Source organism: Mastigoproctus giganteus, chromosome 5, assembly GCF_048544385.1.
Source record: "Mastigoproctus giganteus isolate SK-2022 chromosome 5, ASM4854438v1, whole genome shotgun sequence".
Lineage (NCBI taxonomy): Eukaryota > Metazoa > Arthropoda > Arachnida > Uropygi > Thelyphonidae > Mastigoproctus > Mastigoproctus giganteus.
Genome location: NC_143579.1, coordinates 215,240,473 through 215,312,561, shown reverse-complemented (window position 1 = coordinate 215,312,561; position 72,089 = coordinate 215,240,473). Strand labels below are relative to the sequence as shown.

General features: G+C 37.9%; 2 protein-coding genes and 1 long non-coding RNA gene across 3 annotated transcripts; 1 reads left to right on the top strand and 2 right to left on the bottom strand.

The window, feature by feature from the left end:
• Positions 1-2,038: 2,038 nt before the first annotated feature.
• LOC150086095 (uncharacterized) lies at positions 2,039-5,559 on the bottom strand. The gene is made up of 3 exons (XR_016546956.1): positions 5,466-5,559; positions 4,381-4,458; positions 2,039-2,154 (listed from the first exon to the last, which is right to left on the bottom strand). It is a non-coding gene; the product is annotated as an uncharacterized LOC150086095 (long non-coding RNA).
• A 36-nt stretch (positions 5,560-5,595) lies between these two features.
• On the bottom strand, positions 5,596-9,613 carry LOC150086094 (uncharacterized). The gene is made up of 2 exons (XM_090374795.1): positions 5,695-9,613; positions 5,596-5,624 (listed from the first exon to the last, which is right to left on the bottom strand). Exons 1-2 carry the CDS (start codon positions 9,611-9,613, stop codon positions 5,596-5,598), a joined length of 3,948 nt encoding a protein of 1,315 aa, XP_090230921.1.
• Positions 9,614-47,379: 37,766 nt separating this feature from the next.
• Positions 47,380-47,841, top strand: LOC150086093 (uncharacterized). Its single transcript, XM_090374794.1, has one exon. The coding sequence runs from the start codon at positions 47,380-47,382 to the stop codon at positions 47,839-47,841; it is 462 nt and encodes a 153-aa protein (XP_090230920.1).
• Positions 47,842-72,089: the final 24,248 nt, after the last annotated feature.

Here is a 72,089-nt window from a genome sequence, read left to right as displayed (position 1 = left end):
ATCCTTGTATAAATGACTGCACAGGAAACTGAAAGATAACAAATTGGATTGTGTAAGCATAAATAATATTAGTTCCAACACAAGCACATATGTTGAAAATAAACAAAACATATTAATTTGAATTTCATACAGAATATTTTTACATTTCGCAACACATCCTCAGTGAACAGTTGCATTGTGGGTTATACTAAAGCCATACTCCCAACGAAGTGGATTAGTTACATACATAGTATGTTTAAGGCAGTATTTGGTTAACAAATTATACATTAACATTCTTCTTTCTGACCTATTTGGTGAAATTTAAGACTTCATTAATACAGAGTACATCAGCAAATATATTAAACACATTTTCTTTGTTATTACAAAAAAGGGAAGGTCTCTTTGTTGTTATAAATCGCAGGTGATGGATAATATTCACAAAAGAATTGGAAAAATAGATCAACTCCATGTAAGAAAGGATTTAAATGGTCAGCATAAATTTTCCAGAACGATAATCATCATATAAATTCGATCTTCATAGGAAATAACTGCAGCAGTTTTATAAAACAGATTTTATCTTATTTATAATTTATTATATGAGGTGTGATCGAAAAGTTCGGGGATTGACTTTGTATCTTGAAATTGCGAAGTCGTAACACGTTCAGACTTGTCCAACATGTTCAGTGACTCATCTAGGCATAGTGATGCATATATCTCCCGTTTATCTGTGGTCAGTCTGAATTAGTTCGAGTTGAACAGAAGGCGTTTTATGTGTTTCGTCACATTTTAAAATGGTGATTTTTACTGAGCAGCGAAATTGCATTGAATTTTGATTCAAATCAGGGAAAAGTGCAACAGAAGGCCACAAAAGGTTAAAAATAACTTTAGGAGAAAATGCTATGTGTCGTTCGAAGACTGTTTTGCAAAATTTAAAGAGGGCCGCTCATCCGTCAAAGATGATCTTCGCGCTGACCCTATTTCATTTTCAACAACCAACGATTCAATCAATCGGGTGTGAGATATTGGTCTGGAGTATCGACATTTAATTGTTCAAGAAGTTACCAGTGAATTTGATATTTATTATGGGACATGTAAATCACCTTTAACGCAAGATTTAAGAATGCGCCGCGTTTCAACTTGTGCCCCCATCTTCACTGATGATCATGGAGAGTGGTGAGTTCACGCATGTCAGGATCTTCGTCAACGTGCTACTGCTCACCTATACTTTGGTGAGCACTCGGGGGAGTGTGGCTAAAAACGGAAACAAAGACCCAGTTCTTTCAATAGAATACTTCATCTTTTCCAATGCCCCCATATGAGAACAAGATAATCTCAGTGAACTGTGCGCCCTCGTAGGTAGTTTTTTTTTTTACTCAAAGGAGTAAAATTAATTTGTGGTGCATGGTCAAACAGTTAACCATGAATACTACAAACGGTGAAATGCTATTAGAAGAAAATGGCCGGAAAAGTGGGCTTCAGGGAATTGACGTTTGCATCATGACAGTAACCCCTGCGCACACACACACACTCTCTGCACTTTCTCCACCACTGTGTCCAATTAACCGCCATACTCACTGGATTTAGTTTCTTGTGATTTTTTGTTTCCCAAGCTTAAAGCCCCCCCTCTCCGGCCTCAAAAAAAGGTTATACATTGAGGAAATTATTCAGAACGTGACGCAGGAATTATTGGCAATTCCAAAAGTTCCGATAGCGTGTCGAGGAGACGACACTCTGCACACAGACATTTCTATACTTCGAAGGAGATTCATCCGAATAGATTCGTCATTTCCCAAAATAGTTCAGTCCCCGAACTCGCTCACACCTTGCATCTCAGAGCCATAATCAATTTAAAAAATTATAAAATCAAATTGACATATTAAAAGAACTAATTCAGGAAATAATCCGAATTTCTGAATAGTTCATTGTGCTCATTACGTAGCTGAACACTAGAACATAAAATAAATGAATTCTTTAAAGTTTAAATATATATTCGAAGTCGATTTTTCCAGTTCTTTTCAGTTCTTCTATTAAAAACGGGTGCAATTCTTCATCTCCTTTAGGTATTCCCTGTTAAACATCCTCCAGTGGAGAGGGTCTTCTTTGATGCTTCTCATGGATATCGGTGACCGCACATGTAGACCTTATTCACAGTGATGGATTTCATACCTATGGGCCCTATGAAGAAAAAAAATCTTATAATAATATTGCACATTATAAATTGTTTACATTTTTGTTAAACGTTGCTTTATTTTGCGAGATATTATAAATTCCAAAAGGTTTAAAATCAGGAAAGTGTCAAAAGTGTTTAAAATCAAGAAACTGCAAAACATCATTTCATCTTCATCTTGATGATGAGGATGATCAAGATGAAAGCGATCATCCTGATCATCAAGATGAAAGTGATCAACCTGATAATCAGGATAAAGATGATCATCTTTTTGACCAGGCATCTAACTATTGGGAAATTCAATAGTTAGATGCCTGGTCAAATACCCATACGTTGCACAATGTGTCCAGTAATCCCGCATATGTCAGGTGGATCGACTGGCCTTTTCCTGTACGTCCCAAGCATTCTCAGTTGGGTTGAGAATGGCTGACTTGGGCAGCCGTGGGAGGACGAAGAATTCATTGTCATGTTTCTGAAACCAGTTAGCAACATTCGGGCTTTGTGGTATAGCATGTTGTATTGCTGATAGATGCTGGAGTTGTCTATATACATTGTCATCACGAAGGTATACTTCTTCGGCAACAATAGGAAGCTAGGCGTTCCCAACGAGCCGTTGATCAAAGGATCCAGGACATGCCACGAAAACAGTCCTCCAACCTGTTGAACACCACCGGTGCATCCAGGTGCCATGGCCTCATATTGCTTTCTCCAAATGCGGATATGTCCCTTAGCATGACAGAGTTGGAAATGGAATTCATCAGACTACGCGACAGATTTCCACGTTGGTAGTCCATTGTTGGTGCTGACATGCCCACGTAAGGCACAGTTTATTGTGTCCCGCAGTGAGCATGGGTACTCGTGATAGCCATCGACTGCCACAGTCTATATAAACTAATATCCAGCGTGGTCCATGTGGATATTTTGGTCTTGCAATTTTTATGTTGTGCTGTGATTAACTGGCCACTGTGCTGTCGTTGCTGTGTTACAAGATGAGACACCACACTCACCAGAGGCATTCACACATGGCTGTCCCATGTGTGACAATTGGCTGGTTGTTTTACCGCTGTTGAGCCAGTCACGGTAGACTCGTGACATTACAGAAAGGGGACACTTAATGTTGGTTCTTGTCGAGATACTGGCATCTACACAGTATCTGGACACCTCCCAAACACTCAAAAACTGATCGCCACTTGAGCGAACTACAATCTTATCAGCCGTTCCCGACTTTGAGACTTCACCGGCGTTACAGACCGGTACATTCCTACGCAAGTGGGTGTTGCTAATACAAAGTCAACCCAGTGCACATTATCAAATCCATTCTTGTGTATACGTGAGTTCCCTATATCTGCCTCGAGTTTTGCATTCACAAAGGTAAATGATACATCGTTCGAAAAGTTTCAACCAGAATATCGAGTTTAATATATTAACCATAATTTAATAAATTAATTTTTAAATACGAAATTAAGTAATTCATGCGTTTGCGCAAATGGCTGATTGTCCGCGACATTGTACCATCAAGTTGGATCACAAATATCACAAAATCGAATCACAGAATCCGGCATACCTCCTGGTATAGTAAAATGAGTACTTTGTATATGTGTTACAGAAGTGTACTACATGTGTAATCATAGAACTAACCCTTAACATTTAAAACAAGCAGTCCCCAGATTTTTCTCCCTGAAATGCTGTTGCTATTTCATCTTCCTCTAATCCTTGTTATGCAACAAATTTCATATAATTTTTAATTCCGTGTAAATAAATAAAAACATCGTCATTTTGTACGCTCTTACCATTTTCAAATACTGTACGCTACTTTACAGTACACATCACTGTAAATATAGTTTCCTCATCGTATCCCAGATGGCGCCACATTATCCTTTTTGAAGACTTGCTTGTAATATAGCCATGATTTTGAAAATCATAAAAAACATTTTAGAGTAAATTTAAAAATTAACAATTCCTTATATAAAAAAGAATTTTATTGTATATTTTTAGGAGAGGTAGAATTTAAACACCCCCGGTTATGCCACTAAAGAAGTTTATATTTTTACAACAGCATACGATCTTCAACGAATTGAGGATTGCGCATGTTCATAATTCAGCTATCTTATCTTTCTTTCTCTTTCTCTCCACTTTTCAAAAACACATTTTAATCAAAAAGCAAAATCAGCAATTGTAGTCTAGGAACTGTATTGTCACATAATAATAAATCTAGAAAAGCAGAAGCAACTTACATTAAATATACCCTTGAGCATCATACAATCTCGACGTACACTTCTGGTGTTATATGGCTTTTTTCAGTAACGTGGAAACTAAAAAAAAAAAGAAAGGAAAAGAAAAAAGAAAAAATCTATTATGCTAATTCCAGAGGAAAAGGTGGTGTTTTATATACGCAAACAGTTGTGTAAATTTTATAATGTTAAAATAACATTATTAGTATTTTATCCGTACCATCTTTTGAGTACCACTTTTCGGTGATTGGCAATAATAATAATAATCAACCAGGATAATGATGACCAAGAGGTGTCAACGCCACCCAAAGCCGACCATCAAGAGACTGACCATAGCCCGTAAAGAAGGAGGGAGGGGGGGGGAGATTTTTCGTTATTGTTGCAGAAGGGTTTTAGGAGCATCAGCAACTAAAAAGAGTATACTGTTTGTAAATTACGTGTGTTCTGAGGTCGATTTTCTGTTTGCTGGACGAAAAACCATGCTACCCTCGCCTGAGACCGATTAATTGAGCCACGTTGTGAAAAAGGCCCATAAAAATTCCTCTCGTCATCGATGGAATTCGAACTCAGAAAACATTTTTGCTTGATTTGAATGAATTTTACGGTCAGGATATTTTCTTCATTCTCTTACTTGGCGCACAAGAAACGCCTTCGTTTAAAGAAAAAATGGCAAACGTTGTGAACTTGCCTGTAAAAAATAAACTGATCAGAATATAATATCAGTATTCGTCAATGACGTACACATCAATCTCTTTTCAATATAAGGGAATAACACGGTATAGCCAAATATATAATTTTGAAATTTTTTAAGACCAGGGGTCTTCCAAATTGTATTAAATAAAAAATAATAAAGTTTCTGTTTATACTCCAAGGACGGAAATATGGGGTCAGAGCTTAGAAGATAGAGATTACAGGGATATTACTGAGAAAATACTTTCTTCCACATGTATTTTCTCAGAATCACAGAACGTTCAGCTTCTTTAACGAATGATATTTTCCATCAGAGGGCATTATGATCAACGCACGTTGTTAATCAATTAACACTTTTATTATATGCAACGAAATCAAGGAATAAATAGATATCGTACCTGTGGTTTATTCCTTTCTGTACAGGAGTCAGCCTCTGAAGAGATTCGGTACTCTGGAATGGCTGTGTTACCGAGAATGGAAAAGATGTTTTGGAAGAATTCAAAATCCTTTGACCAGCATGTCCGTTCGTTAACTGAGGCTTGACGCGTCCACCATTCCTGAGTGGGTGGTGTCGAGAAAAGAAAGGAACTGAGGACTTTACTCCTTCGTCAGGAGAATATTCATCACCTCCATCAAATTCCACCTCATGTGTTTCCTGACTTGGTTGTCTCTTTACTCTTCGACATCTCGTGTGAGACTCTGCTTTAGATTGTGGTTCCATGTCACTGCAACTATCCGAGTCATCTATGGAAGAACGGTTTTTCCAAGCTCTTTCCCTTGTCTTTCGCCTTACATTCTCACGAAGTTCTTTTTTAAAGTTCGTGGTTGAGAATAGAGCTCTATTTTTTGGCACATCTAAAGTGGTCATTTTACACTTCGGGTCATCGTCTTCGTCCACTTCATGGTGGCTCTCCATCAAGTAATATGAATGAGATTCAAATGTCCGACCACTGCCCGTTCGTCGCAAGCGAGTTTGAATACCATATTCCCCCATGGACTGTTCCACGTATTCTCCATTAAGATGGTTTCCGTTCTGTATATCAAACTTATCCCAGATGCTGCTTGTATTTGATTTGCGAAGTTCATCTGTTTGTTTAGATGGTTTTTTCAAGAACCTCGTTTCCATGGCTGGAAAATTTGGTAGTGAATTAAAGTCCGAAGAAGACGAACTCGCTTCTTTTGTCATCGATTTACCTTCTTTTTCCTTTGTCTTCTTTTCCTCTCTTGAATTATTTGTTTGGCTTCTACTAAACGTCTCCTTGATGGGAACCTTTTGTGACTTCATACCATTCAGTATTCCTATGAGGTGTTCTGTGTTTTTAGCGTTGTTGATTTTTACTTTTGGATTATCTTCCACGTACTTACATTCTTCTCCCGAAGATCTTCCACCTTCTGGCTCTGGTCTAGGCGGACTAAAACTTCTTGCACGATCGGAATCATTTCTTTTTTGTCTTCGAAGCCATTTACTCATTCCAGTGGGATGATTCCAGTTATTTGAACTTGAAAAATCTGAAGAATTTTGGGGAGACGTTGACGAATTCGAATTTGATAATTGTTTAGAAGAGACTGAAGACTTCTGTATGCTAAAAGGTTTATAGGACGGAACAATAGAGCATTTGTTTGCAAAACTTTCAACACTTCCATCAGTACTTTTTTCTTTAAATTTTACAGCCTCGTTCTTTTCTCCACACTGAAGGTTTTTATTTTCTTCCAAATGAAGTATTCTTAACTGATGGCGAATATTTATCTTTTCTTTATCCCTCTGTTTGCGAAATTCATCTTCAACTCGATTCATCCATTCAATTTCTTTTTGTCTTTGTTTTTCTTTTTCCTCTACTTCCCGAGCCAGTTGTTCTTCCAGTTTTCTCCTTTCTTCTTTTCTTATGGTGCTTTGATAAGAAAACTTTGCCTTTTCTTCAGATTTCTTTTTTTGTTGAAGATATTGTTCGACACCACCAATTTTTGAATTGTTTTTGGGATGTATCTCTTGTGATTTGTATTCTGGGAGATAAATGATGTGGCCTTCGTTATTCTGCAAATGAAGTGGCCTCTTCCATGCATGTGTAACAGACTCAGTCCTGTATTCGCCTTTTATATTTGTTCCTCCTATTCTGCTCACCATTTCGGACGAATTTCTAGTTTCCGATTTGCTGCGCCTTATGTGCTCACTTGAGTCGGGCTTAATTTTTTTAATTTCCATCTCTGTGAAGTTTGGTAGACTTTGACTGAGTGACCAATTGGAATCTAATGCTTTGTTGTTTCCAGTAGATGGAGACTTACTCCTCATCCTTAATACTTTTTTCAGATTTCTAAGACTATTGAAGTGCTGAGACTCGCTGGATTTCCTTCTTCTTTTTGGAGTTTTCTTCTTCAAACGTTCCTTTTCAAAGGAATCTCCTTTGCTTTCCCAGTTTTCCTGCTCCGGATCACGTGGAAGAGACCTTGATTGAAACATGACGTTGGGAAGAATAAGCTTGGTGTGTGTGATGATTGATTGAGGCTTAGTCTCTTGACCAGTTCCATCAACGCTTGCCATATCGGAATCATCAAGCAAATCTTGCTGTGGTGTCCAATTTTTCTTGGTTCCTTTCCCAAAAAGGGGATCGCTCTCTTTTGAAGGTCGAGAAGCACAACCATGAGTTTCTATATTTTCAGAAGGCACTATATTTTCTGGGCATTCGTTTAGCATCGGACTACCAGCGTCTGGAGAAATACCAGAATCGCCACATCGATCACTAATATTTCTTCGAGGTGCAACAGGACGATTGATTCGTTGTATCTTTGCTTCAAAGACGTCACATTCTTCGCTGCTTAAGTCTGAGCAATACTGATTTTTTTCCAAGCTTATTGATTTCCAGATATGAGTAGGAGAAAATCGGGGAATTTCCAAAGCCCGGCGAGGTAATGTGGGTCTTAACTGCAGATCAATTTCTCCTCCATCATCTGAAACACTAGAGGATGAGAGTCTTTCCAGTTCTTCTTGCTCAGAAAATTGCTTCCGCTTGATGTCTCGACTTTCAGAAGGTCTATAAAACTGTTGACAATGTTTCTCAAAAGGTTGATCGTTTTCATGTTGGCACTGTCCAGAGTTCTTATTACGGTAAGTATTCGATGGATTTAACCTTTGAGCTTCTGATACCTTTTGAGAATCATAATGAGAATGCTTCAATGGAGTATTACTGGAATTAGATAATGTACGGGAGATGTTAGTTCTTATCTGTTCCTCCTTTTCGAAAGATGGCGCCCAATTTGAAGGGTTGCTATCCCGATTGTCGGTTACTTTTTCTTCAACATTTAATTTCTGTTCCGTACCTTTATGATCAGTAAGCGCCGTAAAATAATACTGTCTAATACCGTCAAAGTTTTCTTTAATTGAGGTTAGAAAATCGTTACCTTTATTACCCGAAAGATTTGCGAAATAATAATGTTTGGCTTTGTCGATATTCTCACAGTCTGCGGCTTGTGACCTGAGACCAGGCTTCCTCTCGTTTGCTACGACTCTCTCAGTATCATCACCATTTCCTGGAACTTCTCTTTTCTTAAATTTTATGTTATAAGACTCCTTTGGATTATTAGAGTTCGAAGTATTGGGGTTCAGCCTACTGATCACTCCACGATCACCACTGGACGGTATGGAAGGAAGACTCGTGTTCCTCTCAAATACACCACGAGAAGTGATTTCTTTTGATAACTGCTCTTGATCGCTGATTCTATCTAAAGATTTACACCTTTGCTTGCCCTCCGGTTCCGTACTCTTTTCATTACTACTTTTCTTCAGTCTCCATTTCTCTATTGGTCGTTTGTTCTTCTCATAATTTTTGCTTGGCATCTTCACCATTTTTTTGTCATTGGCATCTTTGTAATCTGGAGGAGGAGGTGGTGGTGGGGGAGGAGGAGGTGGAGGAGGCGGTGGTGGTGGAGGGGGCGGGGAGAAAGTCTTTGGACTAAGCAGAATGCAATTTCTCTCCATTCCTTTGCGAATTTCCTCCGAGTATATGGGAACTCTGTCGACAGTTCTCGGTAGTGTATTCGAGTGAGGTGGGTTTGGCGCACGTTTCTTTTTTCTGGATTTTATCTTAGCTTTACTGGGACTAATAGCAATAATACTTTTAAAATTGCCTCCGAGTTCTGAATCGTATTCGCGAGCTTCGTTTTCTTCCTCAATTTCGGCCCTCATCATCATACGTACTATGTCTGGGTCGCTGTGAGCTTTCCGATGTCTTCCCAACTGTCTACTGGAAGACTGAGAATTGTTTTCTATGATTAAGGAACGTTTCTGGAGAAGATGAAGAAACTCCGGGTCCACGTCGATGTTTTTTGCACCACTCGAGATTGGCTTACGACCACTGATTGTACCTCCATTATATAATATATTGCCGTTATCAGTAAGACGCAGTTTTTGCCCTGCTACCGGTATAGGAAGAACCCTATTCTCTGGGCTTGCATATTTGTTTGATTTCTTCGAACGATTTTCCTTTGGATGAACAGAATGAGGAGAAAATCGAGACAGGCTTAAATATGTTGAATGAGAGCTTGAGTTTCCCATTATTTAATGATCTGTTGTCTTCATCCAAACGTTGAAACAATTAAACAGGTGATAAAGCTGGCAAAACCCTGAAAAGAAAGAAAAGAAAAGAAATAAGCGTATGAATATCTGGTCAACGGACATGAACTGAAAAGAATAAAGCTCTAATTACCCTCAATACTCTCTCAGTCGATATTAAAAAAAGGTCAAAACGAGCCCAGACTTAGCTACTCGAAGTCTTTTTCTCAGAGCAATTGCTCAAAAGGCCACATAACAGGATTCTTTATGTGAAATGCAAGTAGAGAACCAGACGTTCTTTAGAGAGTGCATATATTATTGTTCATGGTTTCGACACCGATATGGCCTGTTTATTAGGTACCTGTATCTAATAACGAATAAGTGCTCTTTTAACCCTCAGAACAACCCGGATTTGTCGTGGCATGGACTCAACGGAAGTATCACAGGGATATAGATCCACGTTAACTTAGTTGCTTCCTGCAAATTGGATGGTTGTGGATCTTTACTCCAAAAAACTCGTTTCCTCTCATCCCCCAGATGCTTACTTGGATTGAGATCTGGCGATTAGGGAGGCCATCATAGCAGGATTAATTCGCTTATGATCCCAGAACCAGTTCTGCACAATTCGCCTCATGACATGGTGTATTATCCACTGTTCATTCGCAGGTGGATATGTTTCAGCCATGGAGGGATGCATCTGGTCAGATATAGTTCCCACATAACCTGTGAAATCCAGATGTTGTGTATTAGTATTAAGGGGCCCAAACCATACACTGCCACTAATAGCCTGCATTATTGACATCTAACAGGATGGTCCCGTCATCAGAGTAAAACAAGAGGATTCGGGAGTGGTCTGACCAGGAAAAGTTTTTCCAATCCTCTACTGTCCACTGTTGGTCTTTTTAAGCCCACTCTAACTGCATCTTCTTGTTTTTTGCTGACAGTAGTGGAACTCTGGTTCGGTCATCGACTGCAATACCCTATCCGTGACAAGGTACGACGATTGTGGATTATGCAATGCCTCTTTGGGTACCACTGTTTTATTGGATTGTTATTTGACTGACTGTGGCCTTTCTGCTATTTACGGTGATAGGCTCATCTTTTGCTGGATGTTACTTAGTTATCGGCACAATGTCGATACACCCGAGACACACGTCAAAACCCAGCAGGGTTGCGGTTTCAGAGATACTCATATTCCAGCCACACCTGAAGACAGACAAAGAACTTCTAGAACAGGTTCACAGAAGAACAGTCAGATTGGTTAGGAGTACTCAGTTCATAAGAAGAACGACTTAAAAAGTTCGAACTGCAAAGCTTGGCAACTAGACATTTTAGGGGGAATGTGATAGGGGTGTATCTCAGGCCGTGAAGTATACCCCTATACTTCACGGCCTGCAGTATACTTCGCATTATTCATGAAGGAGGTATAGTTTCACTGGCAAAAGGGGCACTTTTTGGTGAAGGGGAAGGTATGAATGATAGTTTTTTTTTTTTTCAGATCCAGAAAAAGTCCTCTGCCTTGCATAATTTAGCCATTATAATACTACTAATACTTAAATCCCCCGTCTTGTCCATTCTGCCTTCATGGGTAGCACAGCTAGTATAATCATCCCCACACCGAGTGGAAAAGACCCAAGTTCGGATCCCGTCAATGACGCGAGGAATTTTTATGGGCCTTTTTTTACAATGTGGCTGAGTTAGTCAGTCTCAAGAGAGGGTAGCATCGTTTTTTAAAGCCCAACGGCAAACTAAACCTTGTCCATTCTCGTACTGAATTGTACACATATAGCAACCCTACGTATCTGCCTTATATTGCATGGTAGAAACATGTGATGGACTGAAGGAGCATTCCATTTCATGAAAGAATAGATGTCTTAATTTAAAGATACGCTCGGAACTTATCAGTTAGACATATTTAAACATCTCTGCGTTTTATTTTGCATTATTCAAGAAATGAGGACCAACCAAGAATTCGAATTTCTTTTATTTCATTCAAAATGGGCTAAGTAGCATGGGTTCAGCCTCTGAACCCATATATTGCAAAAATCTTCGGTAAAACCTCTATCTAAACCGTTATTAAAAGTTGGAGGTGATTTTCATTCGATAACCATCAGTAATTTTTCCATGACCATTCAATTTTTATTTTTTCAAGGTTGCTTATGAAGCAAATAGCTGGTATACTTGGAAGAAATTAAATGTCAGTAAGAAACTAAAAAAAAAAAAAAAAACTCTTACTGATACTACTGACTGGATGCCACTACTTCCTATAATTGCCCTGTTATCTTTCTGGCAAACTTCATTTGTCCTAGACCCTCACAGGTTAACGACATCTGATCCACTATTGAGTGAGGTCAATCGGGAAGGTACAGCAAAATCAAACAGCCAGAAAATTGTCAACAGACATCGTATATTAGAGTTTTATTGCGTGAGTGTATTCCCGTAACATCTTCACGTACTCGGAAAGATTGCTTGTGGAATACAGATGAGGGTTATTGGCGAGTATAACACAAGTCATTAATATTTGCTGAACGTTCTTAAGATATTGTTTACAAGCAAAGGTCGTTCATCAAAATCATGGTGCATCACCGATACAATAGAAATTGTTCAATATTATAGAGCGCATATGTGTAATGATGATCCAGAAATAGATTCATGACATACTGTTTTACCAAACCTGAACCTTATATATTTTATTCGTATGAATGGCGTCATGCATCTGCAACTCTTTGAAAATAATTCTGCTTCATTGAGTACTGATGAAAATACCTGAAATCCATAAAGTCGCTTGAGACAAAATTTGAACTATATGTAGGATGTAGAACAACTTCATATCTCAATGAAATTCTTGTTAATGTTGCACGGCTACAGTGAGATTGCATGTTATTGTGTTGAAGCAATATTGCTACATTGCCAGGCCTTGTCAGATTATTTTATGAATTTGTCCAATGTCTCATGAACACCCAAAATCATTAGTAGAAGTCCAATCCTAAAATATGTAACTAAAAAAAGAAAAAAAAACATCTTAACAGTTTCATCATTATACGCTGGTGTCGATGATTGATGAATTTAAACAAGTCTGACAGTTTCTGCAGTGAAAAATTCAATAAATATACGTTGTTTGAACTGCATGTTCAAAGATACTTCCATTTAAAACGTTGTAACCTGTAAACGAACAGACAGAAAAAAACGCTGCTGCGCATGTTCTGACTAGAAACTGTAGAACCTAGTTGGAACTTGCATTGCCGCCTAGTTATGAACTAAGAGACATTCCTTTTTTGGTTGCCCTCGTATACCCACATCACATATCTGCCTATCCAGACGCAACTCTAACTTAGTGCAAAGCCAGGCAAGCCAGAGTCCTAGGAAAAGATGAGTCTCTATCGTAATGTACAGTTCTCACATATCAGAATATCCTCACAAAATACAATTATTTAAATCTGGAAATTGGAAAATACAGAAGTTTAGTTTTGTATATGCACTTTTTGGATGAAAATGATTGTGATTTGGAAGGCTATGTGAGCAATAAAATACTCGTTATTGAGTTTTAGAAAATCATCTTATCGTTAATGACCATCCCTTATAATCTCTTCGAGTTAGTTTGGTGTGTCCTTTCGAGTATTAGTATCTTTGGGCATTTCTTGATTAAAAGTAGTCACTTCTGGAGTTTACTTGAATTTTTTTGTAGAATGACTCCATTCCTTTACCCGTGAATTTCTGAGATGACCTTTGAGAGAAGGCCTGGAGTATTGGTTAATACCATTGAAGGCAAAGGTTTAAATTGTTTACAACAATGAGAATTATGATCGAGAAATTCTGACTACTCGTCAGAGTATCTCCATCATAATCCATCATCATACTCGTGTGCTATTAGCTCATTAATTGTTTCTGAATATAGGTATAAAAGAGAATTATTTGAATAACAGTCATCAGAATAATTTCAGTGCCACGTTTTGAAAAGAGAGAGACCTCAAGTATGTCACACAAAGTATAAGATTAATTCAAGCGACAAGATGAGCATGTAAACACGACGCACTACTCTGAAGCACATGTCAACAGATATGTGGTAATAATGACTTAAGTAGTACTTTGGGAGGTTAGGGGAAGGTTTCTTTTTTTTTCTTTACACTTCTAGAGCTCTTCTACTTCCGTATGTTAATTACCGATCTCGACAGGTTTGAGCAAGGTCGGCTACCTACTTGACTGGTTAAGCGACACACGGAATATTTCGCTTTTATATGTTCCATTCACCTTGTATTTGTCCCACAGAGTGTGTGCTCTGATCAGGGATGAAAGCACATATTAAGGATACTTCGGTTTTATATTTTTAGGGTCCATAACTCTACGACCAAGACATAAAGAGAATGTCCAATTTCCGTTTTGCTTTTATTGGTAGTGAAAGGTGTTGAACAAATTCTTGAAATTTAAAATAATCGTCAAGAATGAAAAGAAAAAGGATAAATATATACAATTTCAAGAATTTTACTTTTACCATTACAAGAATTAGAGGGAGATGGATTCTTATGTCGATTTACTGTTTTTTTGTTTGTTCTGGCAATGATTACCCAGTTGTAATCTATGAGAGGAAACCGAGTTTGATGTGGTGAAAAGAACTTTCAGGGCATTTTTCTAAGGGAAAATATTTAACAAACTTTAAAATGAAATGTCAACTTTCGCAGAACACATTAAAACTGGCTTCAGGACTTTCTAATAGTTGATTTACTGGATGAAAAACTATGACTACCCTGACCCAAGACCTCCTAATTATACCTGCTGTGAAATACACACACAAGAAAAAATAATAATAAATAAAAATCAAATAAATAAATACTATCAACTGTTGGGGGGTGAAGTATCCCGCTTTAGGAGAGGGGGTTGTACTTTAGTAAAATTTTGATATTATGTGAACAAAATTGTAAAATTGTATTATATTATATTATATTATGGATGTCTGAAGACTTCGATGATCCCCATCGAAAACATCCCACAGGTGTTCGATTAGGCGAATTTGGAGGCCAATCAAGATGGGTGATATCTTCACTGTGTTCCCCGAACCATTCGTTCACAGTGCGGGCCTGACATGATGCATTATCCTCTTGGAAGATCCCACTTCTGTCCTGGGAAAAAATTGCAACGTGGCAGGGTGCACACGTTCTCTTAAGAACTAATGGTAGATCTCACCAGCGAACCGTTTGTCCATATGCACCAGGGTTCCTAGTTCTTGCCAGCAACACATCTCCATATGAAGCAATCACTGCCACTTGTCTGAATAGTGCGCATCGTGCACGATGGATCCATGGACTGGTGTTGCTTTCGCCACACACGAAGGAGCTCGTTTGCGTGTTGCACCTGGTATTTGGACTCGTACGAACCAGCACACTCGTTTGCAGTCCTCTAGTGTCCAACCAGAGTTTTGTTGACGCCACAGCATTCGCCGTCGACGATGATCAGCGGTGAGGAGAGAGAGAGTCTCTTGGATTGTTTGCTGCGGAACCCCATACTTCTGAGTGTGCGCGCATCATCATTTGGGATATTGTTCTTGCGTTGCCCATATTTTATTGCAATGTCAACTGACGCACAGTAACCCTGCAGTTGACCCTTAGCTCACCACTTTGCGTAATTCTTTATAGCGGAGGTGGTTTGGCCTGTTTGACATCATTCTTTGTACGTCTTAACCACAGTGGGCTGTAAGCAACCGTGAAGACATGCTGTTTCCCATATGGAAGCACCCAACGACAAGCTTCCACAATCATGACCTTTTGAAACTCCGTGATATCTTTACTACGTCCCATAACTGCTACTTTATCACTTTGATTTGCACCGGATGCAAATTACTACTGTTCTAACGTACGAAGCTGTTCGGTTGTTTTATGCCTCGAGCTATGCAGCACAGTCCATTATTGATGGAATGGTCATAATTCAGTGATCACTGAGTGTATATCGAGATATATACACTCAGTTCGCAAATGCGTAAATTGCTTACTATTTTCGCAGTCTGTCTGTCCTCCATGTAACAACTGAATTCATAGTCAGAGTTCGATGAAATTTTATATCTTTTTGAAATATCTTCATATCAGCAGTGAAAGACGATCGCTATCGAAGTGGATAATTAATTTAAAAATTTTGAAATTAATTGTCCACCAATTTTAAAATTAATAGAAAGAAAAACTGCGTCACTGCAGACGTCGCGAAGTCCAGACATTTCTTTCTGTCAGAGTAGATTCCTAACTGAAGGTTCTCTATCACGAAGAGTTAAAACACCAAGATTGTTCTAAAAGAAACCTTTGTAACCCCGTATAGGTGTGATTAGTGAGATCGCATTAATCAAATAAAGAAAATCCGACACGCAGAACCTTGTTGAAAACAATGACTATCAAATATTCCATAACACTCTTAAGGTCATTTAGATGCTGTTTTGTTTTTTTTTTCCCTGACATGTACAGAGTAGTTAATAGCGAGCGTGAGAAATGGTATCCAACCAGTTAGCCGTACACTTATAGGTATGTTCTCACCTACAAGAAGATTTAAAGAGGACAAGTTTTTATAGAGTGAAAACGTGATTGTTATCTTGTAGTTGGGGGAACTAATAAGTACATGAATGCAGAGCGTGGCCTCGCGTTCTGTGTCCTAAAGCTCACAGATCTCCTACAACCATCCATATAATGCTGGGACACTCCTTGGTAACCTAATGAATACTATAGTTATAAAGTCAAGGAAAAAACGTTGAAAGCATGTGGTGGCAAACAATATGGTCAGTCTTTTTTTTTTGGGCACTGCACTTCCAAGGCAACATAGATCGCCAGTAAAACAATAGGCATAAGGATTACCTTTTTATTTTTATTTCAGTTTAATATATACACACACACACACACATATATATATATATATATACAGTATATACTGTACTTCCATTAATATTCTGCATATTTACAAATAACCTTTATTTATAGGAAACTAATAATGTCTGCTGAAACCTTTAGCCATTATGATAGCCTCTAGTATTCGTGGAACGCACTCCACCAGTTTCTGTAATTATCCCCCAATATTTTTCGCCATTCAGCTTTCAACGTGTCCACCAATTCAGCTCTGTTCTTTTGAACAGTCGGTCGTTTTAAAGGAGACAATGTTTCAAGACAACAATGCTCCAATACACTTAGTCAGATGTGTCAATCTTGGTTTGAGGAGCATGAAACTGAGGCTAAGCACCTCCTATGGCCTGCGCAATAACAAGACTTAAACGTTATTCAACAACCGTGAGCATATTTGGAGAGGAGTGTGAGAAGCAGATTTTTTCCATCTTAATCACTCAAGGAACTTGAAGCGGTCTTCTATGAAGAATGGGCCAACATTCCTCTTAAGACAGTTCAAGATTTATTTGAATATATTCCACGTAGAATACAAGCCATTTTAAAAGCAAAGAGTGGTCCCAACACCATATTAGTCTATACCTGTAACTCTTATCTCAGGTGCTTTCATTATTTTGTCCATCCCCCCTGTACAGTATCGAGGTAGTTCTATGTTGGACCCTTTCTTGGTGATGTTTCACCAAGAAGGTTGTTGGAAATATTTTTTAAACACGTATGAACTGGCCGTCAACAATTCCATCATCCATGATATCCATGAAAGGATTCAAGTCTAGTTCATAATTAATTTAATAGTTTAGAAAGAGGATTAAATTTATCATAGTTCTGAAAAAAGTATGAAATAATGAAAGGGTAAGTATACCTAATAAAGTGGCTACTGAGTGTATTTGTAATTGAACGAATACTTTAGTCTGAAAGGGAATTGTATTCTGATAGAGAGGATATGATATTGGTACAATACATCAGATTGGTAAGACCTTTATGAAAAAAAAAGGCGTGTATGTGTTGAATTTCAGTAAACCAAGAGCTGAGTCTCCGCGGTAGCACTGTGGTTATAATGGTTATAACCACATAACATAATGGTAACATAATGACACCGCTTTGAACAACCGACTGCGTGCGAAAGACATACGATACGCCAGTGATCTCGCAAAGAGAAGTATTCACATAGGTCAGCTGCAACAGCGTGTTCCATAGTGGTCCTACATCCTTTTGGCATGCCTGTAGTGGATTCACCCTAGAACTAAATTGTTACACCTTAGTTTTAATAATGTATTTAAAACATTAGGCAGACACTTTTAAACTCAGAGTATTGCGGTCTCGTTCTTGGAGCGCACATTCGTGCCGCATTCTTCTTTCGTCTTCCACTCATTGTATACTTCGAAATGGTTGCTTTCAGCTTACCAGTCATTTTTGTTGTTTGTTTACTCAAAGGTTCCACCTTTGTTTCCTCAGTTGTGGCTCTTGTTGAACGTCCTCTGAAAAATTGAAAAGATCGCCTGTTTTTCCTCATGATAAGATCTACTAAGAAACCCCAGGACAGTATTTATCTGATACCAAGGAAATTATGATCATACCATGTTACAATTTACATTTACATGCCGTACGTTCAATTATCTGTTGACGCCGATTACAAAAGGATTGTAATTTTTTGGCCAGTGAATGTATCTACGAATTTTTGTTTTAATGGAGTTTTAGGAGGATCGGCGAGTAAGACCATGTTGTTCTGTATATACTGTCTGTAAATAACGTGTGTTCTGTTTTGTTTGCTGGACGAAAAACCCGAGTTTCCGGGATCAAAAACCATGGTACCCTCGCCTGAGACCAACTAGCTCAGTCACATTGTGAAAAAGGCCCATAAAAATTCCTCACGTCATCGACGGGGCTCGACCTCAGGTCTTTCGCACCTGGTGTGGGGAGGACAGCGATTCTACCAACTGTGTTTTTGTTGCGATTGTAAATCGAATTTTTGTATATCATCTCAAATAGACGGTGCAATCAAACTGGTATGAATATTTCAATAACAGCGTAGCAGAGATGAGTACTGAGGCCATCAGTTTGAAACGGAGTCTAAGCTTTTCATTATGTTGGAAACATCTTCGGTCTCCAAGAAGAAATAAATATAAATCCCAAATTTCTTTAGAAAAAGTTATGGAGCCACTGAAACATTCCTGTTGTGATATAAATTATTTAAGTTCCAATAAATGTGTTTGTTGATATAAACGTGTTTTAAATATTGGTTCAGTAAGGTTTAATTAAGTCCCACGTAATGCCTTTCAGATATTTCTGGCGCAGCAGCACCTTTATCCATTATAACGTCTAGAACTAACTAGAGTTCCTTTACTTCTCCATTAGTTGGTGGTACAACCGTCAAGTCAAGTGAAAAAGAGGCGGGCATAAAGAAAATGCTAAAAGGAAAGTTAAAGTTCTTAATTACTACGTTGACCCACAACTAAGTTCGTTCAATCATAAATTAGTAGGACAATGCGCTAAATGGATCAAGTTTACCCTTTTAGATCGTACATAATGCACCCTTAGAATCTTTAAATGAGGTCAGATGCGAACTCTGAAAGCAACAATATACCTGGCTACTGAAGGTTGAGTAAATGTTTTCCTTTGTATCCTTTATTATTAAATACAACATGCCTGTAATATCCCCACACCGCTGTCAGATGGTTTACAAAGATAAGTTGAAAGGTCAATATTCAGAAGATGAACAAGATAAAAGAAAGTGGAAAGATTGGATGCTTGATGGGAAATTAAAAGGAAATGTTCTTACCTTGGCAGTTATAAATTGCGGTATCTGGTGACATATATTTCTTGGCATTGTCTCAAATCTTTGGTGTATCAAGAGAAATTTCTTTGAAGATGTTTCCTGTAAAAAACATTCGCTTATTCAGAAATACTCTATTTATTTATGGAGTTAATTATTTTTTTACATATATAACAACAGAAACTAATTATATAGTGAAATAAGATTGGACACGTGCATAACCAGTCAACGTCCATTCACAATCCAACTTCAAACTCATAGAACCAACCTTTTTTCTTCCTCGTTCATTCCTGTGTCTATGCTCAAAAATTTATCAAGATACCTCATAACATAGTGTACGTGTGGAGAGCAATAATTTACCAGTTGTTATGTAAGGAAGTTTGTAGGTCGTTGGGCGCCAAAGACAACGATACAATCGCAGATGAATATTTGTAGCTCTGTATTCCTTGAAATGCATTTTTCAATGGAAGGATGAAAACTTGGTTAACTTCAATCTCAAAACTATGTCCTATCTTATTTCTCACAAAAAAAGAGTCCACTGTTCCTATGCTCATCTTCAGTGACACTTAGATTTCTAGAGAAGATCACTTATCTCTGTTAGGGATTATACTAACTTTTAATCTCTATCTTGCCATAAGCACATTGCACATATTGCTTCCCGTGGGTTAAAAAACCAAAAGAAAACTGGGTTTTTCTTTTTCGCTCTCGGTGTTAATTTTCTTCTAAACAACTACGCAACTCTGTGCAAATCTGAAATCCGCCCTACCATAGAATATTGTTCCCACAACTGGGGTGAAACCGCAAAAACCTCTTTCAAACTTCTTGATTCCATTCAAAGGATGGCAGTCAGGTTAATTGATGACCCATCTCTTACAAAGTTTCTCCACGCTCTAAACAACTCTCTGTCTTGTAGACTTTTAGTTTCTGCTGCATGCTTTTTCTGTAGATACTTCCATGGGCAGTGTTCTTCTGAATTGACATATGTAATTCCACCGCTCTTTATCAAACCAGTCCGAACGTGCGCAATCAGTCAGCTTCCATTCACTGTCCAACTCCAAACTCACAGAACCAACTTCTTCTGTTCTTCGCGTATCCCTTCTGTGTCTGTGCTCTGAAACATCCTTTCTTCACATGTAATTTCCCAAAATGTAGTTATAGAAATTCAAATCTAATATCAGTAGTATCTTCAGTCTTCTCAACCTTTTAAGGTACTAAGTACTATTGATTCTAATATCATTTGTGTTTGGAGTTTCTATAAAAAAAAAACATTATAATTTCAGAAAAAGAGGATGCCCATGATGAACAGACAGAAATACCACATCAGAAATCTCTTAGGCCATTGTAGGCGTTTCCATATTTATATCCTTGACACTCAGAATAGGGACACTGAAAATACCTCTTAGGTGAATACATAGCCATGTCCATGAAGTTGAATGGGGTTATCCGAGTAAGCACGCTTGTAAACGTGTTTACACCAAGATTCATCACGTAAGAACAAATTCCTACGTGATGAAACTAATCCCTCGAAGGTAGGCGTGTCACTAGAGAGGTCTCCACAAGTGACCCCTTTTTTTATATTTTATTACAAACCTCCCTAAGCCTACTTCCTGAAAGCTAGGACAGAGGACTGGTTCATGGTCATACGACACACGACCTAGTTCGTGGGTCTGCTCTAACTTCAGGATATATGGTATATTGTCAACTGTCTTCTGATGGTGACAATTCTGATAATTTATAGGAGTCCAAAGCTACCTTTGGTTCAAAATCACGCCGAAATTATTTATTACTTAAGGGAGATGCAAACTACAGTAAAAATAAGCACAACAGTCGCTAACCCCAGCTCTTGAAGATTCTGTACTCATTTCCTAAGCGTCAGCTATATTTAAGGGAACATTTTTTCTTGATGAAGATATTTCATTAAAAGCTTTATGCACTCTATAGGTTTCATGATTAACAAGAAGTTTTTCTTAACCGTACAGCCATGGCAGCTTATGGAGGTCGGTGAACTCCTTTTTGATTATATGAGCCTGCAGCACTAAATACTTTTGCCAAGTGCAGAATAATGCTGGATACCAGAAATGGTCCTATCGTTTCATAAACAAAGTTCAGCCGTCTACAAGATTATTGTCTATGTTCTCACTGTGTAATAAGAGGTATCGCTAGCGATCTTATTGTGATGTAACGACTTTTTAAATTACACTCTGTGACATTGAAATTGTCGTACCCTGAAGGAAAGGAATATAGAGAGGATACTTAGAGTAATGATAGCCAAGGAGTTAAAGAGTACACGATGAAAGCTACAGACGCTAATGAGGGTATGAATACATTTTATAACGCAAAATAATGCTTACAATGGAGAGATCGATATGATGTAAATCCACCACGGGTGCAGATACACTAAGCTAAGATTCTAGGCACTGAGTCATACAGGTGACGAATAGCCTCCTATGGTATTTCTCACCAAGCCTTTTGCACATGGTCCTGCAGAACACCTGTGGTCTGTTAGCTGAGGGTGGCTGTTAGATGGCGTCCAACCATGGCCAACGAGTGATTGATTGGGAGAAATCAGAATACTTGATGGACCAAGATACGTCCACACCAAGAAGACACTCAGAAGAAATCACTGCGGTATGTGTTTGGGCGTCACCCTGCTGAAAAATATATCCCAGTAAAAAAGGGAACAGCGACGGGTTCCAGAATCCAGGCAACAGAGCGGTGAGCAATCAGATTGCCGTTGACGAACACCATCGACGGCCCAGTGAAACCGATCGTTCCCCACAACATAACATCAGTAGGGACTGCAGTACGTTCAATAATGGCACTAGAATCGTTGCATTCCCCACATCCCTGCCACACGTTTATGCAGCGATCATCGGGCACCAATCAGAAGCGGAATTAATCGCCGAAGACCACTTGACGCCATTTTTCTCTCCCAGGTGGTTCGTGCACAGCACCATTCCAGACTCCTTTTAACTAAGGTCACATTGCTCCGTGTATACTGTCTGTAACTGCATGTGTTCTATGGTCGATTTTCTGTTTGCTGGACAAAAAACCTGAGTTTCCGAGAGAAAAAACCATACCACCTCCGCCAGAAACTAACTCAGCCACATTATTAAAAGGCCCATAGAAATTCCTCACGTCATCCAGGGACTCGAACTCAGGTCTTTTCCATCCAGTGTGGGGAGGACGGTGATGTTACCAACTGTGCTACCTACGAGGGCGGCAACTTTCATAGCTAACCTGATGAATTGCAGTCATGGCAACAGCCGCCCTCGTAGGTAGCACGGTTGGTATAATCACAATTTTCCTCACACTGGATGGAAAAGACCTGAGTTTGAATCCCGTCAGTAAATCGAGGTATTTTTATATCTGACTAAGAAGTTTTTCAGAATCTGCTTGATGACAAGCCAAAAAGTTGCCTTCAAGTTTTTGAATCGAAGAGGGACTCATGGTACCACGTAAAAGAATTTTATTAGCCTCTGCGTTGTTTATAGAAGTTGGAGAATTCAATTTTTTTGCTATTTAATAATTTCCTCTATTTTCGTAACCTTTAAATCTATAAATAACCTTTCAGTATAGTTGGTATTTTAGTTCAAAGAAAAACTTTTCTTTCTCCAGAACTATTTATGTAAATGAGCCTTACAACCTCTTTATCATAAATAGTATTCTTAGCTAAATATCAAGGATATCGAATAAAAACTTTATTTTCAAACATGAAAGGCAAAAATAAATGTCTGCAGTGATTTACAGAGTCGTGATCTTTGGAAATATGTCTCAGGCAAAGAGGACAAAAGCAGAACTTTCATAAACATCTATTTCTTTGAGATTGCCAAGCGTTATGGTTCTAAAATAACCATATGTATTCACACGTTTCATAGTGAATTATCTTGACCCCATAACCGTAACATTCCATTCTAAATAGGGGCACGACTCACGCTCGCAATAAAATTTGATGTTATGTAGTGGAAACGATATGAATTTGCCCGAGTTATTGTGAGGTCAAACTGCCGTCTAAAAGGAGGGTCGCACGCACACTTCCGGTCTGTTTGCTTCCTTATAAAATTCTCTACTTACTATCAGTCAACATAACCTTTATAAGGAGCCAGGACTGCAAGAATTTCTTTTGAAACCGTTATTTGAATGTTATAAGCGGTAGATATAACCATAAATGTACACTCCCGCATAAAAGTTTGGAATCACGTTTAATGTCTTAATTTCCATAGTGACATATCACCTCACCAAACTGAGTTTCATTGGCTTCCAAATGCTGCACAATCTCATGACAGCACCTTACTCTTTCCCGCTTCTCATCTGCATTCAGTGCTTTAGGGACCTAACCCGAATAAACATTCCTCATCCCTAAAACGTTCACCACAATATGAGCTCGCTCATGTGTTTCAATGTTATTCTGAAGTCTTGCATGATCAGGTCATGATTGACATCCACATTTGCAGGTGTAGACGCAGTAACAGGCCTCCCACAGCGGGGTGCATTTTCAACACTGTCTCGTCCACGCTTAAATACTGCAACCCAGTTTTTGACAGTTGCGTATGAAGGACAAGATTTCCTTAATTTTCTAGGAACACACAAGAAATGTCACTACAGATTGGCAATACTGTCTTTCACGAAAACCTTTGTGATCTACATTGAGCTAAAAACTTTTTAACCAACCTGGTAATTGCACATTTAAATCTGAAAGGAAATCAGTGATATCAATTTCATCAAATCTGCTTCGTGGCATTTTCTGCACCACGCATTGCAAACATGATATAATCCCATTGGAGCCTTGCTTTCCAAACTGCTGTCATGCATAAATTGCCACAATCTTTGTGGGAAAGTTACTAGAATTATTAAGCGACTGGACTAATTTCCTTTAAGTGAAAGGAACCGAAATTAATATTAATTTCTGAAATTATTTCGCGAATTAAAGAGGGGGAGTTTTAATAGAATGAAGAGGCAGAAATGAAGCGTGGATAGAATAAATTGTCCATGCAAATGTGTTTAAATGCTACCGCATTCACAAGTACACCCCACACAGCGTTTATTCCGATAGCTGTCTACTGGTATCTTTGAAGTACCGGAAATTCTAATGGTGACCCCTTCTACGTGCACTGCAAACTAATGGGAAGAACAACCTTTGGCCCTCGTTACCTCGCTCGTTGAGAAAATGGGTGGGCTACTAGCCTATAGCGATGCCGTAAGCGGCAACTTGAAATCACCCCGACACCTTACGACTCTGTCTAGGGAACTCATGCGTTTAATGAACGAAGGCTACTTTAATAAAGGATGCGCAGAGTGTTATGGTCGTTGTTCCATTTGCACGGGTATGCTTCACTGACCCCCGACTATAGGGCGAGATGGGACAATGAGATATCTAAGAAAGACCTGAGACCCGTTCTCCGCCCTCTCTATCCGAAAATGTCTTCAACACTCACGTGCATAAGAAAAACAGTGTCTGAAGGACATGTCATCCTGAATCCCCTATACTGTAGTACAGTACCCGAAACCTCTTCTATAATAGTAATAGAATTCATTAAAAATCAGATTAATCCTCCGATTATCCGAATTTCGGATAATCACGGGGCTGTCCAGGTCTCGAAGTTTGTCAGCCTAAGGTGAATAACAAAAGGAAATACGTGCAACCAGTTGCAGATGTTTGTTTATATTTATGGTTTTTTTTCTAAGTCCTACTTCTATGGGACTTTAGACTTGCCAAAACGGGTTTTGCCCAACGCGATATTTTTCAGTAACGTATCCCCCGTGGTTTGCTAGGGATTATCCTAAGAGTTGTCAAGGCGTTCTGAAACTTCATCGGAAAATATCCAGAAACTTCCAAGACGAAAGGCAGTACATTTGTTTTGTTCAACGTTTGTGTAAGATGGGTTCCCAGAGACCTTTCCATTTATGACAAATATTAGAGGGTGGAGCCATCAAAAGAGAATTTAAAATTAATTTTTGCTAATCCAGATATATTTTTATTCTGTTTGGTAACGTGATGAAATTTGGCTATATTTTTACGATCCTGAATCCAAATTAGAAAGTATGCAGTGACAGCACAAAGGATCTCCAATCCCAAAGAAGTTTTGAACCCAAGCATCAGCTGGAAAAGTGTCAGCCTCAATTTTCTGGGACACAAAAGGATTGTTGTTAATTGATTTCCTTCCATCTGAAACTACAATAACAGGGAAAGTTATCCCAGCTTTATGACAAAGTTAAAAGCTGTAATTCGAAAAAAAAAAAACGGATGTAACTTAGGTAATCGGGTTTTGCCTCTCTGTGACAATGCACCCAAGCAAAAAGCCTGGAATGCACATGGTAGACTTCATGAATGTGATTTGAACAATTAAACCACCCTATGTACATGACGTGAGGTGGTTTTCACAACGTGGCTGAGTTAGTCGGTCTCAGGCGAGGGAAGCATGGTTTTTTCTCCTGGACACTCGGGTTTTTCGTCCAGCAAACAGAAAATCGACAGCAGAACACACGCAATTTACAGACAGTATACTCGAAGCAAATGGCTTTAGTGGCTGATGCTCCTAAAACCCAACAACAACCGTACGTTCAGTCCAGATCTGACCCCAAGTGAGTATTATTTGTTCAAAAACCTTAAGCGTCATCTTCGTGTAACTCATTTTAAATATGATGAAGAGCTAAAAGCAGCTATGGAAGCCTGGTTTTATGTCCACCCTGAAGAATTTTCTGCAGAATTAAACTCCTTGCAGAGATTAAATACAATAAGCTTATTGGACTTCGGGTGAATATACTGAAAAATAAAAGAAAAAGAGACAGAAATTTGAACCTATGTTTTTTATTCTCCATTCTCAGAACTTTTTTTTACCACCCCTCTTAACCCAAAATTAAATACATTTTTTACTTTAAACAGTATATAGTGTTGAATAATTGATTAAAATTGACCGGGAATCTACTAAAACTTTCTGTGACGTATTCATGGCAGCGTGAATCACACCACAAATTCGATGGGTTCAATGTTTTCTTTAACTATACCAACTGTAGATTCACGCTTGATGGAGACAGTTGTAAACTTTCCTTTCTTTTTTTGTGCAAGTCTTTGAGCAGCACTGAAATAAAACGACTGTTTTCTTGTGATTCGTCGAGTGAGAACTACCTTCCTACTTTGTTGTTGTATACTTTCTGCATGGAAGCAACTAGGATTCGCACAATCAGCGCAGATTGCCTGCCAGCTACTTCATCGGTTGGGCGATCGCTAGAAATTACAGTGAAAACCGAAGGGGGAGGAAACGTGGCGTACAAAGATTCTTTCATGTCTACTGCAGAATACGAGTATGTAGGTATTTAGACATAAACGCATTGAGATGGAACCGTTGGATATTTAGAATTGAGGATACCGTGTGCTACATAAAACGAATCCAAACATCATTAATACAGATATAAATCATTGCTCAAGGCTTGATGATAACCACGAAGCGTAACCTTCATCTCAAAGTAGAAGAAAGGAATGATATGGCACAAGTTCATTGCTACCTACTGTTATTTTGCCATTGTTTACTAAGGGATTTTGCTGTAAGCTGATATCAAAAACAATACACAACGACTTTGAAATGGTCTGTGAAAAAGGTTATATTTAAGTAATTAGTCACATGACTAAATGTAAACTTCATAAAGGTACTTTTTATGAACGTGGTACGATTTCCAACAGGGAACTCTCTAAGTTAAAATTGCTGTTTTTTTTTTACACTCCTATAGATGTATAATGTTACCCTGATGTATCAAACATTAGCACAAAGAACCATAAGGATTATTATGATAGACAATAGAACGAAAATAGAACACCTCTAAAGCTTTGCTCATCAGCGAGTACTATGGATATTTCAATATAATTAAGTTATAATGAAGTCATTTAAACTAATAATGGTTTCTGAATCTTGGGATAATGTTTTTGCTGCTTGTGACACCATCTGGAATTTCAATGTCCCTTCCCAATTAGGAGTTGATCATTTACTAACAGATATGGTAATTTAATCGGATTTAAGTCTGTGATCGTGCTGGCCACAGCAGTAATTGGGTATGTTAGTTTCAAGATAAACCTCCACCACTTCAGCTCTATGTGCAGTGGCGTTGTATTGCATGAAAAGAAAATCTTGGCCAACTGCAGCCCTAAAAAGTTGCACATAGGGGTCGAGGATTTGTTCTCGGTACCTCTGCGCAGTACCCCTAATCAAAAACATGAAGAGGGGTGCGGCTGTTGATCATTATTCCGCCTCCACCCTAAGTGTCCCTTTCTCTGGTACAAAAAAGGGCATGATCAGGCTTTATCTTTCTGTAGAAGGCTGAGATGTTTTAAGTTTCAAAGTAGTTGGTGCCTACAGGCAGGTGGACTGGACAGACGCAAGCTGAAATGGTCAGAGCTTTATTAAATCTGCAAATGGTAATTTAAGTTACATCATAGGATGATCGCCATCTGGTTCATAGGTGGATTTATGAATAGATGTTTGAGTATGAAGGTTTTTAAAACAATATAATTCTTTCCTTATAATAAAATCTTCCACAAAAGATCTTGATGACGTTCCATGAAGGTTATATGTTTTCCTTAACATCTCAGATTTTTATGATTGTAACTTAACTTTTGGACACCAGTGAATTTATTTACCAGTGTACTCATTGTACACAAAGATATGTGGCTATATTGAAACCTTATTTGAAGGAAAATATGTAGGTTATGAAATGAATACAGTTAATAAAAAACATTATAAGAAAACAAATATTAAAATATAATAAAATAAGTCCAAGCCATAAAATATCTATGTCATGGAATATAAAAATGTCATAAAATGAAAAATGTCCGTCATAAAAGAATCAGACTAATGCGAAAAGTAAGAAATATCAAAGAGAGAAACTGTATTTTGAAGAACTTGTACAACGTACTTTATTTTTCATACATTAAGATAAACTAACATATTTAAATTAAAAAAAAAATGTCTCACTCTCTTGTCTTCACTTTCTCATTTTTTGCCATTTTTATTTTACAATCTCACGTTTGTCATAAAAGTTCACAACTAAACCGCCTATTGTGTTCACCATATCCGTCTGTCTGTTCGTCCGTCCGCGTGTAATAACTCGACTCCTAGGGGATAGATTTCCATGAATGAACTTTGATATTCGGCTCTTTTAGAAAAAATTGTCGAGCCATACAAAATTTTATTAAAATCAGATCAATAGAAATCCGGAAATTATTATTATTTTTAATACATATTATATATGTAAAAACTGTGGCTCGTTTTTTGTTATCAGTTAACTAAATACATAAATCACGAATCATTACTATAATCTACTTACTATTTAATTACTAATCAGCAGAAACGTGAAATACGTGTTAATTTAAAATGCTATTAAAATCCATGAAGAAATAACTAAACTGCATTACGAAAGTGTGGACAGTACACTACAATTGTTTCACTTATTAAATCACAGAGCCCAAAATATGTTGTATTTCACGCGCTGTGATTATAAAGTAATGCATTGAATGAATATTGAGTTGTCAAGGTATGTGCTCTGAAGTGAAAACAATTACTGTACTTTTATATATTATTAGTTAATCAATCAGTAAATAACTGGTAACAAGATAATCAATTGTTTATTTACATTAACTTTTTAATTGTAAACTTGTGTGTATGTTTTGGGAGGAGGTAGCACGTTAACCATCCAAAATACAGCATGCTTGAATGAACCTGACTGGGCCCATGCCAGCTCCGCCCCTGGGGAAATATAATATAATAAAGAATACTTTTTATCATCATAATAAACACTGTAAACAACAACAACAAAAAACAGATGACGAAATCCTCCCCGTTTCGATGTCTTTGTACTACCAACGAGTTCATCATGTTCACAACCAGCAACTTTTACCTCATACAAAAACGGCAACTCATAAATCACACTGTGGACTTACAAAGAAATAGCAGTAGAAATACCAGCTTATCTTGTGTTTGATAAGTCAAAAGAGGAGAGAGAGAGAGAGAGAGAGAGAGAGAGAGAGAGAGAGAGAGTTGTACATGTGTGTAAGCGAGGGTAGATACGTTATGATGGTAAGTGACTTGCAAGAAAGAGTTCTTTGAACTCACTGCAAAGAATGATAATGCAATCCTATCTTCTATGTTATCACAACATTTTGTCAATGATTTATTTCTGAAGAAACTTAACAGGAAGTAACATTGCAAATTGTAGTTTTGTGTACTAGCGAAGAAAAGCAAAACATAAACATAGAGAGAGATAAATACGGAAACTTATTTTTAGTAAAGGTTTTGTTTTGTGGCATTCTCTTAAAGTTGTGTTACTTAAATTCTATTGCTTCGTATTGAATACGTCACTACTTATAAATAAATAAATAAATAAATGGATATGTTCATCCTGTTTAACTAAACATATTGACATTTTACAAATATGCCTTTTGCATCAGCAAATCTTTATTTATATAATGTAATTATACTAAGCCTAGTAACTTACGTTGCTATGATAAATTCATTGCTTTTTTTTATTCTACAGTTGGAAGCATTCATAAAAGAGGGCGCCACGGATACGTTTATAATTGAAGAAAATCTTAAAATTCTTTAATTATGTCGTAAAATTTTTTAAATTTTCTCCCGTATTGTAGAACTGCTCTGAACATTTTGAAATAATAATAATACTGTAATAATAACAATAAATGACAAAATGACAAAATAATAAATAAATTACAAACTTCCAGAAGCAGCCATGGCGAAATGGAGTACCACCATCAAGGTCGAGAATATCACAACCAAACAGATCCTCATTAGGAGAGGAATCTTCAGGGAGATACCCTGAGCCCACTGTGGTTCTGTCTAGCACTCAACCCGCTATCCACCATGCTCAACAACAGCAAGTATGGATTTAACCTCAAGGAAGGAGGGGAAAACCTGTACACCCTCTCCCACCTGATGTACATGGATGATGTCAAGCTCTACGCCACAACCAAGAAGCAACTCCAGCAACTACTCCGGATCACCGAAGAATTCAGCAATGATTTCAGGATGGAATTTGGTCTAGAAAAATGCAAGACCCACGAATTGCATCAGGGGAAATTAGTCGGCCGAGACTGAAGTAGTCATGCTCGCCATCCAAGACCAGGTAATCAACACCAGGAACTATAGAAAATACATTGCAAAGGAGCTCCGAGTGTCAGATGACACATGTCGACGATGCCACTTGGCCTCAGAAACGATTCAACACATCACCGCAGGATGCAAGATGATCACCCAGACAGAGTACACTCGTAGACACGACCAGGTAGCCAGGATAATACATCAGAAGCTAGCGAGGAAATGACAGTTGATCAAAGGACGTGTAACGTATTACAAGTACAAACCCAAGGCTGTACTAGAGACCCCAATCCACAAGCTGTACTGGAATCGCGCCATAATAACGGACAGGACAATCCGCACAACAGACATCGGACATAACCGTTGTCGGCAGAAGGAAAAGGCTACCATCTGATTGTCATACCGGTGCCCAACACTGGCAACCTCTAAAAATTCTACGAGAAAAAGATCAGGAAGTACACGGACCTAAGACAGGAGATCAAAGAGATGTGGCATATGCAACAAGTAACGGCCATCCCAATCATCGTGTCAACCACCGGTATGGTGCCAAAGACCCTACATTACAGCCGAGTAGCAATAGGTCTCCAATGAACACCTACAAGAAACTCCAGAAAGTCGCAATCCTGAACACCTGTAGAATAGCCAAAGAGTTCCTTGACCAACAGTAACGCCATAACGACGACCACCCTGTTAACTTGATATCAGTACCCGTCACGGGGTGGAACCCCCCTTTCAGGGAGAAATATGCTATTGATTTTGGTAAATAAAATAATTGTTAATAACTTTTCTATGCCCAATGATAAAATAATTATATACTATTATTTTTATCCGTTTATATTATTATAGCGTTTCTTTACACAAATATTTAGATTATGCAGAAAGAAAAGTTGTTGTTGTTGTTGTTGTAATAGGATCTTAAGAGCATCAGCGACTAAGACCATATTGGTCCGTGTATATTGTCTGCAAAGTGCACGTGTTCTGAGGTCTATTTTCTGTTTTATGGACAAAAAATCGGAGTTTTCGGGAGAAAAAAATCATACTACTTTCGCCTGAGACCGACTAACTCAACCACGTTGTGAAAACGGCCTATAAATTTTCTCCCGTTAACGACGGGACTCAAACTCTGGTCTTTTCCACTCGGTGTGGGGGTGGACGACGATCCTACCAACTGCGCTACCTACGAGGGCAAGAAAGAAAAGGGAACGCTATTCACGAATAATAACTTTATTAATTGAAATAGGGACTTTCTGACGACACATGAATATAGTTCAAAAAAAAAAAAAAAAAAAGTTAAGCAATTAAAATTGTTTTTTTTTTAATAGGAAATGGGACACCTCTGTGCATCCGTATATTATTTGCTTTTGTTAATGAAACTGGGCACCCTGAACACATTCACTTATAACGCATTCGCGTTGTATGGACAAATTAAATCATCGTGTATAATTCTTTCTCGTTAAACACACCCGTGTAATAAGATGAAAACTTTAATGTGGTCAGAAGAATTCGTACGGCAGAAAACGCAGAATTACCGTATTTAGAACACACACTTCAGTTTGAATCACGGCCTACTTAAATGAGTGGACTACTACACTCTAGCGCTAACCACTGGCAACTTCAGGCCTTATTGTAGACTGCTAATTGATGCTGTTCAGCATCAGTGAGCAATCTACACTGGAAAAATATGTAACAATTTAAGGGACAAAAAAGAAATAAGGGACTGACACGGAATAATGAACTCCAACGACTTCAAGGCGAAATTCCTTGAACCAAACTTAATCTTTGTATATTTGACGCATTTTCTAGTTTTTCAGTTCTAGTTTCGCATCTTTATGGGTTTAAATATTTTTTTTTAACAAAAAACAAATATTTAAACTCATTTAAATGTCAGGAGTCAAAAAGTTCGTTTCCCTTAGAGTTTTCTTATTAATTTGTATTTAATACTATCCTGAAAAAATCCTCCGATAATTATGCTACATGATTGATTGGGAAGAAAAAAAAAAAAAGATCGTGCCGAAAGTGCAAATAACCAGGAAGAGGGATGTCCTCTCTCAGCGAACTGAATCAGAGAACATTCTCTTGCTCTTCCTTAAGTATTGCGCGGGCACATTTCAAAGAGTGCACTCACTGGCAGGATAAACCAGTTGGACTGCAGACACACAGGGTTCATTCTGTAGAGAAAGGTTACATCCCTTCGGGGAGAAAGTAAGGACAGTCTCGTTCAGTGTTTTGTGGCGCATACACAAAATGTTGATTGTAACTTAAATGTGTAAGGATGCATCTAATATGTAACATGCGGCCAGCACGCGCAGATAGTAGACCCTTTGGCAAGGAATTTAGAGTTACAATGTTTCTTTTTGGCTTGTTTGTTTTTGACATTCAAGTTGTTAAAGTTTTCGAACAGTTTCATTGACTTCTTGCAAAGTACTTTTTCTATAGATTATGATATAATTTTTGAATAGATTACTTCTGCTTTAATGGAATCTCTCGCTCCCTTCCCCCTCCCCCCCTATAAAGGTGAGCAAGAAACTCCACAATCAAAGTTTGTACCATAAATAATTAAAATTAATTGAAAAATCAGGGAAGTTAGTCTAATTAAGGATCGTGGATAAACCGATCAACCAAAATTGATCGGTTCACCCTCGTGGGTAGCACAGTGACCACTATTGCTGCTGTTCTTCAACTCCGTGTGTAGAAAAATCCTGGGTTCGAATCCTATCAAGAGGATAGGAATGAAATTTTTATGGGCTTTTTTCACACTGTGAAAGAAGAGAGCAGCTGTTAGTCACGTCTTTTTGGTTTCCCCCTGGTTGGTCCACTTCTAATATACAGAATAATGGAAACGCGATGGATTAATATCCATAAATTACTCAATGAATAGAGAGGAAAAAGCCATTTAAAACATATCGGATATGTGTACGTTTATTATTATTATATTATATTTTCGTCAACACTAATTACTTTTGGTAAGATGTGCATCCTATAAAATTTAAAAACTTCTGTAAAATGGAGAGGAAAAGAGAAAGGGTAGGTTGTTTATTTATTATTATTATTTTCAGTTAAAGCAGATTGGCGCAATTTTAGTTCGCTCTTCTTTGTCTCAACTGTTATCAGATCTACCATCCACCAGATTATGATTTGATTCATTCACTCATTCAGTTGTATGAATTCCTTTATGTCATCGCTTTTGAATCAGGAAACTGTAATCTTAGTAATTTCAAAATTTACAGTCTGTTAAATAAATAACTGACGATCATAATTAATGCTACTGTATTAACGAAAATATAATATTCCTACTGGAGAATGCGCAATTCACATGACTATCGTGTCTAAAACAACTGTTTCAGTCAGGCTTCGGTGGTATTTCCTTTAAACCTCAAGAAACCGCAGCACCTATTGTACTGGTGAAAGTTTTTCCCAGTACAGTTCCACTTAGTTATGAGGCTGCCGTATGTTTGACTCTTTGGCACGCTCAGTGGTCCACAAAATTGATTCAGCCCACGTCAGAACTAATTTACAGGGGCAATGACCATTTCAAGACAGCTGTTCGGAATGCTAGCAGAGGGCAGAAGCAGGGTAATTTAGTTTTCAGGCTTCATTTTTCATTGCTTTGTTTTTCTACTTTCTCCTGCAGTTGAAAGAGATCCCTACAGTTGACTAATAAATGGGTCAGAAACGTAGTAGATCTTGACATAAGTTATGCTGACCATGAAGATGCTTGAAGTAATACATTTGTAAACTTACTATCAAAATAATGCGAAAAATCCACATGAATCCAAAAAATACAGTAATGTTGTGCTATGTGTATGTGTGTGGGTAAGAGAGAGAGATTGAGAATTTACAAAGATGAGTGCAAAGGCGGAAACGTAGCTATTGTAGCTAGATATTTCAGCTGGCAATATATATATACATATATATCCAAAAACTTTGGAACAACAGCTATGACAACAGTTTTCGTTAATTTTTTGGACATTAGCTATGGCAGTGTAAAGTTTATTGGAAAAATACTTCTCATGGAATAACTTTCTTTATACAGAACTATAATAGCACTTCTCTTGTCAGCACTCATTTCCTAATTTCTTGCCATATTTATCACGAAACACACAAAACTTACACCAAACACTCTTTTTGAATGACCCGAGTTCGATTTGATAAGTTACAGTTACTACTCTCAATTTATATGATTGCAAAACCGTCTGGAATTATCTACAAGCTTCTATATAATATTGAAACAATACTCCCAATTTTTAGAATATTCTACAATCATCTACAACATTCTACCACATTCAGAAATTTTCTATAATATTCCACCGCATTAATGAGTCTGAATTAGGTATCTTTTGTGGTACCAAAGCAGCAGTGACCTCTTCACTGCTCCCTACATACCAATATTCGGACCGTGCGTGGGGAATCTGTTGTGTACCTTATAGTTAGAGGGGTAGAAGCCTGCTAGTTGCACATAAATTACTTTTGTATGCTGTCAGTTCAATTACTGTAATTCTACAGTATTGAATTATATAAGACGGTGATTGTAGATTGTTCAAGCATGCACTGAAGTAACCTGCACCTTAAGAATGCCGTTTCTTTAAGTTTATACTTAGGGATTTAAAATCTAGCGAAATGAGGGGGCACACTGTCTTGTTGGGACTAATGGTATTGAAATTTTGTCGATGTAATTTTCTGACACATCTTGCAAAATCTTTATCAGATATTCAGATAAGATTATTAATTAAAAAGTAAGGATCTATAATTTTTTATTTTCACGAATGGCGGCCCACGTATTAATCAATGAATCTGTTTAGAAATTAGCGTCTTTCATTCAATGGAGGTTTTAATCATTCCAACACCGGTTTTGTGTTTCTTTACAGTTCCATTCAAATGAAAGCACCGTTCATCACTGAAGCAGATATCTGAAAACATAATCGATTTCTATATCTGTACTGACGATATCCACTCGAAAAATTCAACTTTTCATGTTGTTCTTTTACTACATAGTTTATCATGATGAAACTAATTCCTGTATTTACAGCGATTGTCGAACAATAATTCTTCCGAAGATTGTGATGGTTAACACAATCTGATGGTTCTAAACTAATCAGTAGTTAGTAACTGCTCATAGTTCAGAACCATCGGTCGCAGGCGAGGGTGGCATGGTTTTTTCCTCTTGAGAACTCTGATTCTTCGTCCAGCAAACAGCAAAAAGACCAGAACACACGCAATTTACGGGCGTTATATACAGCGCAATATGGCCAAAGTTGCTGATGACCTAAAAGCCCCACAGGAACATAACCTAACCTAGACTAACTGATGGTGCTAATGGTAAGATTATTATTAAAATTTCCCATGTCAACGGATTTTTACACACATATTGTATACGTTTCTAACTAAAAAAAAAATTAATTCCGCTTAAGTTGTTTGATGTAAACAGAGACTGTAATAATTATTTTTGGGTGATTAATCACTCAAATTGGTAAACGCAAGTATATCTATGACGTTTCATGTAAAATAAACAACTGGATATATTCGTTTATTACATACAAAATATATACACGTATGTGGATAAATGTCGCTGTGTTAAAAAGAAATTTAAAGTTTTGAGAGGCCCTTTTTCTTTTCTTATGTAGGTACAGAGCATTACGCTTGTGCCTCTGAGAAATTCCTTCTTTCATTCATTCCAGTGGCTTATTTCATTTCCGTGTTCTAGCCAATGGGACTAAATAGTTTCTGTCGGCCTGAAAAGCATTCTCCGTGTCTTTCGACAGGCTAAAGAGAAGGTTTCAGACCAATGAGATAATGAACTTCCTCCACGCTCGAATTCTTGCTTATGCAATGACGAAAATGCGTGATAGAAATCAAAACTTTTTTCCATATTTAAAAATTCCCTTCAGGGCATATACACAAAGGAATAGAAAGAAGCATCTTGGCATGACAAACGGCATGTGACACGAAGTTCAAAAGCTCCGATGCACACATCATGGATATTTACCATCATTATACTATCAGCATATGTAACTCGGCTGACAAGTTTGAAAAATTTATGAGAAAGTAAGCTGTAGGCTGTATAATTTCTAAAAATATGTGAACTAAGAGTGATATTAAAGGTCATTCTTTTATTTAAGAATCCAGCATGCTCAATTGGTACCGATATGAATCTCAAAATTTGTATTTTTTGCTATTACTTGTCTATTATTTTCCTGTCATTTCAAATAATAATTTGTTTTAATCATTATTTGTAAAAATATAAAAAATAATATTATTGGAATTCAGAAAATAATTTCTATTTTAATTGATGCACTTATTATTTCTTTATATAAAGATGAAAGGCCTATGTTCTTTTCACATACCGGTAAATAAGCAAAACAATTTTCATCACAAAACTCTTGCAATAAAAAGAAATTTAAAATAAATATAGGGATCAAGAAGACTCCTGTAAATAGGTCATTCTGCTTAGCGCCCATTTTTACCATGACGAAAGCCGATTGAAAAACCCAGAATAAATCATGAGGAGAAATCTTACTCCTTTCCTCCATCTCAGATCAACTAATTGCAGCGTCAATGGAAGAGACATTTAAGAATTTTCCAGGGAAATTTGAACCTACATCTTAAAATGAGTGACAAGTGACAAAACCATACTGTTATGGAGTGGAGAAACTAAAATCTATTTTTAGACAGTGGTATGATCTCGATATTCATAAGACTCCAAGGAAAAAGTTAAAACTACAGACCATATCTATTAGCCTGGTTAATTTACTTTATAAAATTTTTGCTCCTATAGTTAAGAGAAGACAGACAATGGTAATCAGTGGACACTGCTCTTTGTGGATTAATGTTATTAGTAGAGTCCCCCAGGGTTCGGTGTTGAGCCCATTACTGTTTTCTGTATTTATCAGTGATATTGATGAAGGCATATCAGGCTTAATGTCCAAGTTTGCAGATGATACAGATGTTGATAAGGTGGTTAATGACAGGAATGACGATATGCTACTGCAACAGGATCTAAAAAAATTAGGCAGATAGGGTGAGAAATGGCAACTGAAGTTAACATTGATAAATGCAAGGTACTGCATATGGATACCAGTAATTCCAGAGTAATATAGCAACTGGGTGGTACTAAACTCAGGGTAGTTGAAAATGAAAAAGACCTGGAGTAATTGTTCAGGCAGATAAGAAGTTCTCTGAGCAGTGCAGACAAGCTGCCAGGACAGCTCATAGATTTTGTCAATGACATACAGAAACTTTGCTAGCATGCATAAGAAGGTGATTATCCCCTTGTACAAAGCCACGGTAAGGCCGCATCTTGAGTACTGTGTAGATGTCTGGAGGCCTCACTTTAGGAGTGATGTAGAGCTGCTGGAATTGGTGCAGGGAAGGGCAACGAGATTGGTGAGCAGAACAAATGAGTGCTCTTACTAAGAAAGGCGTCAGTTCTGCAAATTGCAGCATCTGGAGACTAGGCACCTGAAAGGTGATCTGATTGAGATATTTAAGGTTTTGAATTATTTGAGCAAGTTCAATGTAGATGGGATTCTTCTTCTTGCTCAGATTACGCACATGAAGGGGCATTAATTCAAGTTGATGAAGGACAGTTGGAGAATAGATGAATGGAAGTTTGCCTTCAGCCAGTGAGTGGTTGATTGCTGGAACAAAGTCCCATCTGTTTTAAATAAAATCAAAGAAGAACTAAACAAAATATTGGAGGGAATGGATAGGTAAAATGGGAAGTTTTTTTTTTTTTTTTGCTGATGTGTGTAAATGGCGTGTGTTCTGTAGTCGATTACTGTTTTCTGTACGAAAAACCCGATTTTCCGGAAGAAACTATGCTACCCTCGCCTGATTTTTTTTTTTTTTTTTTTTTTTAAGGAGCATTAGCAACTAAGGCCATATTGCTCCAGGAATATGCGCTGGTCATTCCCTGACCTTTCCGCATCATCCGTATTTGGTGGTGACGGGCTCGAACCCCGGTCTAATCAAGAAGCGTCTGCTACGCACTGCTGCTCCTTCCCACCTGGCTACGGAGGCGCCACCCTCGCCTGAGATCAACTAACTCAGCCATGTTGTAAAAAAAGACCCATAAAAATGCCTCGTGTCATTGACGGAAGAAGGAACATCTTCCATTTACATGATCCCATATGTCCGGTACTTCCTTTTAAATTTTTATCCCTTCCAAATCTTGAATTTTCCTCCCAGTTAGAATCCATATACTTCTAAATATGCTGATCAACTTGAAAAGGTACAAAAACGATTTATAACATACCAGCAGAAGTCATATGTTTTATCATAAAGAGTACTATACACAGGCTATCAGTATTTCAAGCTCAGCCTTCTAGAAAGCAGAAGAAACATCGTAGATTTTAGCTTCTTCACAAGATAATCCCATCAAAAATTTCTATTCCTGAATTAATGAAATAACTCTCCTTTCATATTGCTACAGCAGCTACAAGACAAAAAAGTAACATTCCACACACAGCAGACAAAAATGGACTGTATTGAAACCGTTTAGGACTTGACATGACATGTCAACAAACTTCAATACTCTCCTTGAAAGCATTCATGAGCTAGCTGTTCGTGTCGTTACTAAAGGAACTTAGAACATTGGAAGACTACATTTATTATCCTTTATGATGTGAAAAGGATCCGATTGAATAATTCAGAATAAGTTAAACTCTTAATGAGATAGCACAACTTTAAAAGATATTCTTTTAAAATTCTCTTTAGCTTATTTAAATACTCTCGATTATAGATGAACGTTAATTATACACTATATTATTGTTAATTATACCGTTTTGCTTACATTATAAATGGAAAAACTGTAAAGTATGATCTAAATAAAAATATATCCACTAAATGTAGTGAAAATTTTTAAAATAATAAAAACAATGCAGCAGATATCAAAACCACAATGTTTATATGAATTAGATTAACATTTTGTGGCGTATTGTAATCATATTTATTTGCTTAATTACAGTAATATGAACCCATCTCACTTCTCAGTATTGTATTTGAAATGTTTCTTTGGAGTAAAAAAAATGTAGAACTTCACTTCATTTCCTTTTCAAGTGGGAGCACCTTTGAAGCAAACAACCATATTAACAATGTTAGCTGAAGGATTCAAAGGGATAGGCATGATGTGAAAAGGTTGCATGTGTAACGCCAGAAATGAAGTCTTCTTCACTGATTGCTGGAGAAAAATTTTTTGTTTTATTTATTAGTGTCATACGTATTTAAAAAAAAAAAAAAAGAGGACAGAGAATGACCTAAGCCTTACTGCTATAGGTATACTTCATTCTAACTTCCCAACTGACTGCTTTACCGTCATTCTCCGGGTCATGCGGAGATCCAGTCGGCAGGAATGATGAACCATTTCTTCCGGCAAAAAGTAACGATCCTACATCTAAGAGAAGATAGGTAGACGAGAACTGCAAGAAAGCGTGGGTAGCTGTAATTTATATGGTAAATATATTCGAATAATATAATACAGCTGTCAGTGCAAAGCAACCAATGTGCTGAAGTTATTTAAAGAATTGTTCTACTTCCTTTTCCAACGCTTTAGGGCTTCGTCAAATACCATCAGTTAAGCTATTCACTATTTTATGGACTGAGGATATTAAGGAAAAAGACATGTTTGTAATAAACTGCACTCATGTTTATAAAAGAACGCTGTCTCATAGTTATCCAGTGTTCAGATCTTCTATTGAAGCGAAAAACTGATTATATTCTTCACAGCCATGTGTAACAACTCTTATAGAATAGGAAATTATGCGAGAAAACTTTCTCTGTAAGGAGAATTACTTTTTTGATAAATAGAGCATGATGGGTGTCGACCCGTTTTTTTTCTTTTTCTTCTTGGTAATGATTCTTATTTGTGATCATCATGGAAATGGAATATGTTATACTTCAAGGTATATAGTATTGTTTTCAGCAGAAGTAGCCTATTTTTAATATAATGATGGATCAGATAAGAACAATAATGGAAGTATGGACTCTCTTGAGATTATTACTTATTATAAGAGTTCGTAAAGATTGGCTGAGAATTGGACTAAGGAACATTTTTGGCAGGTAAATGTATTCTGACTTTAAAAAAAAAAGCCACTGTTAGTGTATGGGTGTATAAGTAATAACGTTTCTATTACGAAACTAGGGAGTGGGGCATTACGAAAATACGAAATTTTACATGGCTTATTGTCATATAATGCCCAGACACGATAGGAGGGCTGCCCAGACACGATAGGAGGGATTATATGTTAAGAGCCTTGTGGATTAACTCAAGACTTGAAGGAATCTGCAAGGCTTTAGGGGGTAAATTTCTATCAGCATGGCCCACACTTGTAGGTAGAAGGAATTTGTTTTGTAGAGACGGGATACACTTAAACAAAGGTGGTGCAAAAGTTTTTGCCAGTATTATTGAGGATACCTTAAAGGTTCAGGGAAACTGCTAGTTAGGGGGGATGTGGGTAATACTGACACGCGTTTATCCAATAATATTGGTCAATGTAACTCTTGCACATACCTTAAGAGTTCTTATCTGTTACCCCAACTGGACGTATTATCTAGATGTTCTGGGGGCAAAGACGTTTCACGTGAGCGGGTAGCTAATATCAGGGAAGAGAGCCTAAAAAACTTCAAGGGTTGTGTTAGGGTTGTTAAATATACAAGAACAGTAAATCTTAATTGTTTATACAGTAACGTTAGAAGTGTCGTCAATAAAATGAGCGAATTCGAACTGCTGGTTAAAACAAGTAATGCAGACATGATAGGGCTTACAGAGACGTGGTGCCACCCGGAAATTGGGGATGATGAGTTTCAGTACGGCTTGTATAATGTATTTAGGAAGGATAGAGTAGATAGAAGGGGTGGTGGGGTAATGCTTCTTATCAGAAGCAGCCTGAGTGCGACGATAGCTTTCCCGGATTCAGACGTTTCACATGCTAGTATAGAGTCTGTATGGTGTGAGATAGTTGGAAACAAAGGTATAATGCGAGTAGGAGTAATCTACAGACCAGGTGATTGTGAAGATTATGACAAAAGCCTCTACATGCAAATGGAATGGGCAAGTAAGCGTCAATGCTTTATTATGGGTGATTTCAATTTGCCTCTAATTGATTGGAGTAAATGGGAAGGAAACTCGACATGGGGAACAAAATTTTTAAATCAACTAGATGACTGTTATTTGTATCAACATGTCAGGGAAAGTACTAGAGAAAAGAATATCCTAGACCTCATCATCACACATGAATCAGATGACATAACAGGGCTGACAGTAGAGGAACCAGTAGCAGGAAGTGATCACGGAGTTCTACGGTGGATGATGACGAGAGAGGTAGCAGAAGTAAAAGGCAAAGGAATGGGTTTTAATTTCAGAAAAGGAAATTACGATGCCTTCAGGTACTACATGGCCTCTATTAACTGGGTAGATATCGCGCAGAGAATGAATACAATTGAACTGTGGTACGCTTTTAAAACATTAATCACAGATGCCTTGAATGCGTATATACCATTAAAAAAATACTCCACGAGGAGGGTTCCAAGTTGGATGACTAGTGAAGTTGCCGCATTACTTGAGCAGAAAAAGGTGGCATGGAAAGGTTACAGAACAATAAAAAGTACTGAAGCCTATAACAGCTACAAGGTGATGTGTAATAGAGCCACAGAAAAGGTTCGACAGGCAAAGGCAGTTTATGAGAAATCACTAGCAAACAGAGCAAAGAGGGGGGATAAAGAATTCTTCACATATATAAATGCCAAGAAGAGCAGGACAAACCAGATCGGACCTTTACGTAAGGGAAAGGAGATAGTAATAAATACACCAGCTGCCGTTGCAGATGAACTCAACAGTTATTTTGCATCGATATTTACAAATGAAAAGCCTTTTGTGGCAAAGGGAAATTGTGGGAGCGAAGTTAAAAAATATGTAATTAATGATATTGAAATTTCGCGAGATTATTTAATGAAAAAACTTTCGAGCTTACAGACCAGTAAAGCTCCTGGAGTTGATGGAATATACCCTATAATCTTAAGAGAGGCGGCAAGCGAGTGCATTGAACCATTGAGGCTAATTATGCGAGCATCATTAGACTCTGGGGAGATTCCCTTGGATTGGAAAAGTGCAAATGTATCTCCCATACATAAGGATGGCTCTAAAAGTGAAGTTGGAAATTATCGACCTGTCAGTCTGACTTCAGTAGTAGGGAAAATCATGGAGGCAATGATCAAGGGTGGAATTCAGGATCATTTGGATCGAATTGAAATTCTCAAGGATACTCAGCATGGTTTCGTAAAGGGAAAATCATGTTTAACAAATCTGGTTCGCTATTTCGAAAGGGTCACTCACGAGCTGGATTTAGGGAATAATTTCGACATTGTTTATTTAGATTTCAGCAAAGCTTTTGACTCAGTCCCACATGAGCGGTTGCTTTATAAGCTGGAACAGGTTGGAATCACTGGGAAAATCCTTAGATGGATAGAAGGATGGCTTCAGGGCAGGAGGCAGAGGGTTGTGATAAATGGCTATTCCTCAGATTGGGTTGAGGTAAGAAGTGGGGTTCCCCAAGGATCAGTATTAGGACCACTGTTGTTTTTAATTTTCATAAACGACATTGATGAAGGGATAGAGGGCGTGATGTCTAAATTTGCAGATGATGTTAAAATTGGAAGAGTAGTTAATGATCACTGTCAAGCTGAGCTTCTTCAGAGAGACCTAGATAGACTTCAGGAATGGTCAGAAAAATGGCAGCTGTGCTTTAATCCAACAAAGTGTAAGGTATTACACCTGGGAAACAGTAATCCCAAAAAAACTTATTCACTTGATGGAGTTCAACTAAACCCAGTACTGGAGGAAAGGGACTTGTGTGTTACGATACGGTCAGACATGAAATTCTCTGAGCATTGTAAACAGGTTGCAAGGAAGGCCCATGGTGTCCTATCGATGATCTATCGAACTTTTGCAAGTAGAGATAGGGACGTGATAATCCCATTATATAAGGCTTATGTTAGACCACACTTGGAATACTGTGTTCAAGTATGGAGACCGCACCTGAAGAAAGACATCGAGCTTCTTGAAAGGGTGCAAAGAAGGGTAACTCGCCTGGTGAGATCGGCAAAAGGGCGTCCTTATGAAGAAAGACTTCGAATATGTGGGTTGCAGAGTTTGGAAACTAGACACCTTAGAGGAGATTTGATTGAGGTGTTTAAGGCTCTGAGAGGCATCAGTAAAATGAATGAGGACGAAATTTTCAAGATTATAAATGATGCTAGAACTAGGGGACATAAATTCAAGTTACGCGGGGAAATGTTTAGATTGGACTGCAGGAAGTTCTATTTTAGCCAGCGAGTTATAAATTACTGGAATAAGTTGCCTTCATGGGTGGTAGAGGCCGACAGTTTGGGGAAATTCAAAGGTCATCTGGATAGTACTTTCGGGTAAGGGAAGCGCATAGGATGATAGGTTTAATTTCCTTTTTATTTATTTTTTATTTTATTATTATTTTTTTTATTTATTAATTATTATTATTTAGTTATTTATTTATTTATTTTTTTTTTTGTTTTTATCATTGTTTTGTTCGGATTTTTTTTTTTTTTTTTTGGCTGGTGCAGCATAAGCCATAGGCTTTCTTGCACCATGCGGCCGTTACTAATACTAAATACTAATAATGAGTAGTTATAAGCAGCAATGAAAACTAGCATCTGGTACCACACAATTCAACAAGTTTATGAGACTGTTTAGTTTATTGTTATTGAGCGAAATCTAGTTTAAAACGCTACATAAATGACTAGATTGTGTTCAACATTGTTTTCAATTTTCACACAAGGAAATAAAAACAAAGATTTATTTTAGGCATTACTGTCCCTGGTCTCCGATACTGTATTCATTTACCCCTCCCTATATTCCGCCAAACTATATATGGACAGAATATTATTAGTATGATTGATTATAGGGAGGGGTAAATCAATTTTCCAGGAGATAGCTTAGGATGTGGGAAATAAAAAAACTATATACTAATGTTGTCTAAATATAAAGTATTTATTTATTGGTAAAAATAACGAAATTGTTGTTTGTATTAATGCCCCAAGTTCAAATTGTAACTCCCAGAAACTCAAGTTTCTGGGAGTTACAATTTGAAAAATGCGAGTCCGACTAACTTGGCCGTGATGGGGGAAAGCATTAAAAAAAATTCTTCTGTCTGGATGAGAACTGAACTCAGGCATTTTACATACGGTATGTAAGAACCGCAATCACAATCGCTATACTGGCGCGAGCTCTTTGCATTATATATAAAAAATATATATATATACATATATTTTCGCCATTTCCAGATAAGTAATTAGCGAATTTTTATGTTAATCGCAGTGCGATCCAAGAAACTGTTCTACTTCAGCACAGATTTATTAAGTGTGGAACATAATCTGCAGTGATTCACGTGAATAAAAATTAAATAAAAATACAGAAGACGCTGAATAATTATCACGTTGCATATTATATAATTTTACAATTTATATTTGGGTCAGTAAAATACATTTCTCAATAGCTTTTTTTTTTTTTTTTCCCCCTAGATTTTATAGTGGCGCTAGCGCGCAGAGAGGAAGTCTTCTGCTGTGCCAGTTGCTTTTGATATCAGATATTTGTTTAGTATTTTCGTAATAATATTTATACAGATTTACAGTAAGTTGAGAAGTTTTGTTTTCTGTAGGTACTGTTACTTTAATGTTTGTTCTTGTTTTGTAATTAATATTTTATATTATTCTCTTTAATGTTTTTTAATGCTGTGAAACTTCCGGCCTATTTAGCTGCTTTGAATATCGCTTTTCAGTATACTAATTGGAAAATATTTCACTAATAAGCCTAATTGAAAAGTATTTCACTAATAAGCAGCAAAAATTATTATATTTTTGTACAATTATATTATTATGATATTTATAATTAAATTATTGAATTTGAAACCATGGAGTAAACGTGGAAAACTAGGGCACGAGTGAAACTAGAAAAAAAAAGAAAAAAAAAAAAAACACAACCTAAATTAGGATTTAATAATGTTTGTTCATTGGTAACGTTCTACTACTTTGTTTTTTTTTTTTGCTGTTGTTTCGATTTTAAATAATTTTTTTTTGACTCTTTAAGAATAAACTGCTTCTACACTAGGATTTTTGTATCAAGAATATGCGAATTTTCTCGCGATAGTATAAACATGGATCTCTGCAGAAATTATGGATTTGTACGAGATGTTCTTAGGAGAAAGAAAAATCTTATTCGATAGTAAATAGTGATTATAAAAATTTTAGGATTCACATACAAAATTAATCACACCACCCAACATGGTTTTTAACATGTCCATGAGTACACATCAGCTTTGCGATGCATCTGGAATTTATTGTGATTGATGCTAAACAAGCCCCGATGATGCCTGTTTAGTTTGCTCAAGGTGCTCTCTATAAGCTTTGATACTTCTGGAGAGTGAGTAGACATTTCATAGAAGATAGAAAATAAAAAGTAAGGGGGTTTACAGAAGAACACAAGAAAATGCAGGACTGTACTATCCATATCGAAGTTCACTTAAATGTAAATTAAACGTGGTGTGACTAGTGGCGTAACTAGGGTTGAAGGCGCCCAGTGCAAATAAAAATGGCGTCTCTTGAAAACTGTTCTTTTGGAATTTTTGCATTTTTTAACCATAAAAAGGCGGCCCCCAAATTTGAGCTCAGGGCACGTGCGCCACCTTCCTCACCCTATTTACGCCACCAAGTGTGACCAATTAATGATTTTTAAAATTAATCAACTGTTATACCACATTAAAGGAATTGTTCCAAACTGTAACAGGTAATGCTGAAGAGGTTCAAGTGGTATTATAGTATTTAATTTTGAAAATTGGATTTGATTACACCAGGTTTAATTTCATTTTAGTGAAAATTATTAAATAATTTAATAAAATTATAATTATACAGGGGGTAGGCCATTTACCGGTTGCCAGTGCTTTGAAGTCTGTTACTGTAATCGGGATAATTTCTATAGGTGGATCATGGTCATTCGCTAGCTAGCTGCCCTCTTCTCTCTCATTCCATACACCTTTCAACCACATTCGGTGCTATTCTTTGTGTATCAGTAGTCATGATACAACTGGGTATTGATTTTAAAAAATTATTGACTTTATGATCGTAATATACTTTTTTGTTAGGTGTGTTAAAGGTCAAAGCAACAAAGGCTATGAGGAGTCAGTATATTGTGTCTTTAATTGCTTGTATTTTCTGTTTGTTTGCCGTTTTCTGGACGAAAAACCTGAGTTTTCTGGAGAAAGAAACACGCAACCATCGCCTGAGAGCAATTAACTCAGCCACGTTGTGAAAATCCCCATAAAACGTCTCGTGTCATTGGTCTGATTCGAACTCAAGCCTTTTTCATCAAGTTTGGGAGGATGGTGATGCTTTTTTGCCCACATGATTCATGGTACCGACTGCTTACATAAGCAATGCGTTTCTTAGACTAACAGTTTGTTGATGAGAACGGGTGGAACTGTAGGGTGAATGCGTCGCGGAATAGCTAGTGACCTTGACCGCGGAATGCCCTTGACCATCTGTAGAATTCTCTCGACTATAATTTTATATGGGCCTCTTGCAATGCGGATTGCTGGAACATTCTGGCACGGCTACCCAAAGGGTTGTGCAAGTCTCGGGATTCGTCTTCCGTATACACTACATTGCCAAAAGTATCAGGACATCCCTGGAATTTGGGGAAAATGAATATAGGCAACTACGTTCACGCTACAAGTAAGCAGATCAACGAAATACAGTAGATAGGTCGAGGAATTCAGCTAAGTGATCCAATAGGGAGTCATTGGAGAATGCAATTTTAGCATTCAATGTGCTCCTGCCACTTCAGCGAAACTGCAGCAGCCTAGACCAACGGTGGCTGACATAATCGCCAAATGGAATCATGGTGCTGCTACATCCGGGAAACGTTCAGGTAAACCACAGGAATTAACCCAGAGAGTCCGGAAGTCCTTAGAAGAAGTGGTATTCGATGAAGACTGAGGTATATTCCGTCACTCTTCATCGAATATGTCAATCAGGGAGTTCAGGGAGGTCACAGAAACTGATAGCATCGGATTTTATGAAAGACCTGTGGAACACGAACCAAACATCAGAGCATGCAGTGCACAGTGTCGACTTTCCTGGTGCACAATCCATCGTAATCGGTCCAGAGAACTTTGGAAATCTGTGTTATGGAGTGAGGAATCAGGGTACACGATTTTTCGATGTGGTTTAGGTCTAGTGGATGTCCGAGTACGCTGTTTACCTGAGCGTGTCATCCCAGTTGTGAAATTTGGCGGAGGTGACGTCACCGACTGCAGTTTCTCCTGGTTTTGGCTTGGACCACTGGTTGTCATTCCTGTAACAGTGATTGCCATACGAACATTGACATTTGTGAAAATTCCGGCCTTCCTACATCGTGGCAGTAGTATTGGGGAGGACCGTTTTCTGTTTCAGCATGACGATGCACCTCGCTTACTAGTGACTTGATTTGAAGACAGGCGTGCAAAAGCTACTTTGATATACCCATTGCCCAAACCGTAATCCCACTGAACACTTTTGTGGTCAACTGGAACGTCGTTACGTTCGGGCCAGAACAACACACTAAAATCTGCGCCTATGACCACTGTGTTGAAGGAAGAATGGGCTTAAAATACCCCCTTGTTATCAAAAATTGGTCCTGACTGTTTCAAAGGTGTTCGGTTACTTTTGGTAATATAGTGTATAATATTTGTTAAAATAAAATTATGGACGCTATTCCTCTACTTTACTCCTCTCGGTTGGCAGTGTGCTTATAGTTACCATCCTCCCACAGCAGGCGGAAAATGCCTCGGTTCGAATCCCGTCAATTACAAGAGGAATTTTTATGGGCTTTTTTTCCCCAAAGTGGTCGAAATTTGCATAGTTTCCCCTCCCGGAAACTCTGGTTTTTCGTCCATCAAAAATAATCCAATATACTGACGCCTCCTAGCCTTAGTTGCTTTGGCGCTTTACACTAACCTATACTTGACTTTTTTGTCCCATTGAAAATTTTAAACAACATCGTTAGGTGTCCATAGCATCCCCTTTCTTTCGGTCATCTTTTAAAATAAATTTGGGCATCCAACGCCAAAAAACTAATCTCCAAAACTGCATTGTTTCCTGGTGATAACGTCACTATTGAACTTCCTCTATTGAATTCGTAATCGGATTAAAATATCTGCAAATCAAAACAGGAGACGATAAGGCGCTAAAAGAAACTGGCTTAAAACTATTCTGCTCATTCTTTCACAAAGCATCTCATTACCAGAGTGAGTCGTGGGGTTACACACACGTGAACCCAGCTATGGTAAAGGTGGTCAGAGGCCGCATACGATTCTATTAACTATGGATAATTTAAAAAGAAGGCGGACAAAGTGGGGAGTAGACGTAGAACGCAGTGCCCCAAGTAACGGGCCACACTCGGAAGAAGCTGGGACGCTGGTTGCATTGCGGGTATCGAAGACCGGTTGGAGCCCTTTAGCTACAGTCGCCAGTGCGAAGACCCGTGTCAATGGCCGCAGGTGGCCTACCTCGATCCCCAGAGTCTCGGGCGTAACCCAGAACGCATTCCAAGCTCCGTCGTGCCGACTTGGTATTGCTTTTCCGGAGCACAAGAACCGAAAACTTGAAACTGAAGGAAGAAAGCAAGAAGAAAATCAACAAACAAAAAACGGTGCACGTGCATCTTCATTGTCAAGTCGGGAGCGAGTTCCTGGGGAACAAACAAGCTCAACCGAGTGTATTTGGAGAGGGGGATGAGGCAAGGGAACTGATCGTTTCCGTATTTATTTTCTTTAAGTGGCAAAACGTAACGTACCAAGGACTTTCGATCGTTGATTCTTATCGTAATTTAAATAGAACGAATAGCGTCAGTAGCGCAGCCAAAGATGATGGGAAGAAAGATGTATGTTTCCCCAAACAAAAAGGAAAATACCATTCTGTAACCTTTGAAATGTTTTATTTTCTATATGAATATACACTGGTGTTCAAAGAAAGTGCATCACCTAGGAATTTCATATTTGTAACCCTTTTTCGCGATGGTATGTTACTGACTAGCATCACAAATAGAAATATAAACATAAGATATTCATTAATAGTTAAGGCAAAGCTAAGTAATATTTGACAGGTGCCCTCAAAATATTCCAAAATGAGCATTTGCAACCTTTATACAACAGATTTGGTAAACACAACAATTATGGCTGAAATGTTTTCAGAAAATAATCGGGTCTTTTTCATTTTCTGTGTGAGGAGGGGGTTCTTCTTAGGACGACGGGCTACAAGTCCATTTTTGAAGAGGCACCTTCTGGCTGTTACTGCACTTGCTACCACTCCTGTGTGTTCTTCCATTCTCTTTTCAGCTCAGACGAAGAAGCTTTACGGTTTTTAAGGCAATAGCGCTTCAAAACGCGGTCCTGTTTTGGCGGAGAGACTCGTTTGCGTCCGGTTCCGTTTTTCCTATCAGCAGAACCAGTATTCTTGAGTTTGGAAAGAAATCTACTCACTGTCGACTGATTACAAGACACTCTATAAGCAATATGACGGGAAGAATATCCTTCCTCAAGTAAAGCAACAATAGCACTCTTTCTTCGTGGCGTCAACTGCACGTAACTCGCCATCCTGAAACAAGCAAGGGACGACTGCAACTGTTGCAGAGCGTACTTATATATCTGAAAGTAACAGCTGATGCAATATTACGTCATCACCTACGCATGTCAATCTTATCTGATGCAATCTGTAAGAAATATTGCCATATACTTACGTTATTCGGACGACAATTACAATTTTAGGGGGTGATGCACTTTCTTTGAACACCAGTGTATTTGTTGCACTACACACTCCAAATTCCGAGTTAAAGTACTAAATAAGATAATCATCCTATCGCACAAACTTTTACAGATCATTGATATGTGTTTGTGGTGGATGACAAGCTAAGAAATTCTTTCTTTTAAATGTGTAAGCAATAACTCACTGGAATGCATAAAACTATAATGCTATGACAAAACAATTATTAAATTTTATAATTATCCAAGTTCATCATCATCATCAGCCATTTTCAATCCACTGCAGGATGAAGGCCTCTCCAGCAACTTTCCAGTTCCTTCTGTTTTGAGCACTGGCCATCCATTTACTACTCAAAAACTCATGAATTTCATCTATCCATCTCCGCTCTGTCTTCCAGGTTTTCTTCTAGATCCTCTTGGGTACCATTCTGTTATTTTCTTAGTCCATCTGTCATCATGTCTTCGAGCTATGTGTCCTGCCCAAGACCATTTTAGTTCTTTAGTTTTGATAAGAATGTCCTTTACTTGAGTTTGCTGCCTAATCCACGTGTTTCTCTTCTTATCTAACAGTCTGATTCCCAATATAATTCGTTCCATTCTTCGCTGTGTAGTTCTTAGCTTCTCTTCCATTCTTTTGGTGAGTGCCCAAGTTTCACTTCCATAAGTCATGGTGGGGAGTATACATTGATTCATTATTTTACGTTTCAGACAAACTGGGATATTGCTCTTCAGTATGTGACTATATTTCCTGAATGCTATCCATCCAAAATTTATTCTTCTCTTGACTTCCAGCCATTTATCATTATTACAGCTAATAACTTGTCCCAGATAAGTATATGACTCCACCTTTTCAATTACTGCTCCTTCAATCATTATTTCCCTTTCCGTGGCATACTTGTTCATCATTACTTTTGTTTTAGCCATATTCATCTTTAGTCCAAAATCCTTACTAACTGTGCATAACTGATTAAGATTTTCCTCTAATTCTTTGGGATCATGGCTTATGACCACAATGTCATCTGCAAATCGTAAATGGTTTAGGTACTCTCCGTTAACATTGACTCCTTTCTGCGACCAGTCTAATCTTCTGAAAGCTTCCTCAAGGGCAGCAGTAAACAGCTTCGGCGATATTGTGTCTCCTTGTCGAACTCCTTTATCGATTTTAAATTTGCTACTGTCTTTGTCTAGTCTAATAAAGGATGTAGCACTCTCATATATTTTCTTCAAAATCATAATATATGGAGTATCTATGCCTTGTCTTTCCAGTGCCCGAAACATTGCCTTATGCTGTATGGAGTCAAATGCCTTTTCATAATCCACAAATGCCAGGCATACTGGTGTTTTATATTCATTTGCTTTCTCCATTAGCTGTGATATTACGTGAAGGTGATCCATAGTTGAGAATCCTGTCCTAAAGCCAGCTTGCTCTTTCGGTTGATTCTCATCAAGTATTCTTTCTAATCTGTTAGTAATGACCCTTGTGAACAACTTGTAGATATGGGATAACAGGCTAATTGGTCTATAATTTCCAATTTCTGATTTATCTCCTTTCTTATGCAGCAAAACTATGATTGCATTATTCCACTGCTTAGGCATCACACCTTTTCTAATGCACTTTGTGAAGAGCCTTGCCAGTTTTTGTGTTATGTCTCTTCCTCCCAATTTTAACAACTCTACAGTAACTTCATCTTCCCCCGGGGCTTTCCGATTCTTCATTTTCTTCAATGCATGTTCTACCTCATCAGGAAGAATGTCGGGTATGTCGTATGTGTTGCTACTTTGCAATCCATCTTCCCCACTGCTGGCATCATTCCCTCGCTCCTTGTATAATTCTCTATAGTAGTCTTCTGCTATTTGAATTATGCCTTCTCTGCTGTTTGTAAGTACACCATCGCTATTCTTCAGTTTCAGTATCAGTTGTCTTTCTGTATTACTGCTCATGGCTGCTGATTTAAATCCTTTGTTTTCCCTTAATGCTTGTTCTACTTTTCTTGTGTTTTATCCAAGTTAGTGATGCTCAAATTATCCAAGTTAGTGATGCTCAAAATGATGGCCATTAACCCAAAGGTGTGTTTCGTGCTGTTCTATCACATTTTTGAGAAATTTTAGTACATAGGGTTAGATTAATTCTTGAAAATTCCTCAAAGATTGTTTTTCGTATATGTACAATCCGATACGACAGTACACTGTATCTGTTAGATAAAGCGTATTGTTGTGGTTGTGGGGTCTTTATGAGCATCAGCAACTTAGGCCATATTGCTCCGTGTATGCTGTTTGTAAATTACGTGTGTTCTGTAGTCGATTTTCTGTTTGCTGGACGAAAAACTCGAGTTTCCGGGAGAAAAAACCATGCTCCACTTGTCTGAGACCAACTAACTCAGCCACGTTGTGAAAAAGGCCGATAAAAATTCCTCACGTCATCGAAGGGACTCAAACTCAGGTCTTCCCCCCCCCCCCCGGTACTGTTATCTTGTATGGGACATAGTTTTGGCGAATTATAGCCCTAGTTGCTGATGCGCCATTAAAACCCAAAAAACCAACTTCCCCCCGGTGTGGGAAGGACGGCGATACTACCAACTGTGCTACCCACGAGGGCTGTATTGTCGTAAACCTACAGGTAAAAGTGTTCAGGAGTTGAATCTAGTGACTTCGGCAACCATTCCATGGGTTCACGAGACCTGCCCACCTACCAGGAAATTTTCATCCAAATATTATCATATGCTGCCCTACCGTTGATAGTTCATAACGATCTACTCAAGTACCACTTGTCAGACACAACGTAACCATAAAAATGCTCGTAGGCCTTCGAGGAGACAGTAGTATGATTGTGGATGCAAGATGCCGAGATCGACGTAGTTAACTGACTTCCAGCACCGAGTGATAAAAGAGTACCAAGAAATCGTCTGTACTTGACATATCAATGGCGCTGACTTAGGGCGATGATTGGTGGTGTGATTCTTTAAAATGGAATCGAACTAGTGCTGAAACCGTTACGAAACGATTGGAAAAACCTCTCGAGCTGACGAAACGTGACAGGAGAGCCCTACAAAGAATCATCCGCTCGGAACTTAGGTCGACGTTGTCGAAGCAGAGATAGACCCTCGGTGCTGCATGATATGGGTTACCACTGTCGTACAGCCGTCCAATAATCACCTCGACTAATGCCAGACGCCGCCTAATTTGGTGTAATTCTTGGACCGTGAGACCAATGGAAAGCTGTGCTTTGCAGTGACGAGTCATGATACATGGTCTGCCAACCTGACAGTTGTACCTGGGTATGGCGGGTGTCCGGAGAAAGCTACTTGCCGGATTGTATTGTCATGAGAATGAATTTTGGCAGAGCCAGCATGATGGTCCGGGGTTTTTTTGTTTTGTTTGGTTTTTTAGGAGCATTAGCAACTAAGGCCATATTGCTCCGGGATATGCGGTGGTCATTCCCTGACCTTTCCGCATCCTCCATATTTGGTGGCGACGGGCTCGAACCCCGGTCTAATCAAGAAGCGTGTGCTATGCACTGCTGCTCCTTCCCACCTGGCTACGGAGGCGCCGATGGTCCGGGGCTGTTTTTTATTTCAGCATTGTTTGGCCTGGGACCATTGGTTGTTTTTGTCCAAAACAACCAATTCGAACTAGAGGCTGACGTAAAGGCTAATGATTTCAGCACACATTGTTAATTTTCCTGTAAATAAAGGTTACTTGTAAAATATATTAATAGTGGTGCAATGTACATACAATAAGAGAATAACGAGGAGGGAAATCTTGCATATAATAAACATATTTTCTTAAGTTACACATAGATTAACATGCCAATATATGAATCTGCAGTAACTGTACCATTGAATTAAAAAGGCCCAAACACTCGTTGACGATATTCATCCTTAAACAACTCCAGGATGGGTGATATATTTAATTTCACTGGGAAGTCTTCAAGTCAATTTTTGCAGACTTCTTCGAATCAGTAATTGCTCTCGGTTTCTAGATCTTGGAAGATCCGTCGTACTACTCTTATTATGAAATGTTTGTATCATTCTGTAAATTGTGAATCCTTTTGGTACTGGAGTAACATTTGCCTTCATTCATTTCCACTGTAGATCTTTCATGTTTTATGTACAGTATAACTTCATTGTTTTTATAATGGTATAATCATAAAACGATATGTCCTTCCTGAATAGATCGTTGTACCCACCTTCTACATATTGTTAATACCGACTTGCACCATCTTTGCAAATTGCTACTTAACATTTGTGAACAATTCTGAATAATTCATTTTTAATCATCTGAAAAATAGCGATCAGTGACGCTGAAATTAGATTTTCGGGATACTTTTAATACTGAGATTTGTTAAAAGAAATCACCGAAAACTTCTAAAATTCATAAATTATATCGGAAATTTTTAAATAACTTATTTGAGGCTGGAATTTGGAGTAGGGCTTTATTCACGATAAGCTATTCTCATGCTTACAAGGGTTATCTGATTTAAATGTAAAGTTAACTGCGCGCATTCATCGCCAGAGGGTTATATTTCGCCTGGTCGTCTTGTATCAAGGAGAAAATCTTAAAAAGGAACTTTTTCTTTATTTTTATTAATTTATTTACTGGTCTTAGATTATTTATATGCCCCTTTCTTTTTAAGACTTGATTATTTGAAATTAGGAGTCTTTGGTGATCGAAGGCAGTAAGTCTTGCTGGAGAATCTTTAAGATGATATTAGAATCTGTTACTCGTACGTAATTTATGACCTCCCATAGGTCATGCAGCTGATGACCCCGAACAGAACACCGCTGACACCTTTGTCCAAGCTGCTGACGGATAGCTTATATGGTGTGTATGAAGCAATATTCTCAAACTGCTCTTCAGTTAAATTGGGTTCCTATTGAACTTAGATATAAGGTAAGTTCCTGTTGAATGTGCCTTATATACAGAGTGGTTATAATTAAAGTGCGTCACTTTGGCTATCTCTAAGTGGCACATAATGAATCTCACCGAGATAAACTTAGGAGCAAACAATGTCTTTGATTCCGCATGGCCTGGACACTATATTCCACTCTGTTACAAATTTCATAACTTGATGATTCGTGGTTTGCTGCCTAGAGGTATTAGTATTAGTATTAGTATTAGTAACGGCCGTATGGTGCAAGAAAGCCTATGGCTTATGCTGCACCAGCCAAAAAAAAAAAAAAAATCCGAACAAAACAATGATAAAAACAAAAATTAAATAAATAAATAATAATAATTAATAAATAAATAAAAATAATAAAATGAAATTAAAAATTAAATAAAAAGGAAATTAATCCTATCATCCTATGCGCTTCCCTTACCCGAAAGTACTATCCAGATGACCTTTGAATTTCCCCAAACTGTCGGCCTCTACCACCCATGAAGGCAACTTATTCCAGTAATTTATAACTCGCTGGCTAAAATAAAACTTCCTGCAGTCCAATCTAAACATTTCCCCGCGTAACTTGAATTTATGTCCCCTAGTTCTAGCATCATTTATAATCTTGAAAATTTTGTCCTCATTCATTTTACTGATGCCTCTCAGAGCCTTAAACACCTCAATCAAATCTCCTCTAAGGTGTCTAGTTTCCAAACTCTGCAACCCACATATTCGAAGTCTTTCTTCATAAGGACGCCCTTTTGCCGATCTCACCAGGCGAGTTACCCTTCTTTGCACCCTTTCAAGAAGCTCGATGTCTTTCTTTAGGTGCGGTCTCCATACTTGAACACAGTATTCCAAGTGTGGTCTAACATAGGCCTTATATAATGGGATTATCACGTCCCTATCTCTACTTGCAAAAGTTCGATAGATCATCGATAGGACACCATGGGCCTTCCTTGCAACCTGTTTACAATGCTCAGAGAATTTCATGTCTGACCGTATCGTAACACCCAAGTCCCTTTCCTCCAGTACTGGGTTTAGTTGAGCTCCACCAAGTGAATAAGTTATTTTGGGATTACTGTTTCCCAGGTGTAATACCTTACACTTTGTTGGATTAAAGCACAGCTGCCATTTTTCTGACCATTCTTGAAGTCTATCTAGGTCTCTCTGAAGAAGCTCAGCTTGACAGTGATCATTAACTACTCTACCAATTTTAACATCATCTGCAAATTTAGACATCACGCCCTCTATCCCTTCATCAATGTCGTTTATGAAAATTAAAAACAACAGTGGTCCTAATACTGATCCTTGGGGAACCCCACTTCTTACATCAACCCAATCTGAGGAATAGCCATTTATCACAACCCTCTGCCTCCTGCCCTGAAGCCATCCTTCTATCCATCTAAGGATTTTCCCAGTGATTCCAACCTGTTCCAGCTTATAAAGCAACCGCTCATGTGGGACTGAGTCAAAAGCTTTGCTGAAATCTAAATAAACAATGTCGAAATTATTCCCTAAATCCAGCTCGTGAGTGACCCTTTCGAAATAGCGAACCAGATTTGTTAAACATGATTTTCCCTTTACAAAACCATGCTGAGTATCCTTGAGAATTTCAATTCGATCCAAATGATCCTGAATTCCACCCTTGATCAATGCCTCCATGATTTTCCCTACTACTGAAGTCAGACTGACAGGTCGATAATTTCCCACTTCACTTTTAGAGCCACCCTTATGTATGGGAGATACATTTGCACTTTTCCAATCCAAGGGAATCTCCCCAGAGTCTAGTGATGCTCGCATAACCAGCCTCAGTGGTTCAATGCACTCGCTTGCCGCCTCTCTCAAGATTATAGGGTATATTCCATCAACTCCAGGAGCCTTACTAGTCTGTAGGCTTGAAAGTTTTTTCATTAAATAATCTTGCGAAATTTCAATATCATTAATTACATATTTTTTAACTTCGCTCCCACAATTTCCCATTGCCACAAAAGGCTTTTCATTTGTAAATATCGATGCAAAATAACTGTTGAGTTCATCTGCAACGGCAGCTGGTGTATTTATTACTATCCCCTTTCCCTTACGTAAAGGTCCGATCTGGTTTGTCCTGCTCTTCTTCGCATTTATATATGTGAAGAATTCTTTATCCCTCCTCTTTGCTCTGTTTGCTAGTGATTTCTCATAAATTGCCTTTGCCTGTCGAACCTTTTCTGTGGCTCTATTACATATCACCTTGTAGCTGTTATAGGCTTCAGTACTTTTTATTGCTCTGTAACCTTTCCATGCCACCTTTTTCTGCTCAAGTAATGTGGCAACTTCACTATTCATCCAACTTGGAACCCTTCTCGTGGAGTATTTTTTTAATGGTATATACGCATTCAAGGCATCTGTGATTAATGTTTTAAAAGCGTACCACAGTTCAATTGTATTCATTCTCTGCGCGATATCTACCCAGTTAATAGAGGCCATGTAGTACCTTAAGGCATCGTAATTTCCTTTTCTGAAATTAAAACCCATTCCTTTGCCTTTTACTTCTGCTACCTCTCTCGTCATCATCCACCGTACAACTCCGTGATCACTTCCTGCTACTGGTTCCTCTACTGTCAGCCCTGTTATGTCATCTGATTCATGTGTGATGATGAGGTCTAGGATATTCTTTTCTCTAGTACTTTCCCTGACATGTTGATACAAATAACAGTCATCTAGTTGATTTAAAAATTTTGTTCCCCATGTCGAGTTTCCTTCCCATTTACTCCAATCAATTAGAGGCAAATTGAAATCACCCATAATAAGGCATTGACGCTTACTTGCCCATTCCATTTGCATGTAGAGGCTTTTGTCATAGTCTTCACAATCACCTGGTCTGTAGATTACGCCTACTCGCATTGTACCTTTGTTTCCAACTATCTCACACCATACAGACTCTATACTAGCATGTGAAATGTCTGAATCTGGGAAAGCTATCGTCGCACTCAGGCTGCTTCTGATAAGAAGCATTACCCCACCACCCCTTCTATCTACTCTATCCTTCCTAAATACATTATACAAGCCGTACTGAAACTCATCATCCCCAATTTCCGGGTGGCACCACGTCTCTGTAAGCCCTATTATGTCCGCGTTACTTGTTTTAACCAGCAGTTCGAATTCGCTCATTTTATTGACGACACTTCTAACGTTACTGTATAAACAATTAAGATTTACTGTTCTTGTATATTTAACAACCCTAACACAACCCTTGAAGTTTTTTAGGCTCTCTTCCCTGATATTAGCTACCTGCTCACGTGAAACGTCTTTGCCCCCAGAACATCTAAATAATACGTCCAGTTGGGGTAACAGATAAGAACTCTTAAGGTATGTGCAAGAGTTACATTGACCAATATTATCAGATAAACGCGTGTCAGTATTACCCACATCCCCCCTAACTAGCAGTTTCCCTGAGCCTTTAAGGTATCCTCAATAATACTGGCAAAAACTTTTGCACCACCTTTGTTTAAGTGTATCCCGTCTCTACAAAACAAATTCCTTCTACCTACAAGTGTGGGCCATGCTGATAGAAATTTACCCCCTAAAGCCTTGCAGATTCCTTCAAGTCTTGAGTTAATCCACAAGGCTCTTAATGAATCTCACCGAGATAAACTTAGGAGCAAACAATGTCTTTGATTCCGCATGGCCTGGACACTATATTCCACTCTGTTACAAATTTCATAACTTGATGATTCGTGGTTTGCTGCCTAGAGGTGGCCGGTGACACGCTCTAATTACAATATCTCTAAATTTGTAAGTTGGCTACATCTTACATCTCTCTGATATAATACACTGACAGGCAAAAGTTAAGGTACTGTTCACAAAAGTGCAACAAATTGGCGAAACTACCACACCATCAGATCCGCCACCTTGGGGACAACTATCAGGTTTAGCAAGGTTGTTAAAAAGCATGGAGGAATGGGTACATTCGCGAACCTTGTTTTTTTTTCTCTCCTGGAGTGCGTTCTCAGTTTTTTTTTTATTTATTTTTTATTTTTGTCTCATAATCTGAGATTCTGTGTGTCCTAACTACTGGAACTGGCCCACCTCTCCGTGGTGTGGACGAGTACTCAGAAGAAGTTTTCCAGGAGATTGATGCTTCTGGGTAGCCAAGCGACCAGAACAACGCAACATGACTACACGACTGGCCCATTTAGACACGGTCAGTTTATTTATTTCTTATTGCTATGGTTAATTTTTACCTTTTGTAACTGGAGCAAATACGTTAATTAATTACTTATATATTAGTTTGTTTATCAGTGATACATGTGATTAGGATTTTAAAAATAGATACTTCTTTATTTTCAGTGACATAAGACCACGAGTATGAACATCCATATTCAAGCAAATTAATCCATAATAACACAAAATATAATGGCGTGTACAGCAATCTCTTTATAAAGAAAGAAAAATACACAAATCAATCCGTGAACGTGGGCATATTGCGCCTCAACACAATCTATAGCTGTGACATGTTCTACACAATCTGTGATTTTCCTTATCAACCCGCCAACACCTCCAATCATGGAAGGTGCTCCGTCCAACAAGGTATTTTTCTTTTCTTCAATCTAATTGTATCTCCTTCAGTTCTCTGTCAATGCTGTCTAGGTTGCCTGAAACTACTGTTTTCCAAGGGAGCAATAGCCAAGAACGTCTCTTTAATACTGCCATCATTTATGTAAAATAATAAATCTGCAGCTATTGTCAATCTACTGCAGGATGGAGGCCTCCTCAACAAGTCATGTAGTAGTAGCAGTGGCATTTGATGCAAGAAAGCAAGTGTATGAGCTTATGCAGCATCAGCCAAAAAAAAAAAAAAAAAAAATCACACCATTCCCTCCAAATGCCTGTCCAGTTCCTCCTCAAATTTATTCAACCTATCAACTTCCACAACGACAGATGGAAGTTTGTTCCAGCAATTAACCACCCGCTGGCTAAAGGCAAATTTCCGGACATCTATTCTACATCTGGCCTTTCTTAATTTGAATTTATGCCTCCTTAGGTTCGTAATCTGAACGAGTGGAAGGATCCCATCAGAATTCAGCGTGCTCAACCCATTCAAGGCCTTATATACCTCAATATAAAAATACAAAAAAATATTTACGACATAAATGCCATAAAATCGTCATTATGTAAGTAAAATTGAAACTCCTCTTCTGATTTTTATTAGTCAACTGAAGATTCTCACTCGTCACAGGCGAGCGATTTTTTCAAGCCCTGTATATAATGTATATGCTTACATTTTTTTTTTTTTTGTTCCTTTTTCCGTGTGTCCTTTATCCAGCTGTTCAGTGATTTCATTTTAATTCTTCCGAAACAGATAGAGGTATGATTGCCCAAAGGCTTTCAATTTTAGAAAAGCAGGTGTAGCTAGCAGCGTCACTGAACACACGCACACTCACCGGAAATTACTATGTCCCTAGAGTTATTGCACAATCTAGCATTACTTCGTGATACTCGACATTCTTTGTATTATTTTCCATGGAAGAGAAGTAAACCATGGCTTGAAAAACACTTTCTGGAGATGACATTTCCAAAAAATGGCTTTTTAACGATGGTGCGGTCTACTTTTAATCAGTTTTTTCAAGTCTCAAAATAATAAGAGAATGGTTATTGTTGACGAACAAGAACTGTAGTTAGCCAATTTTATCTCATGTATTGAGATCGATATTTCGTCCCACCCATGAAATGCAAAGGGAACAGATGAGAGGAAGCGACTAACGTCACCCGGGCCATCTGATATGATTATGCCTTTCAATAGGCATTGGTGGTTCCACTTTTGTTACAGCTTCGTTGATAAGCATTACCCGATTCGTTATCAAAATTTGCCGACCGGGCTAGCCGGGTGGGTAAAGTGCCTGCCTGGCAACCCAAAGGTCGTGGGTTCGAATCCCGCCTCGGGCTTGGATCAAAGTACTGCAAAAACCTTGGGAGGTGCATTATGGCCACAGAAGCCGATGCGCCAACAACTACCAGAAAAAACAAAAAACAAAAAAATCAAAATTTAAATAAATAAACTCGTTGAGGTTAACAATGGCTGTGGAATGACTACATTCCAAACATCAAACAAATCCATGCATCCGAACTGACACACTAATCAACCCGCCAATGCAAATAGGTCTGAATAATGGTGGCCCTTATGGTGGCATTTTTATAAATTTTAATCCAATTAATCAAAATCAATAAGCCAATTAATCAAAATCTATACTGACTGGTATGTTTTATTAATTGGCAATTCTTCTAATTTATTTTTGGAACGCATTCCTTCTGCAACGTCCTTATTTCGATTTATCCCCTCCCTTTCTTCTTTTGTTGCTATAGTTATGTACTGGTTTATTTTTTCCTACTTATTTGGCTAATCATATGATAAGCTAAATAAGTAGATGGCCACTTTATTAGGTACACGTACCCTTTTCATGAAATGGGATCATATGTTCATACCATGCAATATAAAGCAGAAAGCAGGTACGTCGGGATGCTGTATGCTTGCAATTCAGTGATAGAATGGGCAAGCCAAAACGTTTAAGTCATTTTTGAAGGTGGAATGGTAGTCGGTGTCAGAGGTACCAGTATGAATATCTTGGCAACTGCAACTGTGGTGGGTTTTCGTGTACTACTGTCTCGGGCGTATTGAGGTTTCTTCAATAACTAAATAACATCTAGCCAAAGGCGATCTTGTGGTCGGAAACCTCGTTGATGCAATTGGCCAGCTGAGGCTAATATGACTTATGTTGGTTAATGTAAACTCTACAAACGGTATTAAATTTTTAATTTTCGAGACTTGTTATCTCCAGTTTCATTCAGCTTATTACATTTTTATTTTATTTTATTTCTTTGTTAAAGTCTTACTTCCTATTTCATATTATTATCACTTAATTTATGTAAACCCCTCTAGCTTTGCTCTACCGGGGTATTGCCCTTACTTTATTGGATGGAAATAAATGATTTCATATATATAATGCTTCTCTGGTTTCACTAGTAACCAGGGAGGCATTTCAGAATGCACATCTCGTTGTATCTTTCCACAGTTGGGGGTAACGCAGCTGATGACCTAACCAGGTTTCGCTCCTATCAGCTAAAAACAATAAAGTATGGTTACAGTGAACTCAAGAACACCAACGCTCGACAGTGGAGGATTGGAAAAAAGTTGCCTGGTCTGAGGAATTCCAGTTCCTGATTATATAAATTCTTTAAGTGCGGTATTTGCCTTGCACATCATCATATCGTGAGGCAAATACGACCTTATTTGATGCTGTTAAGTACAGAAAAGCAGTCCGTCAGTTTTTGCTGGCTCCCGGAACATGCTGGCATTCCAGGAATGAGCTAATAGATGAAACGGCGAAACATTCAACGAATATGACTACAGCAGTATTTCTAGCACCATACACAGATTATAAATTGATAATAGAAAGAACTCTGAGAATAAAATGGGTCCAAATCTGGCAAATACAAACTAGTAATAACTATTCCAGATAAAGGGGAGACTACAATTGCTTCGACATTAAGTAGTTTCATCCGTGGCACATATTGGCCATGCGCATTTGACCCGCCTGTTTCTGTTAAAAGGAGTTAATCCACCCCGTTGCCAATATTGCTGTAGGCAACTTTCAGTACAGCATACTCTTGTAATTGCAATCCATATAACAGCATCCGAAAAGCTGCTTTTCAGTTTTCATCCAAAATTTACGCGAGTCACTGACACTAACCCACATAATAGGGAACAATGCAAATTTAGATGAATTTTTGAGATTTCTAAAAAAATCCAATTATATAACTAACTATAATGTAAGACAGCCTTTAAATTAAACAGTCCTGTTTTTCGGGCAACTTTTGTATAGACACATCTTGTCCTTAGAAGTCTTTGTGCCAAAAACCCTAATTTCAACGAACCAACTGGTTTCTGCTGTTTCTCGCTAATGGGAGGAGCAGAATATAGAGAAAACTTCATGAATCCATGAGCCCATTCCGCCAGGCGCCAACAGTGGAAACTAGTGGTGGTTCCATGTGTTGCTCCACTGGTATACGTTGGATCCCTTAAGCAGCAGTGTAGAAACATTTGGATGCTACAGGTTATCTGGAAATCGTTTTCGAGCATATCCCTTCGTGGCTGCAGTGTATCCATCTGCGAATGGGTTCCTCCAACTGGATAAGTTCTATGTCGCAAGGCCAGAATTGTACAGAACTGTTCTAAGAACATGACAGTGAATTCAGGCTACTGGCGGTGAACTCTCCAGTCATCAGATTTCATTTCAGTTGAACACCTGAGATGGAACCAGTTCTTCGGGGTAGACATCTGCAACCATAAAATTTGCAACAACTGTGGGCAGCAATTGAGTCGACTTGGACCAGCAGTTCCATGGCATGCTTTCGACAACTCGTTGTCTATGCCACGATGGATAAAGGCTGTTCTGAGTGTTGAGGGGGTACCTACTCACTGTTAGGTAGGTGCACTTAATAAAGTGGCCACTCAGTGTATATGCCACATTGTTTCTGTGTGCACTTTTTGACGGAATTCTAATGAACTCGGTTTTTTATGTTATTAATAGCAAATGTGTGGATTCCATAAAAATTAACTAAATCGTTGGTTATGATTTATTTCATTAAAGGGGAAATGATATTAACATTTGCTAATTAGATTTTTTACTTGTTCACAGTTACTGGATCTTGAAGCCAGGTTACTAAATTATTACATGTGATCTTACACGATTTATCTTTCGTGAAACTCTTACTGTATTTTCAGTTCCTTAGTCTTGTTGCTCATGCCAGAAACTAACGATGAACGTAAAATAACATAAACATTGATAAAAAAGAACAGGTCGCTGCTTCCTTAACCACATATTTTGGTTCTCGTACAGTTCGTGAGATTGTGAAGTTGTGCCAAGGTGTGCTTGGCTCAGTAACTAGAACTCAATCCGGAAAACTGACTTATCACATCACTTGAAATGCAACTGATGTTTGTACACCTTGATTAAAGATTAAAAGAGAGCGAGAGGGAACTGACCTATGATGATATTGAGGTGGACATTTTTGCGTGCTGAATGAAATAGTAGATAGGGATTATTTTCTGCTTTAAGGTTAATCCTCAAGACTTCCGTACGATTTGCTGAGAGAGGTTGAAAGCAGAATTGCACACATGATGTCCTCAAGATTCCAAGTACAGATAACCTGGGGTATATTTCCTAACCTTCCTTTGTTTGTGTTTTCGACTCCCCACCGCGTGTGATTTAAAACCAGTTATAGTTATTTTGTGACGGAAAAGGAAAACTTTTACGGTAGTTTGCCTAAGATAGTCAAACGTACTTAGTATTAAAGAAAATTCTCCTCACGTAACAGTAGGAGTTGGAATATTTTTCCATCGCTCAAGAAGCCCTCCCTCCGTGAGGGTCAATGTGGTCTCTAAATTACCTACTAATTAGCAAATTTTAATGACTACGTGTTAGTTAGAAACCCGGAAGTTTGATATGATAATAATTCATTATTAGCCAACCAGTGAATTCGGAAGTTGTAGTAAGCTATACTAAGGAGGTGGGAGAGGCATCTTGTAGTCCCTGAGATGGGTCAAGAACACGGAAAAAAGCATAAAAAGGCGGAGACATCCAAATATTTCTCATCAGAGCAATCTTTATCACATTTACTTCCTCTTAAGAAATTTTTTCCCTTAAATCTGAAGTTCCTGGTTAAGGAGCTTTGCAATCGTACAAAAATGTGATATAAAATCATATTTCCTTATATCAATTTCCTTTTATCAATACTGAACTTATAATCTTAGTTCTGAGTCGTAAAGAAAAGAAATGAAAAGTGTAAAACTTAAATCATTAAATCGCATCAGTCTTCTCAGTGTAATAAGTGTACAAGAAGTAGTAATTGTTACTACTAATGCACTTTTCTTTTTTTTTTTAAGAAGTCATTAAGAGGTCATAATATTCAGGGACATTACAGAAGCTGGTTATAGGAAATGACCAAAATGAAACTAGAAAAAAAAAAAAAAAAAACCGATGCAAATTGCACTGCAATAAGTATTTAATATAGATTTAACAAGTGGTAGTGTATGTTATTAAAAACAAAGCATTTATTATAGCTTTATACAGGTCAATATCGCTTTTATTCCGACAAATAGTTTTCACTGTTATTGTTATAATAATCACATTTACAATAGAGAGAGAGAGAGAGAGAGAGAGAGAGAGAGAGAGAGAGTGAGAGAGATTGAGAGAGATTGATTAGTTAATGTACGCAGTGCCTTACATTTCAGGCACGTTCGATTTTTATTTCTTAAATTAAGTACATTTTTTTCTTTTCTTTTTCTGGGATTAATAGAAGTGAAAAGTAAATACTGTAACTAATTATCTTGTTACCAATTAATTATTAATTTATTAAATAATAACGTACAAAAGTAATTGTTTTCATTTCATTGCACATACCTCACTACATATTATTCACTCAGTCTTTTGTATTACTCTATTTCCTTCTGGATTTTAAAAATTAGAATGCAACACGTAACTCGGGTCGTAGTATGCAGTCAACATTTTTGTAATGTACTGTACTTTATTTATTCCTCCCGGGTTTTAATACAGTTGAAATATAGAGCATGTTTCACGGTTCTGCTCTGATTATTATAATAAGAAAATAGTATAATAGTACAATTGATTATTTATATATTTAATAAACTGAACAAAAAAAAAATTAGCCTCTTCAAAACGGAAGGTTTCATATGCGAGGACCGAGAATATTCTTTTCTGCGCATCCGCCATATTGCCCATTTATTCTTCAAACCAGTGCATGGCAACAAATGTAAGTGCTTCAGTAATAATATGTAGTATATATCTGATATTTACTGCATAAAAATAGGCCCATGAAAATTCCTCCCGTCATTGACGAGACTCAAACTCACTTTTCTATCCGTTGTGGGAGGTGCCGATCCTACCAACTGTACTACCCACGAGGGCCAAATTCTTTGCTCTCTCTCTCACAAAAATTATTCTTTTCGCTCATTGTTTCTTGTTATTTTAATCACCATGGAAACGATAAATACATGTTATATCGTTTCAATTGTTATTAAAGTCCAGAAGGAAATAAGTAAACTGCATTACGAAAGCGTTGACGGTATACTATTATTGTTTCATTTAATAAATCACAGAGCATGTTGTAGTCTACTTGCTGTTGATTATAAATTATTACAAAACGTGGAGTGAATATTCCGTTGTTGAGAGATGTGCAGTGAAGCGAAAACAATTACCTTTATATATTATCAGTTAATCAATTAATATTTAATTGCTAAGATAATTAGCTATTTACTTTTCGCTTCTGTTAGTCGCAGAAAAAGAAAAAAATCAGTTAATTTAAGAAATAAAAATGTAACGCCCCTGAAGTGTAATGAACTCTGTACATTAACTAGTTTTTTTTAGTACTGCTAACTAAAATGGGAACTGTCCTTCATAAAACTTGATCAAACAGTGCATTAATCAGAAGTTTCGATATAGATAAATAGCAGATGTCCCAATGTCTCTTCTTCAGAGTGCATTTGTTCCTGTTTTTTCATCTTTACAATTCGTTTTGTCCCGGTTTTCATTCCCGAAAATTTGGCCATAGTTTCTAAAGTGGGACCAATTCAGTCGATGTCAGGAAAAACCCCCCAAACCAACTATAATCAACCAACCAACTACCATACCATTTTATGTGATTTTGCTATATGTAGTACACAATACTTTGATACTTTATGAGATAAATCTGTTGTCACGAATTAACTAATTTTCCTGAACTACAAGTTATTCCTAGATAGAACAATTATAACTGGTCATACTGACAGGAAAAGAATGGAAATAAATTAATTACAGCATCCGTTTGTGCATGACCAACTTTATGTTATTATAAAGTCACTAAACAACTGGATACAGTAATAATTTTGATAATAATTTATTTGGACTTTAGAAAGGCTTTTGATGTAGCCCACATGCACTTATTTTGTAGAGTAAAGCAATATGGAATCGGAGGTAAGATATCAATTGCAGTGGATAAAAATGCATTTGTGGTAGAAAACAGTGTATTTATCAGTGGTCACTCACCGAGTTAACTAATGTTGAGCAGGGAACCTCAGGGATCACTGTTGCGGACTCTTTGTGTATTTGGCATTCATTAACGATATATAGACCATTGGCACACAAACTGGGGTATAGGACAAGACACATTACATATAAATATACAATTTTAACTCGGAGTATAAATCTACCTTAAAGTTTTTGATGGTTTTTAGTACTTCAAAGGTCGACTTATACGCTAGAACATAGGGTAATTTATTAGAGACCTTTTTAGCCTTGTCTTCATCATATTCGCCCGTCCGTCCGCGAGTAATAACTCAATTCCCAGTAGACTGATTTTCATGAAATTTTATATTTGGAAAGTCGACTTATACGCTAGAACATAGGGTAATTTATTAGAGACCTTTTTAGCCTTGTCTTCATCATATTCGCCCGTCCGTCCGCGAGTAATAACTCAATTCCCAGTAGACTGATTTTCATGAAATTTTATATTTGGGCCTTTTAAAAATATTTGTAGAGCCATCGTTATGTAAGGCTTGTGAACATGGTGTAGCTTGTGAATATATATATATATATTCATGAAAGTTATAATCTTAGTAATTAATTGATAAGGAGATAACTACGAAGGCTGTTCAATAAAGAATGATCACCATTTTTCACGAACAACAGTACTGCTTACTATTTCTAGCTGAGCTGCGAAATTTAGGACCAAAATAAGCTGCATCACATAGCAACTGCATAGTTGACTCGTGCGCACGGTGTGACCTTGACAATAATTCAGATTTGTCTGTTCAATTTCCCCCCCTCCCCACGTAACAATGCACGTGACACGCGAGGAACAGTATGTTGCTCTCAAATTTTGTTTCCTCTCAAGAAAACATCAGATGAAGCGAATGAAATGTTAAAAGAGGCTTATGGCGAATCTACGCTTCCATATACGACCTCGTAACACAACTCGCAAGTGGTTTAGAATGTTTAAAAATGGACGTGATTCAATCGCAAAAATTGGCAGTTCCGGAGCTCCAACCACTGTTGTCACCACAGAAACCATAAACACTGTTTCTGTAATCGTGAGAGATCGTCGTGTAACAGTAAGGTGTATTTTCCACGACCATTTGACTATATGGCACGTGTTTGTGCACACTGGGTTCCAAGACTACTCACCACAGGTTACTGAAGATGGTGAGGATATGCACAGAGGGATAACGGTGGATGAGCCATGGCTTCATCGTTCGATCCAGAGAGTAAGCAACAAAGCTTGTTTGGAAGTCTTTTTTTTTTATGACATTCAAGGAATGGTTTACCAGCATGTTGTTCTACGGCATACAACTGTTACGGGACCTTACTACAGAATTGTACTGCACACTATTCATTGCAAACGACCACAACTGCACGCAAGTGGGTGGATGCTGCATCACGACAGTGCGATACCTTACATTGCTCATACTGTCATCGAGTACTTAGCCAGCATTAATGTCAGATGTGTTCCTCATCCATCCTATAGCCTGATCTTGTCCCCCTGCAATTTTTTTTATTTTATTTCCAAAGTCAGAAGAAGTTGTAAAGACATCGGAGTCGATTTTCAAACGCATGTCAAAAAATGGCTTCCACCATGTTTTTGAAGGATGGCAGAAACGTTGGAGTAAGTGCATTTAATCAAATGGGGACTACTTTGAAATGGGCCATCAAAATATGGATGATTAATAAAGGTATGTTGTGAAAAAAAATTATCATTCTTTATTGAACAGCTCTTGTATGTATGCTTCTCACTTCTATCAGTCACAGAAAAAGGAAGAAAATTCATATAATTTAAATAAAAAGATATTTGAACGTGCCTGAAATGTAACGCAATGCGTACATTAATTACCGTAACTTGTTTATCTATAGTATTTCTGGAAGCTGAGATATCAAGAGATTGTTCATCGAGTAGAGTGCTTACAGACAGATCTGGTGGGTAGGTTTTTAATTAAAAATTTTTTTTTTTTTTTAATCCGCGTACATTGAAACATGGAAGGGAAAATTTTGAAATTTCGTAGGTGGGTTAGAAATATTTATGTTTTCCGATTACAGTATTTTATTATTGAGAACAATAAAACAAAATGGTATTTTATTTTGGGGGTCCGCTAGTAAAGCTGGGAATCAAAAAGGGTCATTGGCCGAAAAGGTTTGCGGGGACACTCACATAGACGGTGGTAGTGTTGTCCTCTGACATTCATAGGACTGTAATTTCATTGCAACTGTTTTATTGTATCAAATTTCAGAATTAGCTTATTATTTTAACGGCGCCGGATCTTGTCGCAAATATTCGTATCGTGTATTTGTTCGTAGAAGACACGACCAGATTTGAGCGTTGTGGGAGTTGAAAAACCAGAAATAACTCATGGAATAAAACTGTATTCGCTCCACCTGACATTGGCTAACTTACAGCCTCGATTGAAGAGGAATTTAGAAATTCCATCAGCCATTGGAGAGGTCTGAGAATCCAACCCAGACCTCTCCAAACGAGTGGTATCGTGGCACACAAAATGCCGTGCACTTTTCGTGTGGAAACTTATGAGTTTCACCTTGCAGTGTGCCAGTGTTCCAGTATGTTAACCCAGGACCACAGCCATCTCTAATAGTTAAAACTTGACAATCATTTTAAAGTCCCTACACAGTTGAAATCGAGGCAGGCATCACTGGGCAGGTGAAAACTTCCGACATGTCAGAGTAAATTTATTTGGATACATGGTAACTCTTACTGGAACAACCTATTACCTGAACTTGTGGCTGCAAATTTGTTGCAAACTCTAACTTGATAGAATTCGAGCGTTCATTTTGTTGTGGTGTCCTGTTCTGAATTCGCGTCGTCACATTTCTCCAGTCATTTTTCCAATCTACATTCAGATATCCTCTCATATACTGATGAACATAAGATTTTATTGAAACCAAGCATTGACAGCAAAGCCATGATAAGACACTCTACCGAATACACTACTCTTGGAATTATCTTCATATCAATTCCAGTTCCGTAGCCGAGTGGGCAGGAGCGGGAGTGCAGTAGCACACGCTCTTTGAGTAGACCGGGGTTCAAGCCTCTGACTGCTGAATACGGTCGATCTGCCAACCCGCATTGGACCAGCGTGGCAGATTATGGTCCATTTCCCTCAGCATGAATTGTTGAGGAGGCTTCCATCCTGCAGTGGGTTGATAATGGCTGCACTTTACTTTTTTTTTTTACAATTCCAGTTTGGTAGCAGATTATAGTATCATTTGTCATTGCGCTATTAAAAATCAAATCAGTTAAATTTGATTTAACTTTTAATAGCGCAAACTTATTTAAATATGCGTATATCGTCACATTTATCCTGCTAAAATTCCTTATAGCTCTGTTTGATCACACAGCCAGGTCACAACTTCACAGAAGGAAAAGAATATTTGCCGAGTGTTAGTCAATGGCGAAACTATCACACCACCATGTCTGCCACTGCGGGGAAGGAGGAATGGTTGATATAGGCCTTTAAGATCACGTGGAGCACAATTTATAATTTCCACTCTGTGATTAGTGCTAAAGTAAGTTCCCTCGGACAATATCAATGACATAGCACTTAAACAACAATTTATACTTAGGTTTAAATTGAGTTGGATTGTTTAAAATTGCGAATAGGCAACTAAGGACAGGAGGGTTAGCAAAAATTGTTAGCCTGTTTTGCGGGATGCTAACCTTTTCCGAAACCAACTAACTTGGCCACGGTGTGATGAAAAGTCTGCAAAAAAGTTCCTCATGTCAAAACGGGAAGTATTTCTCAATTTACTCCGGTGACCGAAATCGAACCTATACCTTTTCCACATTGAGAGAATAGAACGCTATCCACCACGCTACCCGCGAAGGTCGACTGAGGCAGATGCACCAACGGTACTACTGTACCAGACCTAGTAGTTACAGAGGCACTACGCTCTGAAAAAAATTTGCATGTGTTAATTTGTGACATCTTTAATTAATTATGTTCTCGACGTAAAATTTTTCGATATAGTATGATTATTGGTATGTTTTTTTTTTTTTTTTTTTTTAAATAATAACGTGGATTCTTAAATGTAAACATTCTTACTATTGGTATTTAGAAAAAGATTTTCCTTCATACTTACTGTGTAACATGTCTATGGATATTTTCCTTCCATCTATTGATCTTCGCTACATTTGTCTTCAAATAAAAATACGATAGACTAATCCAAGCTTGATCTCGATTTCCTGTAGATAATGAATATCTGATGGTAGATTCCAATGGACGAGTAGTCGACAGATAGCCACCTCAATTTCTGGAACAAACCACACGCACAAACAAATGTGTATAATTTGTACATACCTGCTTTAACGTTGATGTTCGTACCTCAAGATCTTAACTATTTCGCGGATGTCGGCACTTTTTTTTTTTTTTTTTCGTATCACTTCCGAATTCTATTTGCACTTTGGAATATCATAACCAACACGACCACAATCACACAGCCAAACAGCGCTCGCTCGGGCCTCTCTCTCATCTCATTGCATCTGATCCATGTCCCTTGAACATACAGTCGACACCGTGCGCCGATTAAGTTAGGAGGCAGGAAGCAGAATCCATGAAGAATAATTACGATAAGAGAACCCACCGGCGGTCCTTGCAGGTTTCCCAAAGCGGAGGAACAGCACGCAAACGTCAACCGGCCTAGTATGTGGCACACTTGTTTACATCAAGACCGGAAAGCTGTATTCGTTACTGGCGACATCTGGCGGTAGACACTTCAGTTATCAAAATTTTTGAGTTAAGTCTTTTTTCATTATTGTTATTTCATATGAAGTATCCTCAACGTGTTCTTCGGTAAGAAATGTGTACACAGATGAGTGATATAACTCCCTGAAGATTAAAATAATATGGATTTTTCTCACCGATACATGATTAAAGCTTAATAATTCCTCGGAACCTCCTTAAATCTGTCCCTTTAGCTGCTTTACTCCTCCCCCCACCCACTTTGGAAATGCTGGACCTA

Bases quoted from the DNA above. Each gene is read 5' to 3' on its own strand.
- LOC150086094 (XM_090374795.1), bottom strand. From the start codon at position 9,613: ATGGGAAACTCAAGCTCTCATTCAACATATTTAAGCCTGTCTCGATTT. The intron at 5,625-5,694 runs GTGATGAATATT...CCACCCACTCAG, and splicing joins TGAGGTGGAATTTGATGGAG to GAATGGTGGACGCGTCAAGC.
- LOC150086093 (XM_090374794.1), top strand. From the start codon at position 47,380: ATGTCAATCAGGGAGTTCAGGGAGGTCACAGAAACTGATAGCATCGGA.